The 72089-nt window shown below is 39.4% G+C and overlaps 1 non-coding gene across 1 annotated transcript; it reads right to left on the reverse strand.

Moving 5' to 3' along the window:
* Window positions 1–26045: 26045 nt before the first annotated feature.
* LOC148999445 (small nucleolar RNA R71) lies at window positions 26046–26152 on the reverse strand. The gene has a single exon (XR_016170929.1). It is a non-coding gene; the product is annotated as a small nucleolar RNA R71 (small nucleolar RNA).
* Between the last annotated feature and the right edge of the window lie 45937 nt (window positions 26153–72089).

Consider the following 72089-nt stretch of genomic DNA (forward strand, 5'->3'; position numbering starts at 1 on the left):
CTCCATCATCAATGTCCATGGGTTCAGAGTCAAACACCATGTCTTCTACTGAGATGACTCATAGTTGGCTTCTTCCTTTACTCCAGGTCTTCGGACCTAAAAACAACCGGGTTTCCGGTCAAGGTCAGGGTTAGGATAGGGCTGGGTTTCACAATTTCCTCCCTAGCTCATCCTTCTATTGGTGAAGTTGAAGTCCCTGCAATCTGGTCTTGGGAAATTATGTCAAGTGTTGCCATGCCTAATCTTCCCTTTCTTGATGAAATTGCTGGAGAAGATCATACTTATCCTGAAAGGAATCCGGAACAGTAGCCATTGGATCAAAAGTTAAGAGGTGAGGACCTTTCATAAAATCTGATTGATTAAATTGAGAAAATGGTTGAAGAGATTGCTGCCTATGTTGCAGGTGAAACTATTGAACAAATTGCTGATCAGATTTTTGACGAAGAAAATATTGAGAGATCACCTCATATTCCTAATCATGCTTCAAATAATGTTCCTAGCAATGTTCTAGCGCTCTATGTTGGTGTCGCAGATATTCCTGAAGTTGTTCTAGATGCTTCGGATGCCATTCCAAATGTTCCTGATGTTTTTCCAGATTTTATTATCCTTGCTCCCAATGTTGTTCCTATTGTTTTAGATATGCAAATCCAACCTAAAGCCCAACCTCCAAAAAACTATTGCAGCTGAAGTTGTCAACCTTCCGATCGCTTCTAATGACGTTGCTATAGCTCCTGACCAAGAAATTGTTAACATTGCAGCTAACCATCAAGCTAATCTTGCCCTTCCTGATGACATCCAAAGTGTTGCTGATTCTGGAAATCCCTTTAAACCCACTTTGAATCTTAAAGAAAAACATAGAGCTGACTGGAATTGGGAAGAGAGAAACTGCTGCCACGAGCAATTTGGTCTTTATTATCATGCTTGGGGGTAAAATTTTCTTTCTCTTTTATGTCGACTTACTATTAGCTTCTTCTTTGAATTCCCATTGTGAATTGGTGTTATTGGTTCACTTTTCTTTCTTTCTCTGCAGATGTTTTGACGCTGCTTTCAATGCTTTTTTCAGAATTTCTAGAGAGAGAGAAAGTCATTTTCATCGAGAACTAGGAATTGACCAAAAGAAATTTGAACTAATTGATGAGGTACAATGTCTTAGAAATAATCTAAGTATCTCTGAGACCAGATTGGAAGCAGCCAAAAAGAAGGAATAAGAATTGTATTCTGAAATTGATGGCTTACATAATGATTTTGCCTTATGTTCTGACCTCTGTGTTGAATTGTAGGAGAATTCCAATATGAAATCTTCCATTTTGAAGCAGAAACCAGAGCTGGTACAATTAGAACTCTTAAAAAATGATGCTTTAGGAGAGCCAAAAGTGCTACTTATCAGCGAGAGAAGTATTGTCAAAGATTGGATAGGGCCATCTCATGGTCAAAAAGTTTTGAAAAAGAGAGGGATGAACTGTTAGATAAACTTTATAGGATTCAATAAAAGAATTCCAGCCTGGAAGAGGAAAACAAACAACTATAGGAGGTTGTTAACTTTATTTCTCAAAAGAAGACTGATCTAGAGATTGAGAGAGACAACTTGTATGTCAATTTGAATAACACCTTTCAGGAGAAGGCAGCCTTAGAGGAAGAGTAAAGTAAATTTGAGGAGGGAAGGGAAAAACTACGCAGTGAATATGAAAACGTTGTAAAGGCCATTGTAGATGCTATTGGACAACCAAGGGATAACATTGCCATCATGGGGTTCTGTAGAAATATGCTGAAGACTTGTTGTGATGAAGTGCTAAAAATTCAACCTGAACTGGATTTCAAAAAGGTTCCTTCTCGTTTTCTCCCGACCAAAATTTTCTTTTCTCTTCACAAAATTCATCATCTTGAAGATGTCAGCTATTTGCAAAATAAAAATAACTGCAAGCGCACGGTATCATGTAACTAACAGGTCGATCTCAGGGAGATATGCCACTTTAGAATTTAACCTCTTAATGGTAGCACGAGAATGCAATGATTCAAAATTCTTAACTAATTAATTAAACTAAATGAGCGGTCCTAACACATACATCTAAATCGATCGAATTGAGACTAAAAAATAAAACAAATATAACCTAACCATTTATCATCTAATAAATAAATAATGCATAAATAAAAGGGAGGAAAAAATGCAAACAATAAATAAATAAATAAAAGGGAAGTGATCCGAGTGTCAGCTCTGGATGGAGGAAAGGGGAGTATAATTAGGATGACTTTGACCATGAACCCTTTGCCGTAGCTTACAATTCACCGATCAGGGGAACGAATATTAAAAAGACAAAAAAATGCAGAAAGTAAATAACAAAGAAATAAAAGGAAAATGGAAACCTTAACCAAAGAGAGGCACAACTGTAGTCATATTTGATTAAGGACCCAAGTGAAAAGGAAAAAAATTAATAAATGCTAAAAGAATAAATCGTAAGTTAAGAGTATAGAGGGGGTAGATAGAAGCGGGAATGGAGGGGGGGGAGAGAAGATTATTGGTGAAGGAAACTTATTTGTATCTTTGAATCTCGAATAGTAAAAAAACTTGAACGAATAATTCAAATCTCAACCAACCCTAACAACCAGATCTAGAAAGATCTAGATCTGCAATTGCTAGACCTAGAGAAAATAAATCCTCAAACTTGAAATTGAAATTGAAGTTGCATTACATAAAAAAGTTAAACCTAAACATTCAATTTAGAAACTAGAATCCCGCAAAGCAATTGAAGAAAACTAGAGAAAGCCTAAATAAACTAAAGAGAAAGAAAAATTGTAGACAACCTAAAATAAACTAAAGTGAAAAGAAAGTGTTCTTTAGGTCTAGTAGTAGTAGTAGTAGTAGTAGGAGAGAGAGAATAAGTGGAAAGAAAAAAAAAATTATGGTTGTGGAAACGTTGAAACGTGGAGACTAAAGTGGAGAAGAAAGTGGGGAGGAGAGAGAAAAATAATTAAGGAAAATAAAACCTTCTAGAAAATCTATAAAAAAAAAAATATAGAAAACCCTAATCTTTGACTACTACTTGTGGGCCCCATATATGTTTCAATTACAACAAAGTAAAATAAAATAAAAATCTAACTAATCTTAGTCGTAGATCAAAATTGGCTTATTTATTTTTAAAATATTTTGGAGTTAACCCATAATCACATCTTTAGCCCATCATGCTCAAAATCAAGCCCATTTTCGTACTTGAGAATTTGAACGGATCTCTTGACGTGTAAAATTGCATATTTCATACCCAAAACTCCAAATATTTGTTTAAATCTTAAAGAGTCTTAAAATTTGCAAAAACAACATAAAACCCAAGGTAGCTCCACTCTAAGTGTTTAAAATGCATGTTTTATGCCTTAAGATTTTACACATAAATATGCTCATCAGAATTCCCCCACACTTAGACTAAGCTTGTTCTCAAGCAAGAATAAAAAAAAAAGTGACAAATGTAGGAAAGATAATTAATGCAACAAAATAAAATATTAACTCACTTTCGTAGGAATTACGGTTACATGTGCAACAAGCCGTTAAACCACTAGGTCACCCCTAGAGGACGAGTTTTGTCTCGTGGATGTTTGTAGAGAATACATCCAAACTTCCAATTCAACTCAAAATAAAACATTGCAAATTTAACAATTGGTAAGTACTCATATCGGATCAATAGCTATGACAATTTTCCTCACCATTGATTTAAGATCCCTCACACATGAACTTTATTACCCCATATTGATTCTTGAGACTAAGCATATATCTTGGTCAAAGATTCACCTTATATCTTTCAAGTACACCTCTCCTTTAAGCAAAACCACTCATAGAGAATGAGACCAAGGACTAAGGTTTTGAAGTATTTTTTACCAAACATTTCTACCAAGGCATTGATGACACTTGCATTTATTTCTTTCTCTCTATTGTTTTTTCTTTTTTCTTTTGAGTAGTGAACTGTACTTTACTCCACTATGGTTGGCTTCAATGACATGGTGGAGAAAACACCATAAACGCAAGTTACTTTGTAGCTTTGCTTTGCATATGCCTACATAGACAGTGATGCGAAAGTTCTTTTCAATAATCTCATTCCTAAGAGTTTTGATCAACTCACCTCGATTCCTGAGTCGGAGTGCCCTGTCTAGTTCCAAGGAATTCAACTTTTCCTTTTTACTTTTTTTTTTTTTTTTTTTTTTGCACTTTTGTCATGCCATACAAAAAATTGATCTCAACTCCTAGCCAAAGAAACAAGGATCCACAAAACCCATAGATGGTCCAATGTCTTAAGTTAAGGGCATTTTATTTTTCTAAGGAAAGTCTCATCTCAGCATACATAAAAAGTTACCTTCCTCTCAACAGGGTTTTTATGTGTTCACAATGGGTACCAAAATCACTCTCATTTTGCAATTGAAAGGGTATATACACTAACCAAAAGCCAAAGTTAAAATTTACAAAGAAGCTATCCCCCCCCCCCCCCCCACATTTAAATAATGCAATGTCCTCAATGCATGCATGAAAGAAGAACAAGGACAAGGCAAAAGAGGGGATAGCTTGGAGTTTCTCAATCATCAGTATAAAAAGGCTCATAGAGATCAAGGACCTTTACATTATCAACACTTGGCATTTCAAGGAAAGGCTTTAAATGTTGATCATTCAATTTGAAAATTTGGTTAGAATGAGTATCAATTATTTCCATAGCGCCAATTGTTAAAAACACAAGGAGTAATAAATGAACCTTCCCATCTAGTTTGCCATTTTCCTGGGAACAAATGCAACCGAGTGTTGTACAACAAAACCTTATCACCAACAGAAAATGATTTCCTAACAATTTGTTTGTCATGAAAGGTTTTAGTTTTAGCCTTGTAAATCTTTAAGTTTTCATATGCTTCATTTTTAAGTTCCTCCAACTCAGATAGTTGGAGGTGACGGGTAGATACTCGCATTGTCAAGATCAAAATTCAACTTCTTGATTGCCAAAAAGCCCGATGCTTTAATTCAATCAATAGGTGACAAGCCTTACCATACACTAAACGGTATGGAGATTGACCCAAATCCATCTTATATGCAGTTCTGTGGGTCCATAAAGCATCAATCAAATGGTTTGACCAATCCTTTCTAGTGGGGTTAACTGTCTTTTCTAAAATCTGCTTAATCTGTCCATTGGAAACCTCTACCTGACCACTCATTTGCGGATGGTATGCAGTAGCAAGCTTATGAGTGATTCCATATTTTTTCATCAAGGCTTCAAAAGGCCGATTATAGAAATGCTTGCCCCTATCACTAATCAAAGCACGAGGAGTGCCAAACGAGAGAAGATATTTTTCCTTAAGAACTTGACTGCCACTTTGTGATCATTTGATTTACAAGCTATGGCCTCTATCCATTTGCTCATGTAATCGATAGCCAACAGAACATATAGATTCTCGTAAGAATTAGGGAATGGTCCCATAAAATCAATACCACAGACATAAAAATTTTAGCAATTAAAATCGGATTCAGGGGCATCATGCTTGTTTTGGTCACTCGACCGAGGGATTTACAAGCCTTACAAGCTTTGCAAAAAGAAAAGGAATCCTTAAATATTGTAGGCCAGTAGAACCCATATTGAAGCACTTTTTCTGTAGTTCTCCTAGGTCCAAAATGACCCCCACATGCATGATCATGGCAAAATGAAAGAACTGACATTTGTTCATGCTCAGGTACACTATGCCTAATGATTTGATCTAAACCCATTTTAAACAAGTATGGATCATCCCAAAAAAAAAAAAATTCTTGTGAATGAAACCAATATTTATCTTGGGTGGACCAATGGGATGGGGTTGCACCGTCACAAGATAATTGTCAATATCTACATACCAAGGTACCTATTCACTGACAATAATTGCTCATTTGGTAATGTCTCTAGATTTGGACTCGCTTCCTTTCTAGAATTAGAAAGGTGGGATAGATGGTCTGCAACTAAATTTTTAGTTCCCTTTTTGTCCTTAATTTCTAAGTCAATCTCTTGTAGTAGCAAGACACAATGAATAAGTTGGGATTTTGCATCCTTCTTATTTAGCAAATATTTGAGAGCTAAATGATCAGTATAGACAATTACATGACTACCTATCAAATATGAGCAGAACTTCTCTAATGCAAAGACAACAACCAAAAAATTCTTTTTCAGTTATCATATAGTTAAATTGTGCATCGCTGAGGGTTCGACTTGCATAAGAAATCACAATGGGCATCTTATTTAGCCTTTGACCTAGAACTACCCCTAAAGCATAGTCAAAAGCCTCACACATTAACTCAAAGGGTTCTAGCCAATTTGGTGCTTGTATTATAGGAATGGTGGAGAGCTTCTCTTTTAATAGTTCAAAACATAGTAAGCACTCAGAGGTGAAATGAAAGGGGACATCTTTGGCAAGTTTCGAAGTTAACGATCTGGCTATCTTGCTAAAGTCTTTTATAAAGCAGCCGTAAAAACTAGCATGACCTAGAAATGATTGAACATCCTTGATACTCTTAGGATAGTAAATCAGAGATAAGATCAACCTTAGCCTTATCAACCGTAATTCCTTGCTTAGAAACAATATGACCTAAGACTATTCCACTCTTCACCATGAAGTGACATTTCTCTTAATTAAGAACCAAATTTTTTGCTCCACTGTGAAATCCCCCAGAGTTCTACCCCTTTAACCCGTGGTTTTAAGACCGAGAACCTAGGCCTTGATTCGGCGACAATTGTGGACCATTCAATTCGAGCCCGAAGGATTGGAAATTAAACAAATGTTGGTAGATGACCCTTATAATAACTCAAAAACTCTCCTAGAGTTTAAGTGAGGAGAGAAGATTAGTCTCAATAGTGTAAAAATGATAATTTTGGAATATCTGTAGATCAGTGATGGAGAATCCGATTGACGTAAATAAGATATCAAATCGAAGATCGTCGAAAGACCTTTCCAACAAGCCAAAAATCATCAAAATTGGAGTTCGTTTGGGGGTCCAACCATGAGCCAGAAGTTTGAGCCATTTAGGTGAACCAACCCCCACCCTATTTTCTATTTAGGGACAAAATTGGAAATTCGGATTTTAAAACCCTATTTATGTTTTATCTCATTCGTAAACGCATTTTTGGAGGCTAGAAAAAGGCGGAAACTTTGGAGAAAAGGAGAAACGAAAGAGAGGAGCGATTTCCATTCTTCCGAAGGTGTCTATGATCCGAATCTTCGCAAAATCATTACGAAAGGTTAGTTTTCTTTAATGCTTCTCTTACTCACAATTTTGTGAGTATTTTCTCTCCTTTCCTTTTGAGGAATCTTGAAAGGGAAGGTTGTTAGGTATCTTGGTTGCTTTCCTTTATTGTATTAATGTCCCTTCCTAGTTTGTGGGAGTGGATTCTTGGATTCAGAGAAAGAAGAAAGTAAAAGGTGAGGAATATACTTAACTTTATATTACATGTGTAATGATGTCAGTTACTTTTCATTATTGATATCTTGTATTGCTTTAGTATTATCTTGTGGTTATTTTATGTCTTTTGTTAAATATGAATTGCTATATTTTATGTTTATTATTATTTCTGATGTTGCTCCTTGCTTTGAAATCTATTATTGTTGTTATGAAATGGAATGTGATTGTATGAGAGGAGAAATATTATTATTTCTTCTACCTTGTATTTTCTACTAGGGTTGTGGGTTCACCCATTGCCCTAATGATATTATATGATTGCTTATATTGTGGTTGGGAATGGGGAATGATTTTTTGGCATTTTTGCCATAGGATACTAGAGGAGGCGGTATGGGACGCATTCCTATGGTATCCTTGGCTCTTTCCCGATTACTGATTTAAATATTTAGGGCATGACTAGAAGTGTTTGGTTAGGTGACCTCATGAGTACTACTACCCTTTCGGCAGGGGTATTGAAGCCGGTTAACCCGTGATGTTAGTGGCTAGTTCCTGTATGTCAAGCAGGCCCACTATCATCATAGAGAGGTAGGGTTGCATATAATAGATAAGGGCTTATGGACGCTCAAGACCGGTGAAATGCCCCTGAGAGGACATGGAGATCATCTTGTCCATTATATGTGGATGACCACTGGGTTAATGAATGGGGTCCAACAGATGCCTCCATTGAGGATTCCACTCATTGGTGGGAAGGTATTGAACCAACAAAGCACTAGGCGTGAGGGGAAATATCCGGACCATATGTAGTACGAGACCATATGACTTTGCATTGGGCCTAAGATTATCCTTGACACGCGCCAGATCTTATACCAATGGTGATGTGAGAGAGTGGTGACCTAATCCCCAACCATGGCTTGATAGGACTTACACAACAACCGCGGAGAACCCAACAGACGTGCATCAGAGCCGTGAGGGAAAAGTGATGAGACCGCCCAAAGAAGACTGGTGTATGACTTAATGCATGTCTACCATAGAGACTTCATGATAGAGTTAGGAGCATAATCATTCACATATATCATTGTCATTAATTACATTATTGATATTCATGTTATATGTGTGGTGTGGAATCTTGAGAATGAATGTGTGATATGATGTTGAGTTGACTTCACTGAGTTCTGTTGAACTCATTCCTTTTATATGTCTTTTTTTCTATTAGATTATGCTGCAGGTTATGAGGACTTCTTCCAAATGGAGGATGCGTTACCAATATGTCTTCTTGAAGGAGTGATCGAAGAAGAAGGGGACGCACATGGAGCTTCATGCCAGTATCAAGAATGTTCTTTTGGATTGGATTCCATTAAAGAATAAGTTTAGTTTATTTTTCCGCTGCGAATAAAACTACTCTCTTTTCTTTTCAAAACTCTGATGTTATACCTTTTATTTTGAAGTAATGGATGACTGTAACCATTATTTCGATTTTGATAATTTATTACTTGAACTTGATTTATTCTTGTCCATTTAATTATGCTAAATCATGTTTTGTATGGATTTGTCATTGAACCTAGATCTTACGGTGTATCACCCCCAAGGGTATTCGGGTATTATTTTTTTTTTCTTTCTTTTGGCCCTCTTATTCCAAAGACCCCCATGGGATTTATTAAAAAGAAAATTTTGGAATCCTTCAAACACTTCTATTGATTTCCAATAATAATAATAATAATACAAAATTAATTAATTTTTGGGGGGACCTTTTAAGCGCTTCAATTGATATTTATTCTTGTCTTAAGCTCAAATGGTTGGTTGGTTTGCTAGTGGTTATTACAAGAAATGGATGTATGGGACAAGTGTTTGTGAAGTTGGGATTTTGGTAAAGTGAATAGTGAAATTGGTGCAAAGTGTGGGAAATCTTTTTGTTGAAGCTTGGCTTGTGCGGAAATTGGTTTGAGCATGTTTCTAAACACCCCTAGGCATGTTTCTAACCAATATCAGCAAGCATTTCCCTGTTCTGAAGAAAATCATGTTGTTGATAATGAAATTGAAAAGAAAGATAGGTAAGAATGAAGGTTTTCTTGTGTTGTTGATCTTGATAATCTGTATGAAGTGTCTATGACTGTTGTTTTTAGTTCCTCTTAGCTGTTTAAGAAGTCAGCCTAGAGTCCAGCGCTCTTTACCCATTAGACCTATTCTTCGTTGTACTTTCCATCCTCTTTGTAAAAATTCGGTGGAACAATCACACCCCTGAAGAAGTTCCTCATCTTATTGGGAGTTCAAGTATGCTTTCAATTTCGAGGACGAAATTATTTTAAGGGGGGGAGATTGTAAAATCCCACCTAACCCTAACCTTGCTGCTGTGCCGAATGCATACCTACCATATACATTGTTCGATTTATTCTCTATCATATGAGTTGCCTAATTTCGTTTAGTAGAAGTTTACCCCAAACTTGACATATTCTCTCTTCGAGTTCTTCTTGTGCCTTCTATTCCTTTTGATAGGAGGGTGATCTTAAGTCATTCCCATGACTGGTCCTTCTATCCCTGTTGTTCTAGAGTGAATCTTCATATACTCTATAACCTTGTGATTTCTCCACATGATGATTTTGAAGGGAAATCAAGTGTGACCTTCATGATTGTTAACCCTTCTGATTGCTCCTGATTTTAAAGCATGTTAGATTTACTCCTCTGTTTTTATTACAAAAGACTTATTGTTTTTGTTTCCCGTAGATTTTGGGAGAAGAAAGTCAAGATAAAAGCAATGTATCTCCATCTCTTTGGAAGCCTAGTACTCTCCCAATTTCGAGGACGAAATTTTCTTTTAAGGGGGGAGGAATGTGAAATACCCCAGATTTCTACCCCTTTAACCCGTGGTTTTAAGACCGAGAACCTGGGCCTTGATTCGATGACAATTGTGGACCATTCAATTCAAGCCCGAAGGATTGGAAATTAAACAAATGTTGGTAGATGACCCTTATAATGACTCAAAAACTCTCCTAGAGTTTAAGTGAGGAGAGAAGATTAGTCTCGATAGTGTAGAAAAGGTAATTTTGGAATATCTGTAGATCAGTGATGGAGAATCCGATTGATGCAAATAAGATATCAAATCGAAGATCGTCGAAAGACCTTTCCAAAGAGCTAAAAATCATTGAAATCGGAGTTCATTTGGGGGTCCAACCATGAGCCCGAAGTTTGAGCCGTTTGGGTGAACCAACCCCCATCCCATTTTCTGTTTAGGGGCAAAATTGGAAATTCGGATTTTTAAACCCCATTTATGTTTTATCTCATCCGTAAACGCATTTTTGGAGGCCAGAAAGAGGCGGAGGCTTTGGAGAAAAGGAGAAACGAAAGAGAGGAGCGATTTCCATTTTTCCGAAGGTGTCTGTGATCCGAATGTTTGCAAAATTGTTAAGAAAGGTTAGTTTTCTTTAATCCTTCTCTTACTCACAATTTTGTGAGTATTTTCTCTCCTTTCCTTTTGAGGAATCTTAAAAGAGAAGGTTATTAGGTATCTTGAATGCTTTCCTTTATTATTTTAATGTCCCTTCGTAGTTTGTGGAAGTAATATCTTTTCTCTTCTATTGAGGGATCGGATCTATGAAAGGGAATAATTATAGGTACCCTAGATGCTTATATTTTCTTATATTAATGTTTCCCTTGAGTTTGGGAGTATTGGTTTATCTCCTTGCAAAAGATTTTAGAATTTGACTCCCCGGGTCACACACGGGTGATTTATGAGAGTCAAATTTGGGGCTTTTTGAGATGGGTCAAATTTAATAAAATTGAAGGTACCCGTATGAGACCGATCAAGTGTAGGAATTAGTGCTGGAAATTGACCCGGAAGGCAATGAGTTGATCCTTTTGTTTCCAATTAGATTTTTCCAAAGTTTTGCTTCATTATAAACTTCGAGTTGGTGGCAAATTAGTGACCATTCACTAGTAAGGTTGAGAACTACCCTTTTTAACCTAGTTTTCAGATTTAGGTTTTTGTGGGAAGATTTTAGGATATCCTTTGAAATCCAAATGGGCTCTAATTTGTGATAATTATTTCTTTTGCATAAATAGGTTAATATATCTTTAATCACTAATTTGTAGGAGTGGATTCTTGGATTTGGAGGAAAAACAAAGTAAAAGGTGAGGAATATACTTAACTTTATATTACATGTGTAATGATGTCAGTTACTTTTTATTATTGATATCTTGTATTGCTTTAGTATTATCTTGTGGTTATTTTATGTCTTTTGTTAAATATGAATTGCTATAATTTATGTTTATTATTATTTCTGATGTTGCTCCTTGCTTTGAAATCTATTATTGTTGTTATGAAATGGAATGTGATTGTATGAGAGGAAAAATATTATTATTTCTTCTACCTTGTATTTTCTACTAGGGTTGTGGGTTCACCCATTGCCCTAGTGATATTATATGATTGCTTATATTGTGGTTGGGAAAGGGGAATGCTTTTTGGCATTTCTGCCATAAGATACCAAAGGAGGCGGTATGGGACGCATTCCTATGGTATCCTTGGCTCTTTCCCGATTACTAATTTACATATTTAGGGCATGTCTAGAAGTGTTTGGTTAGGTGACCTCATCAGTACTACGACCCTTTCGGCAGGGGTATTGAAGCCGGTTAACCCGTGATGTTAGTGGCTGGGTCCTGTATGTCAAGCAGGCCCACTATCATCATAGAGAGGTAGGGTTGCATATAATAGATAAGGGCTCATGGACGCTCAAGACCGGTGAAATGACCCGTGAGAGGACATGGAGATCATCTTGTCCATTATATGTGGATGACCACTGGGTTAATGAATGGGGTCCAACAGATGCCTCCATTGAGGATTCCATTCATAGGTGGGAAGGTATTGAACAAACAGAGCACTAGGCGTGAGGGGAAATATCCGGACCATATGTAGTACGAGACCATATGACTTTGCATTGGGCCTAAGATTATCCTTGACACGCGCCAGATCTTATACCAATGGTGATGTGAGAGAGTGGTGACCTAATCCCCAACCATGGCTTGACAGGACTTTACACAACAACCGCGGAGAACCCAACAGACGTGCATCTGAGCCGTGAGGGAAGAGTGATGAGACCGCCCAAAGAAGACTGATGTATGACTTAATGCGTGTCTACCATAGAGACTTCATGATAGAGTTAGGAGCATAATCATTCACATATCATATCATTGTCATTAATTACATTATTGATATTCATGTTATATGTGTGGTGTGGAATCTTGAGAATGAATGTGTGATATAATGTTGAGTTGACCTCACTGAGTTCTGTTGAACTCATTCCTTTTATATGTCTTTTTTTCTATTAGATTATGCTGCAGGTTATGAGGATTTCTTCCAAATGGAGGATGCGTCACCAACATATCTTCTTGAAGGAGTGATCGAAAAAGAAGTGGACGCGCATGGAGCTTCATGCCAGTATCAAGACTATTCTTTTGGGTGGGATTCCATTAGAGAACTAGTCTAGTTTAGTTTTCCGCTGCGTAGAAAATTACTCTCTTTTCTTTTCAAAACTCTGATGTTATATTTTTATTTTGAAGTAATGGATGATTGTAACCATTATTTCGGTTTTGATAACTTAGTATGATAAACTTGATTTATTCTTGTCCATTTAATTATTCTATATCATGTTTTGTATGGATTTGTCACTGAACCTAGATCTTGCGGTGTATCACCCCCACGGGCATTCGGGTATGACCAGATCCGGCTGGGTGGGGTGTGATAGAAGTTGTATCAGAGCCCAGGTTCATACAAGTCCTAATATTATATGATATAGTAGGGGCATCCTGAGTCATCGATCCATAATTGACTCTATTAAATAGAAGTGAATAATAGGCTCAACATGAACTTATAAAATTTATTATAATGTTGCATAATGAATCAACTTGAATAAGATACAATAAGTATATGAAATGAAACACAAAGTCTTGAATGTCATTAATTAAACAAAAACATAAAACACAATAAAGTATGTGAAATACTAAAGTGCATAATTGATAAAATACTTAGATTCTAAAATATCATAACCCAATATCAAGTGAAATAGCGTGGACAAACATGCATAATAAAATGTGTTTGAAACATAATAAAGCCGAGTGAAGTTACCCGGTACATCTGTGATGGTAGAAGGTAGAGTCAAGGTTGTTAACGCTTGGGTGGAGGTTGAGGCATTTTGGACGAAGGAAGTTCTCCGAATTTTCTCCCTGAATTTCTCTGTGTTGGTGAAATCCACTCCTAAGTGTCTGAAGATACGGGTCAAGAGATGCCCGTACCCAATGTTGGATACCTTGGGGGTGCTGCACGGTGGAATGTTATATGTGAGATCAATGGGGATATCTCACATATAAGCGAAGATGGTGTGTGGAGAAATTTTGCATTTGATTTCGTGAAGGAGATGTAATTAAATCTCGCGTTCGAGCGTTGCATGGAGTTAGATTTAACATAGAAGTGTAGTAGAACCACCCCCAAGGCAAGAGTGAGGGTGAGAGAAGTGAAAAAGGTTTAAAAAAAAAAAAATTGGGGTTGTGGGCGCACGCGCGCTCGCAGCAGGCACGTTCGTGTAGCGCAGACGGCTGCACCAACGCGTAGTGCCCCGCGCGCGCCTCGTGCGCGAGTGTTTTCAAAGAAAAAAAAAATTTTACTATTGGCAGGTCTCTGATTTCCAGAGACCTACCGGGTGAGTGGCCGAGCGCTTGAAGCCACCGGCCCAACACCCCATTGTTTAAAAAAAAAAAAAAAAAAATTCTTCTCGGGACACTGTTTTTTAAGAGACACCTGGGTTTTAAAAAAAATAATAATAACAAAAAAATAAAAGTAAATATTTATATATGTATATAAACAAAATAAAAATTAAATATATAAATATAAAATATAAAATAAATAAAAAATAAAATTTTTTTTCTTCTTTTTGGGCCTCTTATTTCAGAAACCTCCTGGGTCCCACCAAAAAAAAAATTTCTTCTTCTTTTGGGCATGTGATTTCAAAAACCACCCTTGGCTCCTTTTAAAAACAAAAATTCTCCGAGTCCTTGATTTCAAAGACTGGGTATTTAATTATTATATTTTTTTTAAAACAAAAGAAAAAATAATTAGGTTCTGATTTCGGAAACCTCTAGTCCTCTTGGGGAAAAAAAATTTTGAAACTATTATTATTATTATTATTATTATTATTATTATTATTATTATTATTATTTTTCATTCTTTTGGCCCTCTTATTCCAAAGACCCCCATGGGATTTATTAAAAAGAAAATTTTGGAATCCTTCAAGCACTTCTATTGATTTCCAATAATAATGATAATAATATAAAATTAATTAATTTTGGGGGGACCTTCTAAGCGCTTCAATTGATATTTATTCTTGTCTTAAGCTCAAATGGTTGTTTGGTTTGCTAGTGGTTATTACAAGAGATGGATGTATGGGACAAGTGTTTGTGAAGTTGGGATTTTGGTAAAGTGAATAGTGAAATTGGTGCAAAGTGTGGGAAATCTTTTTGTTGAAGCTTGGCTTGTGCGGAAATTGGTTTGAGCATGTTTCTAAACACCCCTAGGCATGTTTCTAACCAATATCAGCAAGCATTTCCCAGTTCTGAAGAAAATCATGTTGTTGATAATGAAATTGAAAAGAAAGATAGGTAAGAATGAAGTTTTTCTTGTGTTGTTGATCTTGATAATCTGTATGAAGTGTCTATGAGTGTTGTTTTGAGTTCCTCTTAGCTGTTTAAGAAGTCAGCCTAGAGTCCAGCGCTCTTTACCCATTAGACCTATTCTTCGTTGTACTTTCCATCCCCTTCGTAAATATTCAGTGGAACAATCACACCTCTGAAGAAGTTCCTCATCTTATTGGGAGTTCAAGTATGCTTTCAATTTCGAGGACGAAATTATTTTAAGGGGGGGGGGGAGATTGTAAAATCCCACCTAACCCTAACCTTACTGCTGTGCCGAATGCATACCTACTATATACATTGTTCGATTTATTCTCTATCATATGAGTTGCCTAATTTCGTTTAGTAGAAGTTTACCCCAAACTTGACATATTCTCTCTTCGAGTTCTTCTTGTGCCTTCTATTCCTTTTGATAGGAGGGTGATCTTAAGTCATTCCCATGACTGATCCTTCTATCCCTTTTGTTCTAGAGTGAATCTTCATATACTCTATAACCTTGTGATTTCTCCACATGATGATTTTGAAGGGAAATCAAGTGTGACCTTCATGATTGTTAACCCTTCTGATTGCTCCTGATTTTAAAGCATGTTAGATTTACTCCTCTGTTTTTATTACAAAAGACTTATTTTTATTTGTTTCCCGTAGATTTTTGGAGAAGAAAGTCAAGATAAAAGCAATGTATCTCCATCTCTTTGGAAGCCTAGTACTCTCCCCTTTTGAGGGCGAAATTTCTTTTAAGGGGGGAGGAATGTGAAATCCCCCAGATTTCTACCCCTTTAACCCGTGGTTTTAAGACCGAGAACCTGGGCCTTGATTCGGCGACAATTGTGGACCATTCAATTCGAGCCCGAAGGATTGGAAACTAAACAAATGTTGGTAGATGACCCTTATAATGACTCAAAAACTCTCCTAGAGTTTAAGTGAGGAGAGAAGATTAGTCTCGATAGTGTAAAAATGATAATTTTGGAATATCTGTAGATCAGTGATGGGGAATCCGATTGACAAAAATAAGATATCAAATCGAAGATCGTCAAAAGACCTTTCCAACGAGCCAAAAATCATCAAATTCTGAGTTCGTTTGGGGGTCCAACCATGAGCCAGAAGTTTGAGCCGTTTAGGTGAACCAACCCCCACCCTATTTTCTATTTAGGAGCAAAATTGGAAATTCGGATTTTAAAACCCTATTTATGTTTTATCTCATCCGTAAACGCATTTTTGGAGGCTAGAAAGAGGCGGAAACTTTGGAGAAAAGGAGAAACAAAAGAGAGGAGCGATTTCCAATCTTCCGAAGGTGTCTATGATTCGAATCTTCGCAAAATCATTACGAAAGGTTAGTTTTCTTTAATGCTTCTCTTACTCAAAATTTTGTGAGTATTTTCTCTCCTTTCCTTTTGAGGAATCTTGAAAGGGAAGGTTGTTAGGTATCTTGGTTGCTTTCCTTTATTGTATTAATGTCCCTTCCTAGTTTGTGGGAGTGGATTCTTGGATTTGGAAGAAGAAGAAAGTAAAAGGTGAGGAATATACTTAACTTTATATTACATGTGTAATGATGTCAATTACTTTTCATTATTGATATCTTGTATTGCTTTAGTATTATCTTGTGGTTATTTTATGTCTTTTGTTAAATATGAATTGCTATAATTTATGTTTATTATTATTTCTGATGTTGCTCCTTGCTTTGAAATCTATTATTGTTGTTATGAAATAGAATGTGATTGTATGAGAGAAGAAATATTATTATTTCTTCTACCTTGTATTTTCTACTAGGGTTGTGGGTTCACCCATTGCCCTAGTGATATTATATGATTGCTTATATTGTGGTTGGGAATGGGGAATGCTTTTTGGCATTTCTGCCATAAGATACCAGAGGAGGCGGTATGGGACGTATTCCTATGGTATCCTTGGCTCTTTCCTGATTACTAATTTACATATTTAGGGCATGTCTAGAAGTGTTTGGTTAGGTGACCTCATGAGTACTACTACCCTTTCGGCAGGGGTATTGAAGCCGGTTAACCCGTGATGTTAGTGGCTGGGTCCTGTATGTCAAGCAGGCCCACTATCATCATAGAGAGGTAGGGTTGCATATAATAGATAAGGGCTCATGGACGCTCAAGACCGGTGAAATGAACCGTGAGAGGACATGGAGATCATCCTGCCCATTATATGTGGATGACCACTGGGTTAATGAATGGGGTTCAACAGATGCCTCTATTGAGGATTCCATTCATAGGTGGGAAGGTATTGAACCAACAGAGCACTAAGCGTGAGGGGAAATATCCGGACCATATGTAGTACGAGACCATATGACTTTGCATTGGGCCTAAGATTATCCTTGACACGCGCCAGATCTTATACCAATGGTGATGTGAGAGAGTGGTGACCTAATCCCCAACCATGGCTTGACAGGACTTTACACAACAATCGCGGAGAACCCAACAGACGTGCATCAAAGCCTTGAGGGAAGAGTGATGAAACCGCCCAAAGAAGACTGGTGTGTGACTTAATGCGTGTCTACCATAGAGACTTCATGATAGAGTTAGGAGCATAATCATTCACATATCATATCATTGTTATTAATTACATTATTGATATTCATGTTATATGTGTGGTGTGGAATCTTGAGAATGAATGTGTGATATGATATTGAGTTGACCTCATTGAGTTCTGTTGAACTCATTCCTTTTATATGTTTTTTTTTTCTTTTAGATTATGTTGCAGGTTATGAGGTCTTCTTCCAAATGGAGGATGCGTTACCAACATATCTTCTTGAAGGAGTGATCGAAAAAGAAGTGGACGCACATGGAGCTTCATGCCAGTATCAAGACTATTCTTTTGGGTGGGATTCCATTACAGAACTAGTCTAGTTTAGTTTTCCGCTTCGTAGAAAATTACTCTCTTTTCATTTCAAAACTCTGATGTTATATTTTTATTTTGAAGTAATGGATGATTGTAACCATTATTTCAGTTTTGATAACTTAGTATGATAAACTTTATTTATTCTTGCCCATTTAATTATGCTATATCATGTTTTGTATGGATTTGTCACTGAACCTAGATCTTGCAGTGTATCACCCCCACGGGCATTCGGGTATGACCGGATCCGGCTGGGTGGGGTGTGACATCCACTATGTTCAAGAAATAAGCTGAGATGGTGAAGGCAATCAGAAAAGGTAGACCCATGAACAGAGAAATCATCCATAAATACTTCTAAATAATCCTCTACTATATCAGAGAATATGTTCATCATGCATCGTTGGAATGTGGTAGGTGTCACGCCCTCCCAGCCGGTACCCTATCTGGCATACCCGAGAGTGTGATCCACAGCCCGAAGATCAGGTATCGAGTGATCAACCTCCCACATAAACAATAACATAATCATGAACAATCATAACAAGAGTGCGGAAGATAAATCATAGATTCAATAATGAAAGAATGAATCATAAACGAATCAGAATAATAGATATAATCAGATTATCAAACAGATAAGTAAAGTGAAGCAAAAATCCCACTTTACATCCAGCGGAAAAGTAGCTCTAAAGAATAAACTAGACAAAAACTAATCCCAGTAGCAAGTACATTGGGTAACTAAATTATTCTCCACTTTATAGACGACATCCTTGTAGGTATAGATCTCATAAATAGCACAAGGACGCTTCCACTCAATGGTCGGACTAAGCATCGTACGGAGCATAACCACTCGCGGGATCTTCAGAGTAATTGTGGTAACCGCAATCACCTTCCTGGAGATATGCCTCTTCGCCTTGCGCTTCCTCATAGGGACCGTCATAGTACTCGCACTGCAGGATAGTCTAACAACATTGTACAATAAAGGAATGAGTTTCAAAGAAACTCGGTAAAGCGATTAAAATCCATAATAACATAAATGGCGGGATTCCGAACAAACATAAATGCAATATGATATGAGACAAACAATGAATGAATGAATCTAACTCTATGGATGCTGGTCTCTATTGGCAGACATGCTTTAAGTCATAGCACCGTACTTCTTTAGGAAAGTCCACTCACATCCTCAACCATTTAAGATATCTTGGATTCTCTCACGGATCATTTCACCGGTCTTGAGCAGCCGATTGGTAATGGGTCCTTCATCCCTCAGGACAAACCTTGGCGGGGTTAAGTCAACACACTCTCTCACAACCATTTGGTATAAGTCTTGGCGCATGTCGGGGTAAAACCTAGCCAAATGCAAGTCTTCTACTCGGTTACATCAAGTCAGATCCGGATACTTCCATTCCTCGTCCCTGACGATCCTTTCCAGTATCCTTCACACTAGAGTCGGCGTATCCTATGGCACCAACCAACTCGGACTACGGACTCATCAACCCTATTGATCATCCACATATGGTAAACGGGAAGCTCTCACGTCCTCTCACAGGTTGGTTACCGGTCTTAAGCGCCCGTGAGCCCAAGTCTAACCATATGCAACCCTACCAATAAATGGCCCCCACAATGTGATTCCTGTCCTCTCACGGGTTGGTTACCGGTCTTGAGCGCCCATGAATCCCCATTGCTACCACGGGTCGTTCGGTCTCAATACCCCTCCGATTAGGGTCCGACATAACAGGACATCCTAGCCAAACACTACTAGACAATCCTAGATATGTCATCCAACAGTTTAGGAAGGTGTCCAGAGGGCATCTCCGGAAACATCCCATAATATTCTCGTAGTAGTCCAAGGACAGAAGTGTCGAAAGGACACCTCTCCTTTCCAAACCATACGTAAGCATACACATGCATCAATTCATATCATCACATATATGGTAACTACATATATGGAAAGAATCAGTATTACAATCACTTGTATAATCATTGGTAAGTAAATCATACATGAATCAACTCAATATGAATAAGTAATGCTACTGTAATCAAAGTTATGCAACAGTAGTATATCATTGTAAGAATCTAATTTAGGAAACATATTAATGATATTCAAATATAGAAACTAGATTCATGCTATCTATGTAATTAAGGAAATAACCATCCTTACCTTTTATAACTCGCAAAAGGATCCTAAGAATTCAAGTAAGATCTTGGCAAACTTGAGAAGAAGGTCCTAAACAAGTATATACAACATATTAGGAAAGATCCCTAACAGAAAATATATCAAAACATCCGAAACAGACCAATTTTGGAGTTGCTGTACTCATTGGTCGAGTGGATTGGTCGAGTGGTCCGATCGACCAATCAGTCGACCAATGCAGACGATAGCCTATAAAATCGAGTTTTAAGATATGAAATCCGAATTTGGTGGTTCAAAAGGGTACTAATCAAGGGGTAGACTACATCAGTAGTATTCTAGCATATAGGGGACCTCAAAACACTAATCAAATCAAGGTATCAAGATCCAAATTAGGAAACAAAAAGTTACCATAATTAACTCAAATATGGATCTTGATGAATTTGAAATAGAAAACAAGGACAAGAACTATAGGAGGATAGATCTTTGCTTCAGGTAATGGTATCATGAAAACATACATAGATCTTCTTGGAATAAGGCTTAGAAGCATAAATCTAAATAAGGAAATAAAACCTACCATATATGTAACTATCATGCATCATGAAGAACACATAGTAAGGTAGAAGAGAACAACTAGAATTCTATGGATTATGAATCATGGAAAGAAAACACAACCATTAACCACTAACATGATCAATGAAAGAAGATCCAAAGAGATCAGAATTCAGATTAGAAGATTAACAAAGATTAAATCATGGTTTGATCATGAATCCTTCAAAAGCTTGCAATGATCATGGTTAAGATCATTGTTCTAGCCTTAAATCCTTAGGATGATCATGAGAACATGTTCAGAGATGTTTGCAACAGAGGATGCAGCATCTCTTCTACTGTCTCAACTCAAAAAGGAAAGAAAAACAAAGATGGAGGAGAAGAAGAGAGAGTAGACATACCTTTTGATGCAAAAAGAAGAGTTCCGACGAAGATCCGTCAAGAAAACACCAAGGATGCAAGAGAGATGACTTGCAGAGGTCTTTGGTTCGTTCCAGAGGGTTTGGAGGCAGCAAATACGAAGTGGACTCGAGGTTGGACTTAAATAGAGCAAGAATCAACCTAATTGCCAAAGACAACACTCATTGGTCGAGTGGATTGGTCGATCGCCCCGGTCGACCAATCGGTCGACCAATCTTGACAAAGAAGGCCAAAACAGGGAATTGAAGGTCCAGATCAAATCCAAACCTAAAGGGGTTTTGCACACAAGTCAAGTGACTTACCTAATAGGTAGAAATGCCTTCAAACCAAGATAGAGAGCACTCCAAGTCCATCAACTAATTAGATCTTCATCAGGATTCAGTTTCCATAAATAGAACCTCATCATCAACTTTCATGGATTCAAAGCCAGACACCAAGTCCTCTACTGGGATGGCCCAAAGCTGACTTCTTACCTTACTTCGGGTCATCGGACCTACAAACAACAAGGTTTCCGGGTCAAGGTTAGGGCTGGGTTTCACAGTAGGAGCATTGCATAACCCAAAGGGCATGCGTCGATAATCATATGTTCCATATGGGCATGTGAATGTGGTTTTGTCTGGGGCTTCTGGTGCTATAGGGATTTGATTATAGCTAGAATAACCATCAAGAAAACAATAATAAGCATGGCCGGCTAAACGTTCTAACATTTGATCAATGAAGGGCAAAAGAAATGATCCTTATGAGTGGCTGCAATTAGCTTTCGATAATCAATATAAATAGTTCAACCAATTTGAATACAAGCTGAGATGAGCTCATTGTTAGCTGATGTAACTACCGTGACTTTGGATTTCTTAGGAACAACTTGGACTGGGCTGACCCACTGGCTATTTGATATGGGATAGATAATCCCATTATCCATGCATTTCAACACTTCTTTGTGAATGGCTTCTTTCATCACAGGATTAGCCCTTCTTTGGCTTTCCCTAGAGGGTTTGGATCCATCAATCAAATTTGTATGATGTTGAACTACGGAGGGACTAATTCCTTTAATGTCGGCCATTTGCCAACCTATGGTCTCTTGATTGTCTTTAAGCAAACTAAGAAGCTCATCCTCTTGGTCTTTAGTAAGATCAGAGGCAATGATTACATGAAGAGTTTCATTGGGGCTTAGAAAAGCATACCAAAGAGTCGAAGGCAAAGGTTTCAATTCGAGTTAGGGGGTCTAAACCACAGATGATACAAGAAGATTTCTAGACAACTTACCAAGTGGTTTATTATATTGTTGCAAGCTCATATTAGGAAAAAAAAATCACTCCCTATATCCTCTAGTTCTTCTAAACAAATGTAAAAATCATCCTCAATACCTTTCTTAAGGGAGAAATCAATATCACCAGAAATGCTTTGCAACATACTTACATTCTCAAAAAAGTTTGGTTGTTTCCTCAACCTAAAGACATTGAACTCAACGGATGTATTCCCAAATGATAATTTCAAAAGACCATTTCGACAATTAATAAGGGCATTGCTTGTAGCTAAAATGGTCTCCCTGATTTCACAAGAATTTGGTCCTTAAGATTTGTAAATGGATGTGTGTCTAAGACAATGAAGTCAACAGGAAAAACAAATTCTTCTACTTGAATTAACACATCTTCAAGTATTCCATGGGGTACTTTAACAGATCTATCAGCCAACTGGAGGGTAACCGAGGTTGATTTGAGTTCCCCAAGACCCAATTGTTTATAAACGGTATATGATAATAAATTAACACTAGCACCCAATTCTAGTAAAGCATGCTCTTTTTTTTTTAATCACCAATAACACATGGAATTGTTGGACATCCTTGATCTCTATACTTAACTAGGACTTGTTCAGAGAGGATTGAACTCACATTTTCCATTAGAAAGGCCTTCTTTGGGATATTCGTGGTTCTCTTTTGAGTATGCAAGTCTTTAAGAACCTTAGCATTAAAAGGGACTTAAGAAATAGCATTCAAAAGTGAAATGTTGAAACTCACATTTTTGAAAACTTCTGAAATTTTGTCCACATTTGCATTCCTTTTATTACTTGCTAATTGGCTAGGAACAAGGGGCCTTAGGTATATAAGATCTCTCATTTGAATTTTGCTCTTTTCTAAGGGTTACAGACAATGATTCATCAAACTTAGGTACCTCAAAAGCAATGGATTCATCCTCAACTTCTAGGGGTTCCTCAGACAAACCCTCATTAGGAGACACTTGAACATTCTCTTCTTCATGATGGTCACTAATTTTTCTTTGGTCAGTAATATGATATTCACCAGTTAAATACCTTTTTCCACTTTTCAATGCATACACAAAAGTAGTTGGCTCTAAAGAAGAAGAGGTGGTTTCAATTTGGTTGACTTGATTTGGTAAATTTTGTGGTCTTCGGTGAATGTGAGTCCTAGGATTTAACTTAGGCTGACTAGGCATTTTACCTTTTTCTCGCTCAGACAAAGTGATGAACACATTTATGTGTGAAATCTTAGGTCATAAAGCTTGTATTTTATATACTTTGAGTGGAGCTACCTTGGGTTTTATGTTGTTTTTGCAGATTTTATGAATTTCCAGGACTTGAGCAAATATTTGGAGTTTTGGGTATTAAACATGCGATTTTACACGTCAAGAGATCAATTCAAATTCTCAAATGCAAAAATGGGCCTGACCTGGTGCATGATGGGCCAGATATGTGATTATGGGCCAACTCCAAAGTATTTTAGAGATAAAGAAGCAAATTTTGATCTACGGCTGAGATTAGAAATTATTAATCAAATCTACAGAGATATTATTGAGAAAGTCCTAATGGAGAAAAAGAGTCCTTGCACACCTCAATATCTTATTTCCTATTTGGGACTTGGTCAAAGAAAGAAAAAGAGGAAAAATAATTATATTCAGAAAGAAAAAGAGGAAAAATCCCGTTTTTGAATGTCTCTGTCTAGTTTCGATCAAGCCCTTCATTGAAGGGTCATCCGGTGTCCAATCGAGCTGATTTTTGGAGGAGAACTGTACGACTTCTTAACCCTAAAATCCAACCGTGGAATTATGTATTTCATATCTCTAAGTCCGTTCGATTGGTACGCCAAAACCCTAATTGGTTGAATAAGATAAGAACTTTGAGTTTTATTCAAATTCAGCCGTGCCTCATATCCCATGTAGACTCTATAAAAGAAGAGCGTAGTCCATCAAGGGAGAACGTGTTTTAGAGCTTAGTAGAAGCATTCTTTCTTCTCTCTTCAGTTTATTTAGGTTTTCTCTAGTTTTCTTTGCTGGCATTTGTGGAGATTTAAATTTTCTAGATTGAATGTTTAGGTTTATTTTTTTTTTAAAATGTAATGCAATTCAAGTTTCAAGTTTTTAGATTCGTTTTTCTCTGAGTCTAGCAATTGTAGATTTAGATCATTCTAGATCTAGATTTGGTTGTTAGGGTTGGTTGAGATCCAAATCGTTTGTTCAATTCGCAAGTAAGTAACCTTCTTTATTAATCTTCTCTCCTCCCTCCATTCCCGCTTCTATCTACCCCTCCATATTCTTAATTTAGGATTTACTTTCAGCATTTATTTATTGGTCTCCCTTCCCCTGGATCCTTGATCAGAGATGCCTACAGTCGTGCCTCTCTTTGTTTAAGGTTTCCATTTTACTTTCTGCAATTTACTTCCTGTTATTTATTTTCTGCAATTTACTTTCAGCATTTATTTATTGTTCTCCCTTCCCTTGGATCCTTGATCAGAGATGCCTATAGTTGTGCCTCTCTTTGGTTAAGGCTTCCTTTTCCTTTTATTGCTTTATTATTTATTTTATGCACTGTTTTTTTCTTTAATATCCATTCTCCCGATTGGTGGACTGTAACCTATGGCAAAGGGTCCACAGTCAAAGTCGTTATTATTATACTCCTCTTCCCTCGATCCAGAGCTGACACTAGGATCACTTCCCTTTTCCTTTTATTTTTATTGTTCACATTTTTTCCTGTCTTTTATTTATGCATTGATTGTGTTTAATTTATTTTTCATTTCAATTCAATTGCATTAGATGTATAGATTAGTATCGTTTAGTTTAGTTAATTAGTTAACAAAAATTGAATCATTCCACTCTCGCATTACTATTAAGAAGTTGAATTCTAAGTGGCATATCTCCTTGAGACGACCCGTTAGCTACACGATACCGTGCTATTGCGGTTACTTTTTAATTTCACAAACAAGTTTTTGGCGCCGTTGCCGGGGAGGTATTAGTCCATTTTATTTTTTTTCATTCTTAGGTAAATCAAAGTGTTAAAAAAAAATTCAAAGATATTACTCTTAACTTGAGTAGAAACAAAAACGTATAGTAGTCCCACTCTACGGCAGAATCCCCAGGATTCGATTGTAAGTGGCTTCGAAGACTATATGGATTCACTTGCTGTCAAACCTATACAACTCTCAGCTATACGACAACCTTACAGCTTTGGAATCATTGTTTCAATCTTTGTGGTGGGAAATTCACTACTTTCCTTTCATTTTTGTTATTTTCTTTTCTTTTATTCTTTAGTTACTTTATTTATTTTTTTTAAAAAATCTCATTCTTTCATAAGAGCCATTAATTGCATTAGGTGGTTAGTGCATGTGTGTCTGGACTCGTGATTCTACAAATAGAATTTGTCTGAGTGTCTACCTTGACCATGGAAGGTCTACCTCCACCACCTCCACCTAAGAGTCTTAGAGATAGATTTTATCCAACTCGATCTGCACAACCCTCTTGTATACGTTTACCTGATGTGAGGGGTAATAATTTTGAACGTAAATCTCATTATCTGTCTATGTTATCCCAATTTCATGGGTTATTTGATCAAGATGCATATTTGTTCCTTAGGGAGTTTGAGGTTTGTATCCTTATGAAGGTAAAACAACTCACTGATGATGCTGTAAGACTACGGTTCATTACATTTGCATTAAAGGATCAAGCCAAAAAGTGGTTTTATAGCTTACCTAGGGATAGCATTACCACATGGGAACAATTTACTGTCCTATTCTTGAAGAAATTCTTTCCTTTCTCTAAGATGAATAAAATAAGAAATGATATTTTTAAATTTCGTCAAAAGCCCAATGAATCCTTTGCTAAGGTAATGGAGAGGTTCCAAAGCCTTCTCCAAGAATGCCCTCACCATGGTATAGAATTATGGCATTTATGCCAAATAATTTATGAGGGTATCGATTATCAAACAAAACAACTTTTGGAATCTATGTGCCCCACATGATTTACATCGTTCACTAAGGATTCCGAAGCTTGGGAATTTCTTTTAGATCTAGCAGATAGAACTAGAGAATGGGAGTCAACCCAAGAATTTGAAAGGACTAGTAGGGGATATTTTGTTGATAGCCAAGTTCATAAGGATGCACAAATAGATAGTCTTTTGAAAAAGTTAGGTACTTTGGTAGTTAAAGCTGCACCGCCACCACCAAGTCAATCACATTTTATTGACAAGTCTATTGTTATGTGTGCATGGTGTCAGTCTCCTACACATGTAATTGAGGAATGTCCTAGCTATTTTGGAGGCCAACATGAAAATGTCAGTACGATGTTTCCAATCCCGTACGGTAACGCGTACAATCCTTGGTGGAAAAATCGTCCTAACTTTTCATGGTCTCAAAGGTAAAACCAAAATGGATTAAGAAATTATTCCACACAAAATCACTTTGGTGCCCCTCAAAAACAAAGTGCCCAATTTTCTCATAATCCAAATGTCCAGTTCCCTCAAGCCCCAAATTTCCAGAATGCCAATTTAGCTAGGCCTGTTAATCCACCTATTGTGCCTCATATGCCTCACATTGCACAAAATCAATCATCACTTGGTTTCAACAGAGGTAATAATCCAGAGTTTTCTCGTCTTTCTACCTTAGAGAAGAATATGGAAGTACTTTTGAGCACCTTCATGACTTCTATGCATAATATGGAAAAACAAATTTCCACTCTTGCAAGTGCTTTGTCTGATCGAGAAAAAGGTAAAATGCCTAGCCAACCTGAGTTAAATCCTAGGATTCAGATTCAACAAAGACCACCAAATCAAGTCAACCAAGTTGAATCCTCCCATTCTTCTTTAGCTTCAATTAATTATGTGTCTTCATTGAGAAGTGGGAGAGGGTATTTAACAGGTGAGTCACATATTAATGAAAAGAGCGAGATTAGTGACCACTGTGATGAGGAAAATGTTCAAGTATCTCCTAATAAAAGTTTGTCTGAGGAACCCATAGAAGTTGAGGATGAGCTAGTTGCTTTAGTAGTACCTAAGTTTGTTGAACCACTATCAGAAACTATGAGAAAAGAGCAAATTTCAAATGAGAGTCCTTATGTTCCTAAGGCTCCTTATCCTAGTCGTCTAATTAATAAGAAGAAGACTGCAACTATGGAGAAAATTTTTGATGTCTTCAAAAAGATAGAAGTGAATATCCCTCTTTTAGATGCTATATCCCAGATCCCCGCCTATGCAAAAGTGTTGAAGGATTTATGCATTCATAAAATAATCACTAGTGTTCCCAAATAGGATTTCTTAGCAGGTAACATCAATTCCATTATTACTCAACCTGTAGCAGTCAAGTATAAAGATCCAGGGAGCCTTACCATAGCTTGTGTCATAGGCAATACACACATTGAACATGCTTTACTTGATCTTGGTGCAAGTGTGAATCTTTTGCCTTACCATGTTTATAAGCAACTAGGATTGGGAGAATTGAAAGCAACTAGAACTACTCTTCAGTTGGCAGATAAGTCAATTAAGATTCCTAAAGGGATGGTTGAAGATGTTTTACTAAAGGTGGGAGAATTTATTTTTCCAGTCGATTTCATTGTGTTAGAGACTAAACATTTTTCAATCAAGGATGAAATCCCAATAATTCTTGGAAGACCATTTTTGGCTACTAGTAATGCATTAATCAATTGTCGAAATGGCCTCTTACGATTATCTTTTGGAAATGAAATTGTAGAGTTTAATATGTTCAGGATAGGGAAACAACCACAAATAGAAGAAAAGATCAATATGCTTAGGAATCTTTTGATTTTCCTAATGATGTGATTACCAACTTTGAGATTGATTTTGATTCTGAATTTCAAGAATGTATGACTATGTTGGATGATGATAGTGAAACTTTATTTTCTGAAGTCTTAAATTTTCACACACCTTTGGAGCCTATTAAACCCCTATCCATCTCCATCTCCATTCCTAAGCCCTCAATAATTGAACCCCCCCCCCAAGCAAGAATTGAAAGAATTGCCTTCTAATTTAAAGTATGATTTCCTGGGACAAGATAATTCTCTTCCTGTCATTGTTGTCTCTGATTTAACTTCTGACAAAGCAGAAGAGTTGATCATATTGTTGAATGATAATAGAAAGTATTGAGTTGGTCTATCACTAAATCAATGGTCTAAGCTCTTCCATTGTACAACATCATATTTATCATATGAAGGATGCTAAACCTTCTAGAGAGCCTCAATGGATGATCATAATTTTCTCTTACATGGTAAAGGTTGTTCTTGAAGTCTTTAGGGATGACTTTTCTATTCATGGTTTTTCTTATTTAGAGTGTCTTCTCCATCATACATGATATTGAAGACAAGATTAAAGCTTCCCATGATAAGCACATCTTGACTGAGAAGTATACCCCTCATTTGTTTTCCATGTTTATCTTTTCATGCATGCATTGAGGACATTGCATTACTTAAGTGTGGGGGGGGGGGGTATAGCTTCTTTGTAGATTTTAACTTTGACTTTTGGTTAGTGTACATACTCTTTCAATTGCTATGATGTGTGAAATGAGAGTGATTTTTTTTGTACCAATCATGAACACATAAAAACCCTGTTGAGAGGAAGGTAACTTGTATATATGTTGAGATGAGACTTTCCTTAGAAAAATAAAAGGCCCTTAACTTAAGGCGTTGGACCATCTATGAGTTTTGTGGGTCCTTGTTCCTTTGGTTAGGAGTTGAGATCAATTTTGTGTATGGCATGACAAAAGAAAAGAAAAGAAAAAAAAAAAAAAAAAAGATGAGTAGAAAGTAAAAGTTGAATTCCTTGGAACTAGACAGGGCACAAAAGAACTCTCGCATCACTGTCAATGTGGGCATATGCAAAGCAAAGCTACAAAGTAACTTGGGTTTCTGGTGTTTGCTCCACCATGTTATTCAAGCCAACCGTAGTGGAGTAAAGTAGAGATCACTACTCTAAAGAAAAGAGAGAAATAAATACAAGTGTCATCAATGCCTTGGTAAAATTGTTTGGTCAAAAATACTTCAAAACCTTAGTCCTTGGTCCCCTTACTTTGTGTGTGGTTTTGCTTAAATGGGAGGTGTACTTGAAAGATATAAAGTAAGTCTTTGATTGAGATATATGCATAGTCTCAAGAATAAATATGGGGTAATAAAGTTCAAGTGTGGGGGATCTTAAATCAATGGTGAGGAAAATTGTCATAGCTATTGATCCCGTATGAATACTTACCAATTGTTAGAGTTGGCATTTGCAATGCATATTTTGAGCTAAATTGGAATTTTGGATGTATATCTTTGCAAACATCCATGAGACAAAACTCGTCCTCTAGGGGTAACCTAGTGGTTTAAAGGCTTGTGGCACATGCTAAGTGTAACCATGATTCCTATGAATGTGAGTTAGGAATTATTTTGTTGCATTAGTTTCTTACTTTTTTTTTTTGTTTTTTGGCTTGAGGACTAGCTTAGTATAAGTGTGGGGGAATCTGATGAACATATTTATGTGTGAAATCTTAGGGCGTAAAGTATGTATTTTATACATTTTGAGTGGAGCTACCTTGGGTTTTATGTTGTTTTTGCAGATTTTATGAATTTTCAGGACTTGAGTGAATATTTGGAGTTTTGGGTATTAAACATGCGATTTTAATGTCAAGAGATCCGTTCAAATTCTCAAATGCGAAAATGGGCCTGACCTAGAGCATGATGGGCCAACTCCAAAGTATTTTAGGGCCTGTTTGGTTACATGAGTCTAGAGATTTCAAATATCTATAGATTTCAAATTTATGGAGTCATAACTTATAAAATTAAATGTTTGGTTGTGGAATGAAATCTGTGGATTCATCCTAAAAACCTATATATCGACGTGATTTTTGTGAATGTGCAAATGTATAGCTTTTTTGAAATCTCTGGATTTCACCCCTTACCCATAAATCTACAAATTCACGTTTTTAGTGTAAAAAGGTGAATCTCTAGATTTCATGAATCTAGAGATTTTTACAACCAAACGGGTATAATTCTCAAATTCATGAATCCAGAGATTTGAAATCTCTGGATTCATGTAACCAAACAGGCCCTTAGAGATAAAGAAGCAAATTTTGATCTACGGCTGAGATTAGAAATTTTTAATCAAATCTACAGAGATATTATTGAGAGAGTCCTAATGGAGAAAAAGAGTTCTTGCACACCTCAATATCTTATTTCCTATTTGGGACTTGGTCAAAGAAAGAAAAAGAGGAAAAAGAATTATATTCAGAAAGAAAAAGAGGAAAAATCCCGTTTTTGAATATCTCTGTCCAGTTTCGATCAAGCCCTTCATTGAACGGTCATCCGGTGTCCAATCGAGCTGATTTTTGGAGGAGAACTGTACGACTTCTTAACCCTAAAATCCAACCGTGGAATTATGTATTTCATATCTCTAAGTCCGTTCGATTGGTACGCCAAAACCCTAATTGGTTGAATCAGATAAGAACTTTGAGTTTTATTCAAATTCAGCCGTGCCTCATATCCCATGTAAACTCTATAAAAGAAGAGCGTAGTCCATCAAGGGAGAACGTGTTTTAGAGCTTAGTAGAAGCATTCTTTCTTCTCTCTTCAGTTTATTTAGGTTTTCTCTAGTTTTCTTTGCTGGCATTTGTGGAGATTTAAATTTTCTAGATTGAATGTTTAGGTTTATTTTTTTTTTAATGTAATGCAATTCAAGTTTCAAGTTTTTAGATTCGTTTTTCTCTGAGTCTAGCAATTGTAGATTTAGATCATTCTAGATCTAGATTTGGTTGTTAGGGTTGGTTGAGATCCAAATCGTTTGTTCAATTCGCAAGTAAATAACCTTCTTTATTAATCTTCTCTCCTCCCTCCATTCCCGCTTCTATCTACCCCTCCATATTCTTAATTTATGATTTACTTTCAGCATTTATTTATTGTTCTCCCTTCCCCTGGATCCTTGATCAAAGATGCCTACAGTCGTGCCTCTCTTTGTTTAAGGTCTCCATTTTACTTTCTGCAATTTACTTTCTGTTATTTATTTTCTGCAATTTACTTTCAGCATTTATTTATTGTTCTCCCTTCCCCTGGATCCTTGATCAGAGATGCCTACAGCTATGCCTCTCTTTGGTTAAGGCTTCCTTTTCATTTTTTGCTTTGTTTATTGCTTTATTATTTACTTTCTGCACTGTTTTTTTTTCTTTAATATCCGTTCCCCTGATCGGTGGACTGTAAGCTAAGGCAAAGGGTCCACAGTCAAAGTCATTATTATTATACTCCCCTTCCCTTGATCTAGAGCTGACACTTGGATCACTTCCCTTTTCCTTTTATTTTTATTGTTCGCATTTTTTCCCTGTATTTTATTTATGCATTGATTGTGTTTAATTTATTTTTCGTTTCAATTTTATTGCATTAGATGTATAGATTAGGATCGTTTAGTTTAGTTAATTAGTTAACAAAAATTGAATCATTCCACTCTCGCATTACTATTAAAAAGTTGAATTCTAAGTGGCATATCTCCTTGAGATCGACCCGTTAGCTACACGATACCGTGCGCTTGCGTTTAGTTTTTAATTTCACAAACACAAAGCACTTGCAAAAGTGGAAATTTGTTTTTCCATATTATGCATAGATGTCATAAAGATGCTGGAAAATACTTACATATTCTTCTCTAAGGTAGAGCGACAAAAAAATAATAATAAAATAAAATAAATCTAGATTATTACCTCTATTGGAAATAGGTGGTGATTGATTTTGTGCAATATGAGGCATACGAGGCACAATAGGTGGACTAACAAGCCTAGTTAAATTCGCATTCTGAAAATTTGGGGCTTAAGGGAACTGAATATTTTGATTATGAGAAAATTGTGCACTTTGTGTTTGAGGGGCACCAATTGATTTTGTGTGGAATAATTGTTTAATCCATTTTGATTTTTCCTTTGAGACTATGAAAAATTAGGATAATTCTTCCACCTAGGATTGTACGTGTTACTATACAGGTTTGGAAATATCGCACTGACATTTTCATGTTGGACTCCAAAATAACTAGAGTATTCCTCAATTACATGTGTAGAAGACCATGCACATATAACAATAGATTTGTCAATAAAATGTGTTTGACTTGGTGGTAGTGATACAAATTTTACTACCAAAGTCTAACTTTTTCAAAAGACTATCTATTTGTGCATCCCTATGAACTTGGCTATCAACAAAATATCCCCTACTGGTCCTTTCAGATTCTTGGGTTGACTCCCATTCTCTTGTTCTATCTACTAAGTCCAAAAGAAATTCCCAAGCTTTGGAATCATGCACATAGGTTCCAAAAGTTACTTTGTTTGATAATCGATACCCTCATAAATTATTTGGCATAAATGCCATAATCCGATACCATGGTGGGACATTCTTAGAGAAGGCTTTGAAACCTCTCCATTATCTTAGCAAATGACTCATTGAGTTTTCGACGAAATTGAAGAATGCCATTTTTTTATTTTAGTCATCTTGGAAAAATTGGAAAAATGAAAGAATTTCTTCAAGAATAGGACAGTGAGTTATTCCCATATGGTAATGCTATCCATAGGTAAGATATAAAGCCACTTTTTGGCTTGGTCCTTTAATGCAAATGTTATAAACCGTAGTCTTACGGCATCATCAGTAAGTTGTTGCACTTCATAAGGACACAAACCTCCTCAAACTCCCTAATGAACAAATACGCACCTTGATCAGGTAACCCATAAAATTGTGGTAACATAGACAGATAATGAGGTTTAAGTTCAAGATTATTACCCCTCATGTGTAAACGTATACAGGAGGGTTGTGCAGATCGAGTTGGATAAAATCTATCTCTAAGACTCTTAGGTGGAGTTATGTCTCCCATGGTCAAGGTAGATATTCGGACAATTCGATTTGTGGAATCACAAGTCTAGACACACATGCATTAACCACCTAATGCAATTAAAGGCTCTTATGAAAGAATGAGTTTCCTTTTTTTATTATTTTATTATTTTTTTACATATAAAGTAACTAAAGAAGAAAAGAAAAAATAATAATAAAAACAAAAGGGGAAGTAGTGAATTTCTCCTCCACAAATATTGAAACAATGATTCCAAACCCGTAAGGTTGCTGTATAGTTGAGCGCTGTATAGGTATGACAGCAAGGGAATCCGTATAGTCTTCGAAGCCACCTACAATCGAATCCTAGGGATTCTGTAGTAGATTGAGGACTACTATACGTCTTTGTTTCTACTCTAGTTAAGAGTAATATCTTTGAATTTCTTTTCTCTCTTCTTTCTTTCTCTCTTTCTTTCTTCTTCTTCCTCTTTTTATTTTATTTTTTTTAACACTTTGATTTACTTAAGAATAAGAAAAACAAAATGGACTAATACCTCCCTAGCAACGGCGCCAAAAACTTGTTTGCAAAATAAAAATAACCGTAAGCGCAAGGTATCATGTAGCTAACGGATCGATCTCAGGGAGATATGCTACTTTAGAATTTAACCTCTTAGTGCTGCGTGAGAGTGCAATTATTCAAAATTCTTAACTAATTAACTAAACTAAATGAGCAATCCTAACATATACATCTGAAGTGAACGAATTGCTACTAAAAAGTAAAACAAACTGATGCGTCCAAAATCTGTTTAGCCCTTAGATCACGTGAGAATGACCTGCAAAACAATCGTTAGATGTGGCCCGACCATGGTGGTCGGGAGTCCACCTCCGATGGCTAAGTTAGTTGATGAACTAATCACAAAGGTTCTGACTAGATGCAGAGTGAAAGTAAGAATGCGATAATTGGGAATACGATTAAGATACCTTCTTCGTACGTTGGTGATGTCTTATATAGAGTTTACCTTTGAATCCCGTTCGTTGAAATCGTACATGCCTTCTTCTGGTGACCGTCAGATCTAGACGGTTAATGGATAACTTCCCTTGATCGCAAGCTATTGATGTTATGGTCGTGGCAGTTATCCACGCTGGCATAATCATCCATTTTGCGAGTGTTGATAACCATCACTTTGACCATTTATTCGTCCCGAGAATCTTGGACTCGTGCATTCTAGCTGATAGCGTTAGGTTTCTTCCTGTACACGCCATCTCTGAACCAGGTTCGCTTGAGCCTGAATCAGTCAGTTCGTCCTCAACCGGGGTTGAAGGTTGAACCAAGGGCGGACCTTGTTCAACGATATTTTTCCCGTATCACGAGCCCCCCAGACCAAGCGTTCGGAAACGCCGAGGGCTTGGTATGATTTGAGCCAAATGATGGAACTGAACAAGGAATCTGAACGACCGCTTGTTCTCATAAATGTCACATCTCATTTAATGCTACTGCATCATCACTCTCCTCGAGTTACACGAATGTCTTTAGCTTTCATGCGGGAGTCACCACATGTCTGTGACAGCCAAAACTATCATTGCTTTTAACTCAAAACGACGGATCCTCAAAATGTTAGCTTTGATTCAACTCATCTACGCCTTTTCGAACTGCCGCTCGATCGCGATCATCAGACTGAACCTATCTTGATCATACACGTGTCCATAGGCTAGCTTATTTAAAAACCACCTATTGCTTTTTCAAATTTCACTCTTATCTGCAACTTGAAAACTCGTCGTCGTCTTCTTTGTGCCCTAGCTGTTTGTCTGCTTTCAAGCTACTTACTCTGGCAAACAAGTAAGTTTAGTAACTTTCTTGCCATCTTTGCTTGCTTTAGCTACTCTTTTCACTTTTGCATTTGTTTCTTTTCTGATTTAAAAGTCACAACCAGACTCTCTTTATAATGGGAAGCGATAAAACTTCTAATGAGGGCTCCCCTGAACATTATGCCGATCAGGGTAGTTTTGGTGGCGAGACTACTGTCTCTGCTTCCGCCGAACAATTGTATAATGATGAACAAAAACTAACTGAAGCCTGGCGTGAGTTTGATGAGGTGAGCCAAAGGAAAGAGATTGAAGTACCAACTCTTCCTCTTTATTCCAAACCCTCTAAATCCTCGAAGGCTCCCGCCAAGGCTCCTCAGCAATCTAAAAGAACCAAAGAAAACCCTACTTCTCATATTTCCAAATATACAGATGTTGAGTTGACTTCGGCATTCCAACACTTTGAATTTCCCTCTGATTACTTTCTTCGACTTCCCAACTCTGATGAGAGGGCTGACTCAAACCTTTCTGGCGAATTCTCGTTGTATCTAGATGCTTTAGAGAATGGAATCCAGTTTCCTTTTTTCAATCCTTCGTTTTCTGCCATTTTGAATCCTTGGGAGATTTGCCTCTGAATGCTTCTCCCCAATAGCTGGCATCACATTGTCGGCTTCCTTGGTTTATGCTTCGAACTTAGCATCAAATCTTCTCTTGCACTTTTTGTACATTTCTATGCTTTGTCTCAATCCAACCCTCCAGGTTGGGTTTTTCTATCCAAGCGTAACAAGCCCGAGCTTAGATGGTCGGGCAGTATCTTAGCCAGAGGTACTTGTCCTTCCAATCATATAGGGTGGCGCGAACGGTACACTGTCGTCCTTTAGTACTGGGGGCTGGCTAAGTGTGAGCTTCCTGATCTTCATGTTTTTTCCAATCATTATCTGATTTCTTCAAGATCTCTAATTCTATCTTCTTTGCAGTGCCTCCAAGGGTTAACACAGAGGCCATCCGGGCCAATGCGATCAAGGGAATCGAGGCCGCCAAGAGAAGATCTCCTCGAGTAGTAACAAAGGCTCAGAGGGCTACTGCTGAGAAAATTGCCTCCCCTACCCCGAAGCTGCCCACTTGGAGCTTAAGGATACCAAGACCTGTGGGCGAAGGCTCAGGGAAGGGAAAGAAGCATGCTGAGGAAGATGAGATCGTTTCTCCTCTTGTCCAAACCAATAGGAGGCATGACCTGATCGATGCCACTGTCCCGAAGAAGCAAAAGAAGACTCAGGGATCGGAGGAGGTCGTCGTTCCCCAATGGACTCTTGAGTGCGTCCGATCGGGTTATGATAGATCCTGAGAAAGCCTCCGAGTGGAGTTCACTTTGTCTGATGCTAGCCGACTATCAGGCCTTTGAATCCCTTAGAGATGATGCATTTGTTCATACTTCTACTAGGTAACTGTCTTTTTTGGATTGTCAACTTTCTGATTCTATCTTTCAGAGTTTTTGACAATTCTCCCTCTCACTAGGACTGCTGTGGAGAATTTCTATATACAAATGGAGGCCTTGAACCGAGTGGGCCACACTTTCACACGACTTCATTATTATGAGGAGCAGATGAGGTCGGCAGACTCAGATTTTGCCCGACTGAAGAAAGAAATGGCAACACTCGAAGAGGAAAATGCCTCGGTTGGGCGTCTTCAGAAAGATCTTGATCTAGCCAATAGCTGCATTGGAGCCTTGACTCATGAGTAAAAGAAGTTTGAAGGGATCACCACTGATCTTGACAAGAGGGTCGAAGTTCTGACCAAAGAAAAAGAAGATCTACAGACGATGATCATCCCCTCCAAGTCCGAACATCTCTCTCAGGATCTTTGGAAGGCTTGCGTTTGAAAATATTTGAACAGTGTTCCCTTCAACAAATTGATGCTCCCCTACAATACTCAGGCCTATTGGGAGGGGCAAAATGATGTGTGGGAGACCATTCTAAAAGCTAATCCTACGTTTGACACTTCTCTTTTCAAGAAAGTCTGTCACTCTGAAGTTTTTGATAGGCTGAAGATGTCTCCTCCCCAGTTGGTCCAAGAAGATGACGATCCCTATCAGTTTGATCCTGATCTTGATGCCTACCTTAGTGACTCTCCGCTCCTTCCTGAGAATGAGGCAGTAGGCGAAACCCAAGACCCTCGGGGGCAGGCCTCAACAACAGAACCTTCAACCACTCCAGTTCATCAACTTACTTGCACCAGAATGAGAAATCTCTTTTTTTTTTTTTTTTTTGGGTAAGGGTTGGCCCCCTATGGCCATTTCATAAATATATGAATTGACCATATTTGCTTGTCGTAAGAATTTCGTACTTACTACCACGATCAACTTATGAGATTTCCCTTTCGGCAATATCCAGATAATAATAACCTGACTCCTTCGAGTCTTACTTGCGTCTCCCTCAGGAGCTTAATTAAACTTGATGACTCTCCACGTTCGGGATAAGCCTTGGCCTCGTCGTTCGGGAGTCTCATTCGATGTAGAACCGATGCTCTAGCCTTCAGAAGTCTTATTCGGTTTAAAATCGATGCTTCATTCGAGGACTCATTTGGTTTCCCGATGCCCTACTTTAGAAAACTTAAGTTTCCTTACTATTACGATCAACTTCGTCCTTTGTCATTTGCGAATGCTGCATTTGGCATGATCCTTCTGGAGAAAACCAAACTTTTGTCTTGTAATTATTCTTGGGTTTACCTTCCCAAGAAATATTTTTCGTTCCATCGCATTTATTGCAAATCGGCGATGGTTCATTTCTCGAGCTGCGCTCCTTTGTAACTGGTGTTTATCTTGCCACGTGGAAACTTGCAACAACTCTACTTCATTTATTTCGAATTTGAAAAGTCATTAGTTTGTAGCCGTTGATTTGGGATCCGACGATCGGTATTCGAACCATCATTCCTTCTTTGGCCTTTGATTTGCTCAAGTTATCACCTCAATGGGCTATTTAAACCCCTTCGACGTGCTTCAACATCTTATTTGTGTCCTTTACAAATCGTTGCAATATCACCCTACATATTTCTTCTTACGCTCATAATCCTCATTCTTCTGGGTCGAAGGTTCGTCGTTTGAAGATTTGCAGCAAGGCTTTGAACGAGTAAGTTCTTCCTTTGCTCGTCCCTTTCTTTCTTTCTGCTCTTCTTTCTAATGAACTCCGAAGTAAGACACTCTGGATAATTACTTCCTAGTCACCTTTTTGGCTTCGGAATCTTGATTTTTGGACGTCAGAAAGTATTTCTGATCATCTTTGGGAGAAGACCAATCACTTGGGTCTAGGTTTCTTTCTTGTTCACCTTGAATACTTCTAGGGTCTTAGGCCCTGCATTCTGACAAGTGTGCTTGTTCATTCTTTGTAGTGCCTCCAAAGTTCAACCCAAGTGCCGTTCGGGCAAGGGCTGCTAAGAAGACTACTTCAGCAGAGGAAAATGCTGTCAAGTCTGAAAAGGTAGACAGTACTCCTTCTTCCAAAGTTTGGACTCCAAAGGCACCAGCCGTCGTCTCGTTAGCATCTTCCTCAGAGAAAGCGGCCCTTCGGCCAGAGGAGGAAAGAGTGTCTCCCTCTTCTGCCGTCCCAATCCCGGAGGTCACAGCTGTTGCCTCGTTGGCATCTTTGTCACACCCCACCCAGCCGGATCCGGTCATACCCGAATACTCATGGGGGTGATACACCGCAAGATCTAGGTTCAGGGACAATTCCATACAATACATGATAAAGTAAATTTAAATGGACCAGAGATAAATCAGTTCAAGTATTTAATAATCAAGAATGAAAAGAAAGGATTACAATATTAAAAATCCTTTCAAAACTAAACATCAGAGTTATACAAAAAGAAAGAATGTATAACGTTGCAACGGAAATAATCTAAAGAATTCTAAGGAAAAGACTCTCCATAACAGCAATCTTGGCAGGAACAGGAAGCGTCATGTGCCTCCACTTCGTCTCCAATTTCACCATCTTGATAACCACCTGATAAGGGATCCTCAATGAAAAAGGGGTCCTCATGACCTGTAGAACAATCTAAAGAAACAACAAAATAAAGGAATGAGTTCATAGAACTCAGTGAGGTAACACAATCACATCCTATCTTCATACAATTCCAATTTCAACATTCATAAGACAAACATGTATTTAATAATATAAATAAACAAATGCAAAGTGATGATATGATGTTCCTAACTCTATAATGTAGTCTCTAAAGTAGACACGCATTAAGTCATACACCAGTCTTCTTTGGGCAGTCTCATCACTCTTCCCTCACGGCACTCAAGCACGTCTGTTGGGTTCTCCGCAGCTGTTGGGTAAAGTCTTATCGAGCCATGGTTGGGGATTAAATCACCACTCTCTCACATCACCATTGGTATAAGATCTGGTGTGTGTCAAGGACAAACCTAAGCCCATTGCAGGGTCATACAGTCTCGTACTACAATGTTCCGGATATCTCCCCTCACGCCTAGTGCTCTGTTGGTTCAATACCTTCCCACCTATGAATGTAATCCTCAACGGGAGGCATCTGTTGGATTACATCCCTTAACCGAGTGGTCATCCACATATAATAGATAGGATGATCTCCATGTCCTCTCACGGGTCGTTTCACCGGTCTTGAGTGCCCATGAGCCCTTATTTGTTATATGCAACCCTACCTCTCTATGATGATAGTGGACCTGCTCGATACAAGACCCAGCCACTACCATCACAGGTTAACCGGCTTCAATACCCCTGCCGGAAGAGTAGTAGTACTCAAGAGGTCACCTAGCCCAACACTTCTAGACATGCCCTAAATATGTCAACCAGTAATTAGGGAAAGCGCCAAGGGCACCATAGGAATGCATCCCATACCGCCTCCTCTGGTATCCTATGGCAGAAATGCCAAAAGGGCATTCCCCATTCTCCAACCACAACTAAGCAATCACATAACTAGGGCGATGGGCGAACCCACAATCCAAGTAGATAATACAAGATAGAAGAAATAATAATATTTCTCTTCTCCCTTCACATACATTCACATTCCATATCATAACAACATTAATAGATTTCAAAGCAAGGAGCAACATCATAAGTAATAATGATAAACATAAATTATGGCAATTCATATTTAACAAAAGATATCAAATAACAACAATCAATTAAATATAATGGGTTGGTTATTCCTCACCTTTTACTTTGTTCTTCCTCCAAATCCAAGAATCCACTCCCACAAATTAGTGATTAAGGATATATTTACCTATTTATGCAAAAGAAATAATTATCAAAAATTAGAGCCAATTTGGGTTTCAAAGGATATCTTAAAATCTTCCCATGAAAACCCAAATCTGAAAACTAGGTTAAAAAGGGTCACTAGTGAATGGTCTTTAATTCGTCACCAATTCGAAGTCTAAACGAAACGAAATTTTGGGGAAAGCTAATTGACAACAAAAGGATCCTACGGGTACCTTCAATTTTATTAAATTTGACCCATCTCAAAAAGCCCAAAATTTGGCTCTCATAAATCAACCGTGGGTGACTTAGAGAGTCAAAATGCATAAATCTTAGCATGGGATCTTATCATTACTCCCATACTCAAATAAACATTAATATAAGAAAAGATAAGCATCTAGGGTACCTATAATTATTCCCTTTCATAGATCCCTCAATAGAAGAGAAAATATATTACTCCCACAAACTAGGAAGGGACATTAATACAATAAAGGAAAGCAACCAAGATACCTAACAACCTTCCCTTTCAAGATTCCCCAAAAGAAAAGGAGAGAAAATACTCAAAAAATTGTGAGTAAGAGAAGGATTAAAGAAAACTAACCTTTCTTGAAATTTTCTTGAAGATTCGAATCACAGGACGTCTTCGGAAGAATGAAAATCGCCCCCTCTTTCGTTTCTCCTCTTCCCGCAGCCTCAAAGTCGTTCTTGTAAAATAAAATGAGGCTACGGATGAGTTAAAACATAAAATAGGGTTTAAAAATCCGAAATTCCGTTTTTGCCCCCTAAATAGAAAATGGGGTGGGGGTTGGTTCACCCAAACGGCCCAACTTTCCATAAATGGTTGGACCCCCAAATGAACTTCTATTTCAATTATTTTTGGCTCCTTGGAAAGGTCTTTCGACGATCTTCGATTTGATACATTATTTGCATCAATCGGATTATCCATCGTCGATCTACAGATATTCCAAAATTACCCTTTTTACACTATCGAGACTGATCTTCTCTCTTCACTTAAACTCTAGGAGAGTTTTTGAGTCATTATAAAGGTCATCTACCAACATTGGTTCAATTTCCAATCCTTCGGGCTCGAATTGAATGGTCCACAATTGTCGCCGAATCAAGGCCCAGGTTCTCGGTCTTAAAACCACGGGTTAAAGGGGTAGAAATCCGGGGGATTTCACAATCTTCCTCCAAGGCTCCCTTGGTCATGGAGGCTCCTACCCCGATGGTGGAGGATCGGGTCATTTTTTAGGAAGCTGAGGGCGTTGCTTCTAAGAAAAAACGTCCTCGTTTTGATGATGAAATATATAGGCCTGTCTGGTCGTTGAAGAGGTCTGACTTCATGATGGGCAACTTTGACAAGGCGTTGGAATGGTACACCTTCGCCCATATTCCTGCCGAGAGCAGAGCCTTCGATGCCGTTCCCGAAAAGGCCTTTGTGAACTCATTAGTAATGTGAGCATTATTATCCCCCTGCCTTCTTTTTGGAGTATCTTCATTTTCTGAATAACTCTGATAATGTCGCAGGAGTACTGCTGATAATTTCCACAAACAAGTGGAGTCAGCTTTCCGAATCGGGCGACTGCCGTCTGATCTTTTTAAGCTTCGTGAGGAAGACAAATCCAAAGACGCTGAGATCGGGCACCTTCAGGAACGGGCTCGGGAAGTAGCCTGAGTGAAGAACACGAAGATCTTGCAGCTTTCCTGTTCTCTAGATGTTGCTAATGAGAGCAATTGCAGATTAGAGCTTGAAGTTGAAAGGCTCTAGGGAGCACTGAAGGAATCCAAGGCGAGAGCCACCGAACCCCAAAGGCAGGCAGCTCCTTCCTTACCCGAACATATCCCTGTCGAGGTCTGGAGGGCTTGCATCTTCAAATACTTGCACAGTAAGCCTTTTGATGATTTGTTGGATATCTTTCATCTACAAGCTTACTTGGAAGGGCATAATGATGTCTGGAAGTCAATCCTTAAGAGAGATCCAAACTTTGTTATGATCCTCACCAGCAGCACTGCCATCCCAAAGTATTTGGAGAATTGGGACTCCCCCCTCCCGACTGGACCGAAGACTTGGAAGATATGCTGACTGAGGACCCAGTGCAATATCTTAATGATTCTCCTCCTTTGACCCCTTTCAGGGACTTGGTCTACAAAGAGGGTGCCCCGAACATCAACCAGGTTGTAGATCAAGCTTCGGTATTGGTCAAAAAGGGCAAAGAGGGTGAATCCTAGAGCAATGCATTCCTCCTGTTTCATTCTTCTTGCTTTTACTAGGGGGAAGCTTACAGAATTCTTCGCAATCTTCCCTAGAAAAGCTAGACGAAGGGTATGGGATTGCAGAGTTTTCCTCAAGCTTTTGTAGGTGGGAGCTTATGGAACTCTTCACAATCGTCTCCAGAAAAGCTAGATAAAGCGTATGGAATTGCGGAATTTCTCCCGATCTCCCTTCGACAAATGCTGCTTTGATTTTTCTTCCTGACTTTGTTTCAACACATGAGAGTTGCTTCAATTTTTCTTCTTGACTCTGTGTTACTTCTGAGAAAGCTGCTTTGTTTTTTCTTCTTGACTCTGTGTTACTTTTGAGAAAGCTGCTTTGGTTTTTCTTTCCGACTCTCCTTCGACAAATGGAAGCTTACGGAACTCTTCGCAATCACCAATGACGATACTTAGAATTCATTGTTTTTTGACCGAATGAAGATTTGACCTAAACACTTGTTGTCTCATATGTATTTTCCTGAGAACTTTTTGATGTTGTAAAGGTTGACCCCTTATGGTCGTTAAAGAAATAAAGAATTGACTTTATCCTTAAATTTTGTCAATCACAAGAGATGTTCGGGTTTCTCACCAAAGTCTTCTTTTGAGCAATTCCTTAGAATTATTGGAAATGAAGCCTTTGCTTTGGAAGGTTTTAGTCAGTCGGAACCGAAGCCTTTACTTAGGGATTCCTAAGAATTCCACTAAGCTTTCGAAGGTCCAACTCTATTTTTAAGCCAATGCCTTTTGAAGGTCTCACTCAGGTTTTAAACCAATGCCTTTACTTAGAGAATCCTGAAAATTCTACTAAGAGTTTGGAGGTCCCACTTGGGTTTTAAACCAATGCCTCTACTTAGAGAATCCTAAAAATTCTACTAAGCTTTCCAAGGTCCCACTCGGGTTTTAAGACGATGCCTTTTGAAGGTCTCACTCGAGTTTTAAACCGATGCCTTTACTTAGAGAATCTTGAAAATTCTACTAAGCGTTTGGAGGTCCCACTCGGGTTTTAAACCGATGCCTCTTGAAGGTCTCACTCGGGTTTTAAACCAATGCCTTTACTTAGAGAATCTTGAAAATTCTACTAAGCGTTCGAAGGTCCCACTCGGGTTTTAAACCGATGCCTCTACTTAGAGAATCTTGAAAATTCTACTAAGCGTTCGGAGGTCCCACTCGGGTTTTAAACTGATGCCTCTACTTATAGAATCCTGAAAATTCTACTAAGCTTTCGAAGGTCCCACTCGGGTTTTAAATTGATGCCTCTACTTAGAGAATCCTGAAAATTCTACTAAGCTTTCGAAGGTCCCACTCGGGTTTTAAACTGATGCCTTTTGAAGGTCTCATTCGGGTTTAAACCAAAGCCTTTTGATTCTCCATTCAAGTACTAATATGTAGTAGCCCCCAATCAAAAGATTGTTGTTTGAAACTTGAAATTGCATTGAATGAGGGAAAGACTACATCAGAAACAAAAAAGGTAAATCTCTAAGGATAGTACTTCTTCAAGTGTCTTGCATTCCACGATAGGTCAAGTTCCTGCCCGGTGGTCATATTTTTTAGCTTGTATGCTCCTGAACCGAGCGGCTTGACTATCATGTACGGTCCTTCCTAAGAGGGATCCAACTTCTTTTGATTACAAGGATCTGAAGCCAATGTGTTCCTGTCACGCCCTCCCAGCCGGTACCCTATCTGGCATACCCGAGAGTGTGATCCACAGCCCGAAGATCAGGTATCGAGTGATCAACCTCCCAAAAAAAAAAAAAAAAAAAAAAAAAAAAAAAAAAAAAAAAAAGAGGAGAAAAAAAATAAAAAAAAAAAAAAAAGAATGAATCATAAATGAATCAGAATAATAGATATAATCAGAGTATCAAACAGATAAGTAAAGCGAGGCAAAAATCCCACTTTACAACCAGCGGAAAAGTAGCTCTAAAGAGAATAAACTAAATAAAATCTAATCCCAGTAGCTAGTACATTGGGTAACTAAATTGTTCTCCACTTTATAGACAACATCCTTGTAAGTGTAAATCTCATAAATGGCACAAAGACGCTTCCACTCAATGGTCGGACTAAGCATCATACGGAGCATAACCACTCGCGGGATCTTCAGAGTAATTGTGGTAACCGCAATCACCTTCCTGGAGATATGCCTCTTCGCCTTGCGCTTCTTCATAGGGACCGTCATAGTACTCGGTACTGCGGGATAGTCTAACAACATTGTACAATAAAGGAATGAGTTTCAAAGAAACTTCGGTAAAGCGATTAAAATCCATAATAACATAAATGGCGGGATTCCGAACAAACATAAATGCAATATGATATGAGACAAGCAATGAATGAATGAATCTAACTCTATGTATGCTGGTCTCTATTGGCGGACATGCTTTAAGTCATAGCACCGTACTTCTTTAGGAAAGTCCACTCACATCCTCAACCATTTAAGATATCTTGGATTCTCTCAAGGATCATTTCACCGGTCTTGAGCAGCCGATTGGTAATGGGTCCTTCATCCCTCGGGACAAACCATGGCGGGGGTTAAGTCAACACACTCTCTCACAACCATTTGGTATAAGTATCTTGGCGCATGTCGGGCGTAAAACCTAGCCAAATGCAAGTCTTCTACTTAGTTACATCAAGTCGGATCCAGATACGTCCATTCCTCGTCCCCTGACGATCCTTTCCGGTATCCTTCACACTAGAGTCCTCATAGTCCCTGACTACGGACTCACCAACCCTATTGATCATCCACATATGGTAAACGGGAAGCTCTCACGTCCTCTCACGGGTTGGTTACCGGTCTTAAGCGCCCGTGAGCCCAAGTCTAACCATATGCAACCCTACCAATAAATGGCCCCCACAATGTGATTCCTGTCCTCTCACGGGTTGGTTACCGGTCTTGAGCGCCCATGAATCCCCATTGCTACCACGGGTCGTTCGGTCTCAATACCCCTCCGATTAGGGTCCGACATAACAGGACATCCTAGCCAAACACTACTAGGCAAATCCTAGATATGTCATCCAACAGTTTAGGAAGGTGTCCAGAGGGCATCTCCGGAAACATCCCATAATATTCCCGTAGTAGTCCAAGGACAGAAGTGTCAAAAGGACACCTCTCCTTTCCAAACCATACTTAAGCATACACATGCATCAATTCATATCATCACATATATGGTAACTTCATATATGGAAAGAAATCAATAATTACAATCACTTGTATAACATTGGTAAGTAAATCATACATGAATCAATTTAATATGAATAAGTAATGCTACTGTAATCAAAGTTATGCAACAGTAGTATATCATTGTAAGAATCTAATTTAGGAATCATATCTATGATATTCAAATATAGAAACTAGATTCATGCTATCTATGTAATTAAGGAAATAACCATCCTTACCTTTTATAACTCGCAAAGGAATCCTAAGAAATCAAGTAAGATCTCGGCAAACTTGAGAAGAAGGTCCTAAACAAGTATATACAACATATTAGGAAAGATCCCTAACAGAAAAGATACCAAAACATCCAACATAGACCAATTCTGAGTTGCTTGTACTCATTGGTCGAGTGGATTGGTCGACTGGTCCAGTCGACCAATCAGTCGACCAATGCAGACAGTAGCCTAAAAAAACAGAGTTTTAAGATATGAAATCCGAATTTGGTGGTTCAAAAGGGTACTAATCAAGGGGTAGACTACATCAGTAGTATTCTAACATATAGGGGACCTCAAAACACTAATCCAATCAAGATATCAAGATCCAAATTAGGAAACAAAAAGTTACCATAATTAAATCAACCATGGATCTTGATGAATTTGAAATAGAAAACAAAGACAAGAACAATAGGAGGATAGATCTTTGCTTCAGGTAAGGGTATCATGAAAACATGCATAGATCTTCATGCAATAAGGCTTAGAAGCATAAATCTAAATAAGGAAATAAAACCTACCATATATGTAACTACCATGCATCATGAAGAACACATAGTATGGTAGATGAGAATAACTAGAAATCTATAGATTATGGATCATGGAAAGAAAACACAGTAATTAACTACTAACATGATCAACATAGAAGATCCAAAGAGATCAGAATTTAGATTAGAAGTTTAACAAAGATTAGATCATGGTTTGATCATGATTCCTTCAAAAGCTTGCAATGATCTTGGTTAAGATCATTATTCTAGCCTCAAATCCTTAGGATGATCATGAGAACATGTTCAGAGATGTTTGCAACAGAGAATGCAGCATCTCTTCTACTGTCTCAACTCAAAAAGGAAAGAAAAACAAAGATGGAGGAGAAGAAGAGAGAGTAGACATACCTTTTGATGCAAAAAGAAGAGTTTCGACGAAGATCCGTCAAGAAAACACCAAGGATGCAAGAGAGATGACTTGCAGAGGTCTTTGGTTCGTTCCAGAGAGTTTGGAGGCAGCAAATACGAAGTGGACTCGAGATTGGACTTAAATAGAGCAAGAACAACCTAATTGCCAAAGACAGCACTCATGGGTCGAGTGGATTGGTCGATTGGCCCAGTCGACCAATCAGTCGACCAATGCTGACAGCAAGACCAAAACAGGGAATTGAAGGTCCAGATCAAATCCAATCCTAAAGGTGTTTTGCACACAAGTCAAGTGACTTACCTAATAGGTAGAAATGCTTTCAAACCAAGATAGAGAGCACTCCAAGTCCATCAACTAATCCGATCTTCATCAGGATTCAGTTTCCATAAATAGAACCTCATCATCAACTTTCATGGATTCAAAGCCAGACACCAAGTCCTCTACTGGGATGGCCCAAAGCTGACTTCTTACTTTACTTCGGGTCATCGAACCTACAAATAACAAGGTTTCCGGGTCAAGGTTAGGGCTGGGTTTTACAGTTCCTTAGAACCAAATCTCCCGATGGGTATTGGTGACGTCGAACTCGAGAGTTATAGTGAGATGCTATTCTTCGCTGGTACCTCCGAGTTTGGGCAATTGCCTTTGTTCGAACCTCATCCAATAAGTCGAGACTGTCTAGTAGACCCTGTTCATTTTCTTTTTCCTCAAACTCTCATTCTCGTAGTGTCCCTGCCATTACTTCCACGGGTGCTAGTGCTTCAGATCCATACGCTAGTTTGAATGGAGTTTCTTCGATTGGGGTTCGAACCGTGGTTCGGTACGCCCAAAGAACATTTTGTAGCTCTTCAACCCACAAAGTTTTGTCAGACTCGAGTCTCTTCTTTATTCCGTCTAGCAAAGTTCTGTTCATGACTTCCACTTGACCGTTGCTCTGTGGGTATGCCACCAATGACATTCGGTGCTCGATCTAATAGGTGCTGTAGAATTGCTCGAACTGGGGATTGTCAAATTGTGTTCTGTGATTGGTGACAATGACCTTTGGCATCCCAAATCTATAGATTATAGAATCCAAAACGAACTTCTCTACTTTTTTTTCTCAGTGATAGTTGCCAGAGCGCTTGCTTCTACCCACTTTGTAAAATAATCAACCTCCACAATAAGATATTCCCGTTCGCTAGATGCCTTGGTGAATTTTCCCATAATGTCAATTCCCCACATTGCAAATGAGGTAGGATCAAGAATTGACGTTAGGGCTTCAGCCGTTCTTTTTGATACCGTTGCATGAATTTGACAATTGTTGCAGGCACGAACATACTTCATTGTAGCTTCTTGCAATTTTGGCCAATACAGCCCGAGCCTCAGGATTTTGTGAGCTAGGGCCCGACCGCCCATATGCGCCCCACAAATTCCCTCATGAACTTTGGCCAAAGCGAATCTCGATCCTTCGAGACCTAAGCACCTCAGGACCCAATATCATCTCCTCCTTTTTTTTTTATTTTTACACAATCCCCCCCCCCCCCCCTTTTTTTTTCCCTTCTTCCTTCCCTTCTTTTTTTTGTTTTTATGTAGTAATACTCCCCCCCCCCCCCCCCCCCCCCCATTTTTTTATATTTTTTTTTTTTTTTTTTTGCTCGGGGGGGGCCCCCCCTCTATAAAAAAGGGGGGGGGGGTTTTTTTTTTTGGCGCCGGCCAATTTGGGGGGTCGCCCCTATTTTTTTTTCTCCCCCCGGCCCCCCCCCCTTTGTTTTTTATTTTTTTTGTAATTGGTAAAACCCAGCCCTAACCTTGACCCGGAAACCTTGTTATTTGTAGGTCCGATGACCCGAAGTAAAGTAAGAAGTCAGCTTTGGGCCATCCCAAGTAGAGGACTTGGTGTCCGGCTTTGAATCCATGAAAGTTGATGATGAGGTTCTATTTATGGAAACCGAATCCCGATGAAGATCTAATTAGTTGATGGACTTGGAGTGCTCTCTATCTTGGTTTGAAGGCATTTCTACCTATTAGGTAAGTCACTTGACTTGTGTGCAAAACCCCTTTAAGATTGGTTTTGATCTGGACCTTCAATTCCCTCGTTTTGGTCTTGTCGCAAGATTGGTCGACCGATTGGTCGATCGGGCCAGTCGACCAATCCACTCGACCAATGAGTGTCAGTCTTTGGCAATTAGGTTGTTCTTGCTCTATTTAAGTCCAATCTCGAGTCCACTTCGTATTTGCTGCCTCCAAACCCTCTCGAACGAACCAAAGACCTCTCGCAAGTCATCTCTCTTGCATCCTTGGTGTTTTCTTGATGGATCTTCGTCGAAACTCTTCTTTTTGCATCGAAAGGTATGTCTACTCTCTCTTCTTCTCCTCCATCTTTGTTTTTCTTTCCTTTTTGAGTTGAGACAGTAGAAGAGATGCTGCATTCTCTGTTGCAAACATCTCTGAACATGTTCTCATGATCATCCTAAGGATTTGAGGCTAGAACAATGATCTTAACCATGATCATTGCAAGCTTTTGAAGGAATCATGATCAAACCATGATTTAATCTCTGTTAAACTTCTAATCTGAATTCTGATCTCTTTGGATCTTCTATGTTGATCATGTTAGTAGTTAATTACTGTGTTTTCTTTCCATGATCCATAATCTATAGATTTCTAGTTGTTCTCTTCTACCATACTATGTGTTCTTCATGATGCATGGTAGTTACATATATGGTAGGTTTTATTTCCTTATTTAGACTTATACTTCTAAGCCTTATTCCATGAAGATCTATGTATGTTTTCATGATACCCTTACCGAAAGCAATGATCCATCCTCCTATTGTTCTTGTCCTTGTTTCCTATTTCAAATTCATCAAGATCCATGGTTGATTTAATTATGGTAACTTTTTGTTTCCTAATTTGGATCTTGATACCTTGATTGGATTAGTGTTTTGAGGTCCCCTATTTGTTAGAATACTACCGATGTAGTCTACCCCTTGATTAGTACCCTTTTGAACCACCAAATTCGGATTTCATATCTTAAAACTCTGTTTTTTTTAGGTTATCGTCCGCATTGGTCGACTGATTGGTCGACTGGACCACTCGACCAATCCACTCGACCAATGAGTACAAAGAACTCCAGATTTGGTCCTGCTTCGGATGTTTTGATATCTTTTCTCGTTAGGGATCTTTCCTAATATGTTGTATATACTTGTTTAGGACCTTCTTCTCAAGTTTGCCAAGATCTTACTTGATTTCTTAGGATTCCTTTGCGAGTTATAAAAGGTAAGGATGGTTATTTCCTTAATTACATAGATAGCATGAATCTAGTTTCTATATTTGAATATCATTAATATGTTTCCTAAATTAGATTCTTACAATGATATACTACTGTTGCATAACTTTGATTACAGTAGCATTACTTATTCATATTGAATTGATTCATGTATGATTTACTTACCAATGTTATACAAGTGATTGTAATTACTGATTTCTTTCCATATATGAAGTTACCATATATGTGATGATATGAATTGATGCATGTGTATGCTTAAGTATGGTTTGGAAAGGAGAGGTGTCCTTTTGACACTTCTGTCCTTGGACTACTACGGGAATATTATGGGATGTTTCCGGAGATGCCCTATGGACACCTTCCTAAACTGTTGGATGACATATCTAGGATTGTCTAGTAGTGTTTGGCTAGGATGTCCTGTTATGTCGACCCTAATCGGAGGGGTATTGAGACCGAACGACCCGTGGTAGCAATGGGGATTCATGGGCGCTCAAGACCGGTAACCAACCCGTGAGAGGACAGGAATCACATTGTGGGGGCCATTTATTGGTAGGGTTGCATATGATTAGACTTGGGCTCACGGGCGCTTAAGACCGGTAACCAACCCGTGAGAGGACGTGAGAGCTTCCCGTTTACCATATGTGGATGATCAATAGGGTTGATGAGTCCGTAGTCCGAGTTGGTCGGTGCCATAGGATACGCCGACTCTAGTGTGAAGGATACTGGAAAGGATCGTCAAGGACGAGGAATGGAAGTATCCGGATCCGACTTGATGTAACTAAGTAGAAGACTTGCATTTGGCTAGGTTTTACCCCGACATGCGCCAAGATTTATACCAAATGGTTGTGAGAGAGTGTGTTGACTTAACCCCCGCCATGGTTTGTCCCGAGGGATGAAGGACCCTTTACCAATCGGCTGCTCAAGACCGGTGAAATGATCCGTGAGAGAATCCAAGATATCTTAAATGGTTGAGGATGTGAGTGGACTTTCCTAAAGAAGTACGGTGCTATGACTTAAAGCATGTCTCGCAATAGAGACCAGCATACATAGAGTTAGATTCATTCACTCATTGCTTGTCTCATATCATATTGCATTTATGTTTGTTCTGGAATCCCGCCATTTATGTTATTATGGATTTTAATCGCCTTACCGAGTTTCTTTGAAACTCATTCCTTTATTGTACAATGTTGTTAGACTATCCCGCAGTACCGAGTACTATGACGGTCCCTATGAAGAAGCGCAAGGCGAAGAGGCATATCTCCAGGAAGGTGATTGCGGTTACCACAATTACTCGAAGATTCCGCGAGTGGTTATGCTCCGTACGATGCTTAGTCCGACCATCGAGTGGAAGCGTCCTTGTGCTATTTATGAGATTTACACTTACAAGGATGTTGTCTATAAAGTGGAGAACAATTTAGTTACCCAATGTACTTGTTACTGGGATTAGATTTTGTCTAGTTTATTCTTTTAGAGCTACTTTTCCGCTGGTTGTAAAGTGGGATTTTTGCCTCGCTTTACTTATCTCGTTTGATACTCGATTATATTTAGTATTCTGATTCATTTATGATTCATTCTTTCTTTATTGAATCTATGATTTATCTTCCGCACTCTTGTTATGATTGTTCATGATTATGTTATTGTTTATGTGGGAGGTTGATCACTCGATACCTGATCTTCGGGCTGTGGATCACACTCTCGGGTATGCCGATAGGGTACCGGCCGGGAGGGCGTGATGATTGGTATCGGAGCCCAAGGTTCGAGGAGATCCTAACCACAAAAGACAACAACTGAACATTCCCGAGTCATTGATCCGAAATGACTCTTCTACTCTTAGAAGTGAATAATAGAACACCGAATTAGAAACTTGACCTTTGAGGCATAACAGAACATTTCTGAATAACATACCATAATTATACTTGAACAAATGTCACTTATGCAAGGAAAAGAAAGTTGCATAACATACAATAATTAAAGAGAAACAAAATGAACTTCATTAATTTCAAAAGTTTTTACAACGATTACATCCGAAATGCATAAATGGAAATCCTAAGGTACAGCTTCTATCTAGGTGATCTCGCTCCGATCTCTCGTATGCTCGAACTCCTCTCGCTAGCCGAGTCACCCGATGCTCTATCCTATCCCGTCGTGACTCCATCCTCTCGTACATCTGCTCCCGTCCGACCTCCATTCTCTCTAGCATGGAAGTCATCGATCTCATCTCGTGCACCAAGATCCGAAGTCTCCGGAACCGCATGCGAAGGGCCACCTACCTCGAAGTGTGATGAAGGAAACTCGTGATGCACAAAGCTCAGCCTCGCGCATATCCGCATCATCTCCGGCCTGATCATCACTATCAGGACCGATATCCTCTCCTCCATCCTCCGATCCCCGATCCTCATCCTCTCGATTCATCATCATCCTCACCCTCCGGACCAGGAGATCTCTCCGATCGCCGTAGTCTCATCCGACGAATGGTCCGAGTCCCAATGGGGTATCCCCGTGATCTAGTGTCCACCGGTGTATCCTCGAAACTCACCCCCGAAATGCCTAAAGATCAAAGTCGAAGCCTCCCATAGCAAAGGTTCCGCATGCTAGGCCGCAGAACTAAGTCCAAAGATGACCCGCTGAATGATGTAGGAGAGATCGATCTCGAAGCCCATGTAGATGTGGTAGATGACTAAGGCCTCCATCACCGTGACCCGATGGTGATGTCCGGCTTTCGGCATGATGTTTCGGCCGACTATGCGACCGATAATACGTGCAGAACCCGTCATCCGTCCGCTAGTCCACGGTGTGAAGCATCGACGGCTATCCCATAGCGTAGAGCATATCTCGCGAAGCTCGTACGGCATCGATGGCTGTCCAGATCTGCTCGCAGTATCCACACACACCGCCGTGGATAGTAAGGAACCCGCAGGATCTCAGCCCGGTTGTCCGGGTAGAGAAGCGAATCCGAGTCCGGAAGACCCCGCTCCCGAGGACAAGTCTAAGTGGATGTCCCCGGCCTCGAGCCTCCTCTCGTGTAAGTAAGGTTGCCGAAGAACAACCTCACTAGCTCCCGGTATACCCGGCAGATCCTCGATGAAGAGATGAGTCCACCGCAATGTGTCGAACCTCCGCCGAATCCTAAAGGCTCGAGCTGGCGTAAGTGAAGTAGACGTCCCATCTCGATGTTGCAAGAGTCGAAGTAGGCCTCGTACAGAACTCGGCCCGAGGTGTGTCAAACATGTCCGGTCTCCTAACCTCCCGTCTAGGCTCGAAAGGAACCCGACCTCTGCCCCTAAGAGCACCTACGATGCGACCACGACCTCTACCTCCTCCCTCGCCCTCCCCTTTGCATAGTGTATCCGTGAAAGAGACAAGAGACAATTCCAATTAGTGCTATTTTAAGATTTGAGCCAAAAGGGTATTTTCGTAATTTTTCGGAAAATTTCAAATTTGGGGGAAATTTGATTTGAACATACTAGCATGTGCGCAATACTTGGAATTTCATGTCTATGAAGTTGGTTTGATGAAAATCGATCGAAAACTTGGATTAAAGCGAAAAATTCAGCAAGAAGGAAATTTGGGGATTTTGCAATTTAGGTCAAAATTGGATTTTTGAAAAGTTGAAATTGGTTAAATCAAATTGTATGGACCTATCTACAATGTCATCTTGAGCATGTAGCATTTGATCTCGTGCGAAAATTTCAAGCGGTTTGAGAGAAAACGAAATTTTTCTAAAGATATCGATTTCGGTATAAAACTTTGCGAGATGAGCACCAATGTGTTAAAACTTGTTGTCTATGCATGGCATTGTGTTTAAAACCTAGGGAATATGTTTCTAAGCATTCCTAAGCATGATTTCTAGCATTGGATACAAGTAAAGCATGGTTTTATTGAAATGCAAGCATGAGAAGATGAAAATGGAAGGAAGATTGAGAGGTTTACCTTGTTTGTGAAGTTGGTGTGTTGTGGTGTTGTTGTTGAAGCACTAAATCACCTCAAGAACACTTGTGGAAACTCTTGGAGATTTTCCCTAGAGCTCTCTCACCTTTGGAAGAAGTTAGAATGAGGTTGGAATGTGAAAATGAGGCTTATAATGCGAATTTTCGCATTCTCGTCGCATTGGTCGACTCATTGGTCGATCGGGTCACTCGACCAATCACTCGACCAATGGTCACAAGTGACCTCATTTGCTGTTGAATTTTTTGGAAAATGTGATTTTTGCCTTATGGAATATTGTTTGATGACTATATGGATATATTTGAGCATGATTTAAGTTTTCAAATCATTTGGACTTGTGGTTTATGTTGAATCTTCAAATTCGGTATTTTGATGTTCTCGGTTTTGCGTAATGGTTACTCCGAGAAGTGGGCATGGTGAATCCAAGTGGTCATGGAGGTGGTGAAATACCTCAGGGAGGTGGTGAAGTACCTCATGGAGGTGGTGAGATACCAAATGCTGATCAGGGTACTCATGAGATCCCCGGTGCCCCGAATGTTGGAAGTTTCGTAGATATTGCCAATATTATGGGCAATATGATGCAAAGCAGAAGCAGCCTCGGGCTCAACCAGATGTTGGTGGGTTTCATGACTCGCATAATGAGACCCGAGCTGGTGCTAATGTGAATCCTCATGCCGCAGTCCCGAATGCGGGAGGTTTAGCTGAACTCCTCATACTCGCTTGATGGAGAGTTTTCTCAAGATGCAAGTACCCACTTTTACCGGAGTTACCAAGGACCCCTTGTTTCCTAACAAGTGGCTTCGTGAGTTGGAGAAGGCTTTCCGACATCCGCAATGCTCGGAAGCTCGAAGATTTTGTTTGCCGAGCGAAGTTGCAACAAGAAGCCGATGCATGGTGGATCTCCACTCGTCCCCGTTTTGGAAGGTTTGCATGCAGGAGTTGTAACTTGGGAGTTATTCAAAGAGGCTTTTTGTATGAATTACTTTCCCGAGGCGGTGAAGGATGCGAAGGAAGCCGAGTTTATGATTCCGACTCAAGGAACTCGTCCGTGTTGGAGTACCAACAGAAGTTCGAGGAGCTTCATTTCTTTGCTCCGCATTCTTTGAAGGAAGACCTCGCCAAAGCAAAGAAGTTCTTCAAAGGACTCGCGCCCGCCATTAAAGCTTACCTCACAAATCCAGCCTATAGTGAGCTATGCTCAAGTGGTGCGGAACTCGAAGAAGTTGGAAGAAACAGAGAAGGAAAGTGCTCGTGTGCAAAAGCCTTGGCAGTCAAGGAATTATGGTTTGGTGGATCGCAATGACCGTCGTTTTGTGAGACCTACACCCTACCCCACTCCTACCTTTCAGGCTAAGAGTGTGGGTCGAACACGGGTTTTCAGCAGCCCGGCCGCTTAGGACAAGATGGCGGAAACCGACCACCAGCAAGTGCAAGTGCAAGTGCAAGTGCAAGGCCTTTTGTTCAAAGCCCTCTCATGCAGCCACCCTTGTTGGATCCAAGCAATCCCGTTTGCTTCTACCGCAAGCAAGCTGGTCATTTTGCTCGTGCCTGTCCGGGCGGCCTCGCCCAGCAGCAGCCTCGCCCCAAAGGTGAAGAGTGCTCCTGCTCCTCCCTCCGGTAGAGTTTTCAAGATTTCCAAAGGCTGAGCAGATCCAAGCCATGATGTGATTACAGTGTACATTGTTAGTCGCTTCTATTTCGCATTTGTCTTATTTGATACGGGTGCATCTCATTCGTTCATGTCATCTCGCATTCATCAAGAAGACTAACCTAATCCCCGAGAAGTTGTCTAGTTGTTTATTGATTAGTACACCTACTGGTCCTCGTTGTGAAACTAGATAAGGGGTTATCTAAATGTCCCGTGTTGATTGGTGAGAAGAACTTGGAAGCCAATTTTGTGATTCTTGACATGAAGGACTTCGATGTTATTTTGGGAATCGATTGGTTGACAGCCCACAAAGCCGTGTTCCTTTGTTCCTCAAAGAAGATTCGGGTCCATATTTGTGGAAGTCCGGTCTTTGAATTTCAGGGTGAAAAGAGAAGGGTTTGTAAGAAGGTGCTGTCTCGCACCGATGCAAGTCTATGCCCTAGTGGATGATGCTTCATCCGAAGGCAAGGGTATAGTGGAGAAAAGAGTCGATGAAGTCGAGTTGTCTGCGACTTTGTTGATGTCTTCCCCGATGATCTATCAGGAGTGCCTCCGGACAGAGATGTCGAATTCTCTATTGATCTCGTCCCCCGGTGCTGCACCGGTATCTAAAGCTCCGTATAGGATGGCTCCTACCGAGTTGAAAGAGTTGCAAAATCAGTTGAATGAGCTCATTGATAGAGGTTTCGTGCAGCCTAGTGTGTCACCTTAGGGAGCTCCGGTCTTGTTCATCAAGAAGAAAGACGGTAGTATGCGCTTGTGCATCGACTACCGTGAGTTGAATAAGTTGACTATCAAGAATAGATATCCGCTGCCCGTAATCGATGATCTCTTCGATCGCTTGAAGGGTGCAGTTGTGTTCTCAAAGATTGACTTAAGGTCCGGATATCACCAATTGAAAGTGAAGTCTAGTGATATCTTCAAGACAGCTTTCCGAACGCGGTATGGTCACTATGAGTTTAGAGTCATGCCCTTCGGATTGACCAATGCTCCTGTGGTGTTCATGGACCTCATGAACCGAGTATTTTATGATGTGCTTGATAAGTTTGTGATTGTTTTCATTGATGACATCTTGATCTATTCGAAGAGCGAAGAAGAGCATGCGAGTCATCTAAGTTTCACCTTGCAAAGGTTGCGAGAAAAGAAGTTGTTCGCTAAGTTTAGCAAGTGTGATTTCCGGGCTTAAGAGAGTGGTATTCCTTGGTCATGTAGTTTCAGCCGAAGGTATTCGTGTCGATCCCGAAAAGGTCCAAGTCGTGGCTAATTGGGAGAGACCGAAGTCGAACGGAAATAAGAAGTTTTCTTGGATTGGCGGGTTACTACCGAAGGTTTATTGAGAACTTTTCTCGGTTGGCTGCTCCTATGACTAAGTTGACCAGGAAAGAAGAGAAGTTTGTTTGGTCCGACGCCCGTGAGAAGAATTTCCAAGAGTTGAAAGATAGATTGACAAGTGCCCCGGTTTTGACTATACCCGATAGTTCCGGTGGTATGACAGTTTATACCGATGCGTCAAAGATTGGTTTGGGTTGTGTACTGATGCAACATGGCAAGGTCGTAGCCTATGCTTCTCGGCAATTGAAGGATTATGAGCGGAATTACCCCACTCACGATCTAGAACTTGCCGCCGTTGTCTTTGCTTTGAAGATTTGGAGACATTATCTTTACGGTGAGAAGATTGCCATTTTCACGGATCATAAGAGTTTGAAATACTTCTTTACCCAAAAGGAGTTGAACATGAGACAAAGGAGATGGTTGGAACTAGTCTCCGATTATGATTGTGATATTCAAGATCACCCTGGGAAAGCAAATGTTGTTGCTGATGCTCTTAGTAGGAAGAACCAGAAGAAGACTTTGGATTTGAATGCTTTGAGTTTACCATTGTGGTCTTCTATTGAGAGTTTTGATTTGGAAATCGTCCCCGAGAATTCTGATTTTATTCTTTCGCCATGACGGCAAGATCTGGTCTTAGAGATAAGATTGTTGCTCACAGAAGTTCGATCAAGAGTTTTTGATCAAAGTTGAGAAGATTTCTTCGAATCCCGAGTCGGACCCCGACTTTGGTATATCCATGGATGGTGCTTTGTTGTTTAGAGGAAGACCGTGTGTGCCTCGCAAACGATGAAGTTAAGAAAGAAATATTGAAGGAAGCACACCAGGTCTTTTTACCGTAGACATCCGGGAAGCACCAAAATGTACAAGGACTTGAAGGAACATTTTTGGTGGATTGGTCTAAAGGCGGATGTTGATGATTTTGTTGCCAAGTGTGAGACTTGCCAACGTGTGAAAGCCGTTCGACAACCTCCATCTGGATTACTTCAACCTCTTCCTATTCCTAGTTGGAAGTGGGAGGATATCTCCATGGACTTTGTGACTAGCTTGCCTCTGACAAGTAAAGGCAATGACACCGTGTGGGTGATTGTTGATAGGTTGACCAAATCAGCCCATCTCATTCCTATGAAGATCACTCATACTCTGGATAAGCTAGCAAGGCTTTATGTGGATAATGTGGTTCGTCTACATGGTGTGCCATTGAGTATTGTTTCGGATCGTGATCCTAGGTTCACCTCAAGGTTTTGGAATAGTTTGCAGAAGGCCTTGGGAACCCAATTGAACTTGAGTACAGCTCATCATCCACAACTGATGGACAATCCGAGCGGACAATTCGGACATTGGAAGACATGCTCAGATCTTGTGTGGTGGATATGGGTGGTAATTGGGATGAACACCTAGCTTTGGTTGAGTTTGCCTATAACAACAGCTTATCAAGCCACAATAGGCATGGCTCCATTCAAGGCTTTGTATGGCAGTACTTGTAGGACACCTTTGTACTGGACTCGAGACAGTGAAAGAAAAGTCTTAGGTCCCGAGATGATTGAAGCTACAAGTGCTATGGTAGATATGATAAGAGAAAGGATTAAGTCTGCCTCGCCGAGACAGAAATCTTATGCCGATAAGAGAAGGACCGATTTGGAATTTCAAGTTGGAGAGAAAGTCTTTCCGAAGGTCTCACCAATGAAGGGTGTGATGAGATTCAATGTTAAGGGAAAGCTTAGCCCTCGTTACATTGGACCTTTCGAGATTTTGGAAAAGGTTGGACCTGTTGCGTATCGATTAGCATTACCTCCGCCTCTTGCTGGTGTGCACAATGTGTTTCATATTTCGATGCTCCGAAAATACATAGAGAATCCGGAACACATTTTGCAGCAAGCACCTAAAGGACTTAGTGCTGATTTGACCTATGATGAAGAACCGGCCGAAATCTTGGATAGGAAGGACAAGCAGCTGCGGAATCGCGCCATTCCTTTGGTGAAGATTCGGTGGAAGAACCATACCCCTGAAGAAGCTTCTTGGGAGAAGGAAGAAGATATGAAGGAGAAGTTTCCTTACCTCTTTGGAAGCACAGTACGCTTTCAATTTCGGGGACGAAATTTCTTTAAGGGGGGAGAATGTAAAACCCAGCCCTAACCTTGACCAGGAAACCTTGTTATTTGTAGGTCCGATGACCCGAAGTAAAGTAAGAAGTCAGCTTTGGGCCATCCCAGTAGAGGACTTGGTGTCTGGTTTTGAATCCATGAAAGTTGATGATGAGGTTCTATTTATGGAAACCGAATCCCGATGAAGATCTAATTAGTTGATGGACTTGGAGTGCTCTCTATCTTGGTTTGAAGGCATTTCTACCTATTAGGTAAGTCACTTGACTTGTGTGCAAAACCCCTTTAAGATTGGTTTTGATCTGGACCTTCAATTCCCTCGTTTTGGTCTTGTTTGCGAGCATTGGTCGACTGATTGGTCGATCGGGCCAGTCGACCAATCCACTCGACCAATGAGTGCTGTCTTTGGCAATTAGGTTGTTCTTGCTCTATTTAAGTCCAATCTCGAGTCCACTTCGTATTTGCTGCCTCCAAACCCTCTGGAACGAACCAAAGACCTCTGCAAGTCATCTCTCTTGCATCCTTGGTGTTTTCTTGACGGATCTTCGTCGAAACTCTTCTTTTTGCATCGAAAGGTATGTCTACTCTCTCTTCTTCTCCTCCATCTTTGTTTTTCTTTCCTTTTTGAGTTGAGACAGTAGAAGAGATGCTGCATTCTCTGTTGCAAACATCTCTGAACATGTTCTCATGATCATCCTAAGGATTTGAGGCTAGAACAATGATCTTAACCATGATCATTGCAAGCTTTTGAAGGAATCATGATCAAACCATGATTTAATCTCTGTTAAACTTCTAATCTGAATTCTGATCTCTTTGGATCTTCTATGTTGATCATGTTAGTAGTTAATTACTGTGTTTTCTTTCCATGATCCATAATCTATAGATTTCTAGTTGTTCTCTTCTACCATACTATGTGTTCTTCATGATGCATGGTAGTTACATATATGGTAGGTTTTATTTCCTTATTTAGATTTATACTTCTAAGCCTTATTCCATGAAGATCTATGTATGTTTTCATGATACCCTTACCGAAAGCAATGATCCATCCTCCTATTGTTCTTGTCCTTGTTTCCTATTTCAAATTCATCAAGATCCATGGTTGATTTAATTATGGTAACTTTTTGTTTCCTAATTTGGATCTTGATACCTTGATTGGATTAGTGTTTTGAGGTCCCCTATTTGTTAGAATACTACTGATGTAGTCTACCCCTTGATTAGTACCCTTTTGAACCACCAAATTCGGATTTCATATCTTAAAACTCTGTTTTTTTTAGGCTACTGTCTGCATTGGTCGACTGATTGGTCGACTGGACCACTCGACCAATCCACTCGACCAATGAGTACAAAGAACTCCAGATTTGGTCCGCTTTCGGATGTTTTGATATCTTTTCTGTTAGGGATCTTTCCTAATATGTTGTATATACTTGTTTAGGACCTTCTTCTCAAGTTTGCCAAGATCTTACTTGATTTCTTAGGATTCCTTTGCGAGTTATAAAAGGTAAGGATGGTTATTTCCTTAATTACATAGATAGCATGAATCTAGTTTCTATATTTGAATATCATTAATATGTTTCCTAAATTAGATTCTTACAATGATATACTACTGTTGCATAACTTTGATTACAGTAGCATTACTTATTCATATTGAATTGATTCATGTATGATTTACTTACCAATGTTATACAAGTGATTGTAATTATCGATTTCTTTCCATATATGAAGTTACCATATATGTGATGATATGAATTGATGCATGTGTATGCTTAAGTATGGTTTGGAAAGGAGAGGTGTCCTTTTGACACTTCTGTCCTTGGACTACTACGGGAATATTATGGGATGTTTCCGGAGATGCCCTATGGACACCTTCCTAAACTGTTGGATGACATATCTAGGATTGTCTAGTAGTGTTTGGCTAGGATGTCCTGTTATGTCGACCCTAATCGGAGGGGGTATTGAGACCGAACGACCCGTGGTAGCAATGGGGATTCATGGGCGCTCAAGACCGGTAACCAACCCGTGAGAGGACAGGAATCACATTGTGGGGGCCATTTATTGGTAGGGTTGCATATGATTAGACTTGGGCTCACGGGCGCTTAAGACCGGTAACCAACCCGTGAGAGGACGTGAGAGCTTCCCGTTTACCATATGTGGATGATCAATAGGGTTGATGAGTCCGTAGTCCGAGTTGGTCGGTGCCATAGGATACGCCGACTCTAGTGTGAAGGATACCGGAAAGGATCGTCGTGGACGAGGAATGAAAGTATCTCGGATCCGACTTGATGTAACTAAGTAGAAGACTTGCATTTGGCTAGGTTTTACCCCCGACATGCGCCAAGACTTATACCAAATGGTTGTGAGAGAGTGTGTTGACTTAACCCCCGCCATGGTTTGTCCCGAGGGATGAAGGACCCTTTACCAATCGGCTGCTCAAGACCGGTGAAATGATCCGTGAGAGAATCCAAGATATCTTAAATGGTTGAGGATGTGAGTGGACTTTCCTAAAGAAGTACGGTGCTATGACTTAAAGCATGTCTGCCAATAGAGACCAGCATACATAGAGTTAGATTCATTCACTCATTGCTTGTCTCATATCATATTGCATTTATGTTTGTTCTGGAATCCCGCCATTTATGTTATTATGGATTTTAATCGCTTTACCGAGTTTCTTTGAAACTCATTCCTTTATTGTACAATGTTGTTAGACTATCCCGCAGTGCAATCGAGTACTATGACGGTCCCTATGAAGAAGCGCAAGGCGAAGAGGCATATCTCCAGGAAGGTGATTGCGGTTACCACAATTACTTTGAAGATTCCGCGAGTGGTTATGCTCCGTACGATGCTTAGTCCGACCATCGAGTGGAAGCGTCCTTGTGCTATTTATGAGATTTACACTTACAAGGATGTTGTCTATAAAGTGGAGAACAATTTAGTTACCCAATGTACTTGTTACTGGGATTAGATTTTGTCTAGTTTATTCTTTTAGAGCTACTTTTCCGCTGGTTGTAAAGTGGGATTTTTGCCTCGCTTTACTTATCTGTTTGATACTCTGATTATATTTAGTATTCTGATTCATTTATGATTCATTCTTTCTTTATTGAATCTATGATTTATCTTCCGCACTCTTGTTATGATTGTTCATGATTATGTTATTGTTTATGTGGGAGGTTGATCACTCGATACCTGTTCTTCGGGCTGTGGATCACACTCTCGGGTATGCCAGATAGGGTACCGGCTGGGAGGGCGTGACAGTAATGCCCGCACAATTTCTTGATACTTTTGTAATCGGGGCTCCTTAACGCCGTACTCTCCTTGCACTTGATTAACTATCAGCTGCGAATCACTGTATATAGTGACATGAGCTATCGCGAGAGCTTTCTCCAAGCAGGGTTCGTCTATCAGGGCTTCATATTCGGCATCATTGTTTCTTGCTTCAAATGTGAATCTCAAAGCGTACCGAATGATAAAACCCGCTGGACTCTTAAGTAGAATACCTGCTCCAGCTTCATGCTTATTTCTTGAACCGTCAACGTATATCTCCCACATGGTTGGAATACTCGGTTCGATTTCTTCTTCTATAGGAGTCGTGGTTTCCACGACAAAATCTGCTAACGCCTCAGCCTTGATTGCTGTGCGAGATTTGAAATTCACTTGGAATTCACCAAGCTCTACCGACCATGCCACCATTCTTCCCGACAAATCAGGTTTATGAAGAACGTTTTTTAAGGGAGAATTTGTTAATACCTCTATCGGGTGTGCTTGGAAGTATGGTCGACGTTTCTTGGCTGCAATCATCGAGCCAAAGCCTTGCTTCTAAATCTAGGAATACCGCGTCTCTGCATCTAGGAGCACATGGCTAACATAATAGATAGGCCATTGCTTCCTTTCCTTCTCCCGAACAAGAACTGCGCTTATAGCCGAGGGTGAAGTGGCCAGACAAACCTACAAAGTTTCTCCTTTCTCTGGCCGGGACAATAGAGGTGGCTTACCAAGAGTTTCTTTCAAGCTTTCGAATGCCTTTTAGCATTCATCCGTCCATCGGGCTTCCTTGCTTCCCCTTAAATCTTTCAAGGCTTTGAAGAAAGGAAGGCACTTCTCTCCTGACTGCGAGATGAAGCGGTTCAGCGCAGCCACTCTTCTTGTCAGGCACTGCACATCCCGAACAGTTTTTTGAGGTTCCATGTTAATCAAAGTTTGTATTTTGGTTGGGTTAGCCTCTATACCTCTTTGAGATACCATGAAACCCAAGAACTTCCCCAAAGATACGCCAAACACACACTTCTCCGAATTCAACTTCAGTTGGTACTTTTGTAACACCAAAAATACTTCTACTATATCAGCAATGTGTCCCAAACGTGCGAGACTTTTGACCAACATATCGTCTACATAAGCTTCCATATTCTTCCTGGTTAGGTCTTTAAAAATTTTGTTCACTGCTCTCTGATAGGTTGCTCCAGCTTTCTTTAAGCCGAACAACATAAACTTATAATAAAAACTTTCATGATTAGTCATGAAAGCAGTAAACTTTTCATCCTCCTAATTCATAAGAATCTAGTTGTATCCCGAATATGCATCCATGAAACTTAGAGTCTCATATCCTGCTGTAGCGTCTATTAATAGATTTATCTGAGGCAAAGGATAACAGTCGTTTGGGCAAGATTTATTGAGGTCCGTGTAGTCAGTACACATCCTCCACTTCCCATTATCCTTCTTGACCATTACTACATTAGCCAATCAAGTCGGGCATTCAATAGGTTCAATGAATCCCAAATTCTTTAGCTTCTCGACTTCACTTCTGATAGCCTCATGCTTTTCGATTGAAAAGTTTCTTCTTCTTTGAATCACCGGTTTGGCTTGCGGGTCTATTCAAAGCTTGTGTTCCACCACTTGCCAATCTATCCCAGGCATGTCTTCAGCAGACCATGCAAATACATCTCTATTTTCCCGAAGGAAAATCTTCAATTCTGACTTGAACTCCTCCAGCTGCTTAGATCCAATATGAGTCGTTTTCTTTTCTTCCTCAGGATCCAGCTGGATTCGTTCCAATTTCTCTATTGGCTCAGGTCTTTGCATCTCTTCCTCATCCCAATCATCAAGTATCTCAATTGGTAATGCAGTGGCCTTCTTTGGGCCCTCCTTGTCCTTCAAGTAAGCTACGTAACACTGCCGGGAGATTCTCTGATTAGAAAACACCTGACCAATTCCCTTATTAGTAGGGAACTTGATCTTCATATGCTTTGTTGAAACCACCGCTCCTAGCTTTGTCAAGGATGGTCTGCCGAGTATAATATTATACGCCGGAAGCTCTCGAACCACTAGGAAATTTACTAGAATAGAAGTTTCCTTAGGGAAATTTCCTACTGAAAGATCTAGTTGAACCGATCCTTCCGCCACCGCAAATGATTCAGCAAATCCATACAAATGTGTGGATGATGGCTCCATCAAGTCCTCTTCGATCTTCGATTTCTGATAAGCTTCATAAGACAAAAGTTCTACAGAAGAGCCGGTATCAACCAACACTCTATGTACTTCCCGACGTCCAATCTCCACCTTGATGACTATAGCATCATCGTGAGGTGTGCAAATACCTCTTTCGTCCCCATCATCGAAGCTGATCGGAATTTCACCATTCGACCTTTTCCGCTTCTGCACCTCTCCAGTTCCAACGAACTTAGATTTGGACATCAGCTTGTGAAGTGACTCTGGTTCGGGTCCCCCAAAAATAATTAAGATAGGAGATCGGTTAGCACCGACTACTTCCTTTCCCTTCTTTGACTTGGGAGGCTCGACCTGTCGCTCTCGGCTTCCCAAACGATCTCTCTTTTCGACCACTATTCTTGGCTCTGGAGGTCGTCCTTTAATTAAAGTCAAGAGATGTCCTTGAGAAATCAATCTCTCAATGTCGGCCTTCAGGTGTCTGCAGTCATTAGTATAATGCCCATAATCTTTATGAAAACGGCAATACCTTTCCATGTTGCGCTCTCCAGGCTTGGACACACCCTTGGGAGGCCACTTCAATATATCTTGTCTCTTGATAATGTTCAAGATCTTCGACCGAGGGGTATTCAAAGCTATGTACTTGCCCTGATCTGGAGAACGCTGCCTCGACGCCGAACGTGGCCTTCGGGTCCGATCATTGTTGAATTGCTTAGGCTTCTGTTTCTTCTCATAAGCCTTCTGTTCTTTAGGGGAAGTCTTCGTGTCCCCCTGACATGCATCCAGAATCTCCGTCAATTCCGCTTGCTTTTAACACCTTTGCACCAGTTCAGCATAAGTGGTTGGCATTTTTTGAAGTAATAACTCCAAGAGTCTCCGATTGGTGAGTCCAGTGAACAAAGCAGTTTTAGCTACCTGTTCATCCAAATTCTCAATCTCCATAGTAACTTTGCTGAATCTTTTCAGGTATTCCCGAATTGATTCATTCTTCCCTTGCTTGATAGTAAACAGAGTTTCCTCCGTCTTTTTAATCTGGATTCCACTCTGGAAACCACCAACGAATTTTCGCGCCAACTCCTCAAAATCGGCAATTTTTCCCAAAGGAAGATTTGAAAACCACTTCTACGCTGCACCGGTCAAAGATGAACCAAACACCCTGCAAAGGATTTCGTTTGAATTACTAGCCACAACCATAATTTGTTGATAATAACTGATATGGGCGAAAGGATCTCTCTAACCATCGAACGAAGAGAAAGTTGGTAGCCGAAAACTGTGAGGAAACACAAATCTAGCAACTGCCTCAACAAAAGGGGTCTTCTGGATGATCAAATAGATGTCATCAGCCATCCTCCCTTGGGAGAGCAATCCCAACCTTTGATTAATATCTGCAAGCTCCTGGCCAATGTGGACCGAACGTCCATCACCAGTCTGATAGCTTTCTCGACCTGAATGCTTTGAGGTTGGCGAGTGAGTGTGTACTTCCCTGCCCAACCTCGTTCTGATCTAGTTCAGCTTGACTGCTGTCACATCCACCCAGCCGGTACCCTATCTGGCATACCCGAGTGTGTAATCCACAGTCCACAAGATCCGGTAGTTAGTAAAATCAACCTCCCACATTCACAACAATATAATCAAGAACAAGACTAAATCAAGGTTAACAATATTATTCAAATAAATCAAGTAAGTAATGAGATAATCATCAAAGTGCGGAAATTATACCAATAGATATATAAATCAAATGTAGAATGAGGGGGAATCTCACTCCTCGAGTACAGCGGAATGTAGTTCGAAAATCAAAGGGGATTACAACTAATTCTAAAGACAAGAAAGAAAGATATAATCTAACTAAGCTAGAGTCTTTTCTACTTTATAATGAACGTCTTCATAAACATAAACTTCATCAATTACGCTCAGACGCTCCCACTCCACAATAGAGCTAATCTTGGTAACAAGAGAGACCACTCAAGGAATCCTAAAAGTAATCTTCATAGTCACCAACACCTTGCGTATGGTACACTTCTTCATCTTGCGCTTTCTCATATTGCGCTTCATAGCCATCAAGACCTGTAGAATAGTCTAACAAAAGATATTGTACAAAAAGGAGTGAGTTTCAAAAGAAACTCAGCAAGGCAAGTTATTCCATAATAGCATAAATAACATAGTAACACAACAAAGCATAAATTGATATGATATGAGTCAGACAATGCATGTATGAATCTAACTCTATATATGCTGGTCTCTATAGGCAAACATGCTTTAAGTCATAGCACCATACTTCTTTGGGAAGGTCTCAATTCATTCATCCTCGGTTGGCAAACGGTTCTTCATCCATCTCGGACAATCCATGGCTGGGGGTTAAGTCACCTCTCTCTCACATCACCGTTTGGTCTAAGTATTGGTGCATGTCAGGGTAAAGCCTAGCCTAATGCAAGTCATCTACTTAGTTACATCAACTCAACTCCAGATACGTCCATTCCTCCCCTCTCGGGATCCTTTCTGGTATCCTTCACACTAGAGTCAGCGTATCCGACTCTCTCAAATACGGACTCATCAACCCTATAGGTCATCCACATATAGTAAACGGGAAGCTTTCATGTCCTCTCACGGGTTGGTTACCAGTCTTGAACGCCCATGAGACCAAGTCTATCCATATGCAACTCTACCCATAAATGGCCCCCACAATGTGATTCACGTCCCCTCACGGATATAACTCACCGGTCTTGAGCACCCATGAATCCCCATTGCTACCACGGGTCATTGGGTCTCAATACCCTTCCGAATCAGGTCTGATATAATAGGGGTATAACCTAGCCAAACACTGCTAGACAAGTCCTAGGTATGACAACCAATAATCCGGGAAAGTGTCAAAGGGCAACATTGGAAATATCCCATACTACTCCCAATGAGGTCCAAGGACAGAAATGTCAAAAGGACATTCCCCGATCCCAAATCATACCTAAACAATCACAATCATAATTCAGTCATATCATCCACGACAGATATCTCATCATATGAAAGAGTATAACAAGACAACATCAAATAAATAAGAAACATACATGAATAAGTATTCACACATGATCAAGTACATAAAGTAAATAAGGAAATAAAATCCTAATGTACTTGCAGCATTCATATCATAATAGAAACTAACATAACAGTAGCAAATCTAAGTAGTTCCCAAATTAGAAACTAAATCTATGCAATCTATGTTAATATGGTAACAACTTTCCTTACCATAAATAGATTCGAATATATTCCGGACGGACAAGAGGATGAATCCAAAGTTAGCAAACAAACCCTAGAATAGAATCACACAATCATTAGGAAGTATTCCTAAAAGAATAATCATCAATCGAATCGAATCGGACGACGAAATCAAATTCTGTTCTTGCGGGTTGATTGGCTGGGTTGACTGAGCCAGTCGACTCAAGCAGTCTGCCCAAGAGCAAATCCAAAAATAAAAAGAGAATCTTGATCCGAAACCTATGCTACACAATCTGGAATGCGACGAAACTTGAAGAGAATGTCTAACACAGTAGTATAAGACTAAAAAGCATAATTTGGACATCAAACAACCATTAGAACCATTACTTACTAATTTGAAATCATAGTTTCTATTTTGGTAAAAAAATCATGGTTTTCATTGGAACATGCTATTAATGAAAGAGATGAACTAGAGATGATAAGATCTCATTCTAGTACAAGAACACAGTAGATCAGAGGTATGATTAATCATAGAGAAGCATCTATAATGCTAAAATAAATAAAAATAGGAATACGATCATAGTTTAAGAAGAAATCATAAAAATCATGTTAAGAATGAATGAGATGATCATGGCATAAGAGAATAAAAAGAAATTGTAAAGATATGACTACATGGTTGTAGCATCTTCATCATAATCTCAGTTCAAAGATGAGAGTGATCATAAAAAGAATGAATCAATAACGCAAAAGATTGAATACTAACCTTTGATTGAAGAACAAGAGAGGGAACTAGCAAGTTTGCAAGATTAGATCTTCTTCTACACTTTTGGAGGCTTGGAGGTGGTTTCCCATCGTTCTCTAAGTGCTATGCAGGCTAGGGATACTAAAATCACGAATTCATGGGGTATATATAGCAACATAACCTAAACAGAAGATTCTGTTCGAGTTCAGCATCTCTGGGTTGATTGGCTGGGTAGCATGGCCTAGTTGACCCAAGCAGTCGACCCAGGCTGACAGTAAACCCAAAGACAGGTATTTGAGGGTCTTCCACTACTCGGAACCAAACGAAACTTTAAACACATATTCTATAACATACCTAGCATGGAAAAATGGCTTTAAATCATATCCCACCAAGCTCTAAGGTCATCAACTAATCTTCTCTTCATCAAGGCATAGTCTCTTCTCTATATCCAACACTGTCTTCAAGTATGGGGCATCATCTTCAATCTCCATAGGTTCGGAGTCGAACACTATATCTTCTACTAATATGGCCCATAGTTGACTTTCACTTCTACTTCAGGTCTTCGAACCTACAGTCAAAGAGTATCCGGGTTAAGGTTAGGGCCGGGTTCCACATTCCCCCCTCCTTAAAAGAAATTTCGTCCTCGAAATTGAAAGTATACCTGAACTTCCAAAAAGATGAGGAAACTTCTCCTTCATGTCTTCTTCCTTCTCCCAAGACGCTTCTTCAGGGGTATGGTTCTTCCACTGAATCTTCACCAAAGGGATAGTTCGATTCCTTAACTGCTTGTCCTTTCTATCCAAGATTTTAGCCGGTTCTTCCTTATAAGATAAATCAGCGCAAAGTCCTTCAAGTTCTTGCTGTAGTATGTGATCCGGGTTCTCAACATACTTCCAAAGCATCGAAACATGAAATACATTATGAGTCTTAGCGAGTGACGGAGGTAAAGCCAAACGGTAAGCAACTAATCCAATCCTTTCAAGAATCTCATAAGGTCCAATGTAACGAGGACTAAGCTTTCCATTAACATTAAACCTCATTACACCCTTCATAGGCGATACCTTTAGAAAAACGTTTTTTCCAACTTGAAATTCCAAATCTGACCTTCTTCTATCAGCATAAGATTTTTGTCTTGATTGAGCAGTCTTAATCCTTTCTCTTATCATATCTACCATCGCACTTGTACCTTTAATCATTTATGGGCCTAACACTTTCCTTTCTCCAGTTTCAGTCCAATACAGAGGTGTCCTACAAGTGTTTTTGTCACATCCAACCAGCCGGTACCCAATCTGGCATACCCGAGTGTGTGATCCACAGTCCACAAGATCCAGTAGTTAGTAAAATCAACCTCCCACATTCACAACAATATAATCAAGAACAAAACTAAATCAATGTTATCAATATTATTCAAATAAATCAAGGTAAAGTAATGAGATAATCATCAAAGTGCGGAAAAGATACCAATAGATATATAAATCAAAAGTCGAGTGAGGCGGAATCTCACTCCACGAGTACAGCGGAATCTAGTTTGAAAATCAAAGGGATTACAACTGATTTTAAGACAAGAAAGAAAGATTTAATCTAACTAAACTAGAGTCTTCTCTACTTTATAAAGGATGTCCTCATAAACTTAGACTTCATCGATTATGCTTAGACGCTCCCACTCCACAGTAGGGCTAATCCTGGTAACAAGAGAGACCACTCGAGGGATCCTCAAAGTAATATTCGTAGTCGCCAACACTTTGCGTATGGTACGCTTCTTCATCTTGCGCCTCCTCATATTGCGCTTCATAGCCATCAAAACCTGTAGAATAGTCTAACAAAAGATATTGTACAAAAAGGAGTGAGTTTCAAAAGAAACTTAACAAGGCAAGTTATTCCATAATAGCATAAATAACATAGTAACACAAACAAAACGTAAGATGATATGATATGAGACAACAGTGTATGTATGAGTCTAACTCTATGTATGCTGGTCTCTATAGGCAGACATGCTTTAAGTCATAGCACCATACTTCTTTGGGTAGGTCAATCACTGCCCCTCAGCCATCCTGACATCTTGGGTCTGCTGGTGGTAGTTGGGTCTTCCATCCTTCCTGGACATTCCATGGTTAGGGGTTAAATCACCTCTCTCTCACATCGCCGTTTGGTCTAAGTATTGGCGCATGTCAAGGTAAAGCCTAGCCCAATGCAAGTCTTCTACTTACTTACATCAACTCAGACTCAGATACGTCCATTCCTCGCCCCTGGCGATCCTTTCCAGTATCCTTCACACTAGAGTCAGCGTGTCCTATGGCTACAACCAACTCGAACTACGGACTCATCAACCCTATAGGTCATCCACATATAGTAAAGAGGAAGCTCTCATGTCTTCTCATGGGTTGGTTACCGGTCTTGAAAGCCCATGAGCCCAAGTCTATCCATATGCAACTCTACCCATAAATGGCCCCCACAATGTGATTCATGTCCCCTCACGGGTTGGTTACCGGTCTTGAGCGCCCATAAATCCCCATTGCTACCACGGGTCGTTCTGTCTCAATACCCTTCCGAATCGGGTCTGATATAACAGGGGTATAACCTAGCCAAACATTGCTAGACAAGTCCTAGTTATGAAAACCAATAATCCGGGAAAGCGTCAAAGGACAACATTGGAAATATCCCATACTACTCCCAATGAGGTCCAAGGACAGAAATGTCAAAAGGACATTCCCCAATCCCAAATCATACCTAAACAATCACAATCATGATTCAGTCATATCATCCACGGCAAATATCTCATCATATGAAAGAGTATAATAAGACAAGATTAAATAAATAAGAAAACATACATGAGTAAGTATTCATACATAATCAAGTACATAAAGTAAATATGGAAATAAGATCCTAATGTACTTGCAGCATTCATATCATAATAGAAACTAACATAACAGTAGCAAATCTAAGTAGTTCCCAAATTAGAAACTAAATCTACGCAAATCTATGTTAATATGGTAAAACCTTTCCTTACCTTAAATAGATTCGAATGTATTCCGGACGAACAAGAGGATGAATCCAAAGTTAGCAAATAAACCCTAGAATAGCATCGCACAATCATTAGGAAGTAGTCCTAAAAGAATAAGCATGAATCGAATCGAATCGGACGAAGAAAATAGATTCTGCTATTGCGGGTTGATTGGCTGGGTTGAGTGCTCCAGTCGACCCAGGCAATCTGCCCAAGAGCAAATCCGAAAATAAAAAGAGAATCTTGATCCGAAACCTATGCTACACAAACCGGAATGCGACGAAACTTGGAGAGAATGTCTAACACAGTAGTCTAAGACTAAAAAGCATAATTTAGACATCAAACCACCATTAAAACCATTAATTACTATTTTAGAATCATAGTTTCTATTTTGGTTAAAATCATAGTTTTCATTGGAAACATGCTATGAATGAAAGAGATGAACTAGAGATGATTAGATCTCATTCTAGTACAAGTTTTTACACAGTAGATCAGAGGTATGAATAATCATAGAGAAGCATCTATAATGCTTGAATGAATCAAAATAGAAATATTATCATAGTTTAAGAAGAAATCATAAGAATCATGTCAAGAATGAATGAGATGATCTTAGCACAAGAGAATGAAAAGAGATTGTAAAGATATGACTACAAGGTTGCAGCATCTTCATCATAATCTTAGTTCAAAGATGAGAGTGATCATGGAAAGAATAAATCATTAACATAAAAGATAGATTACTAACCTTTAATTGAAGAACAAGAGAGAGAGTTTGCAAGATTGAA

The sequence above is a fragment of the Hakea prostrata genome, unplaced genomic scaffold, assembly GCF_041222555.1.
Source record: "Hakea prostrata isolate BN-2017 unplaced genomic scaffold, UWA_Hpros_2 contig_4, whole genome shotgun sequence".
In the NCBI taxonomy this organism is placed as follows: Eukaryota; Viridiplantae; Streptophyta; class Magnoliopsida; order Proteales; family Proteaceae; genus Hakea; species Hakea prostrata.